Source organism: Arachis hypogaea, chromosome 15 (assembly GCF_003086295.3).
Source record: "Arachis hypogaea cultivar Tifrunner chromosome 15, arahy.Tifrunner.gnm2.J5K5, whole genome shotgun sequence".
In the NCBI taxonomy this organism is placed as follows: domain Eukaryota; kingdom Viridiplantae; phylum Streptophyta; class Magnoliopsida; order Fabales; family Fabaceae; genus Arachis; species Arachis hypogaea.
Genome location: NC_092050.1, coordinates 155117364 through 155189452, shown reverse-complemented (window position 1 = coordinate 155189452; position 72089 = coordinate 155117364). Strand labels below are relative to the sequence as shown.

The 72089-nt window shown below is 31.9% G+C and overlaps 8 protein-coding genes across 8 annotated transcripts in view; 3 read left to right on the top strand and 5 right to left on the bottom strand.

The window, feature by feature from the left end:
• Positions 1 to 1791, bottom strand: part of LOC112751582 (pentatricopeptide repeat-containing protein At4g19191, mitochondrial-like) — a 2327-nt gene extending 536 nt beyond the window's left edge. Inside the window, exon 1 of the mRNA XM_072218335.1 lies at positions 1 to 1791. This exon is cut by the window's left edge and continues 141 nt beyond it. Within this exon, the coding sequence (XP_072074436.1) occupies positions 1 to 1791 (1791 nt within the window).
• A 9835-nt stretch (positions 1792 to 11626) lies between these two features.
• On the bottom strand, positions 11627 to 12766 carry LOC112749347 (F-box/kelch-repeat protein At3g23880-like). The gene has a single exon (XM_025797602.1). It carries the CDS (start codon positions 12764 to 12766, stop codon positions 11627 to 11629), a length of 1140 nt encoding a protein of 379 aa, XP_025653387.1.
• Positions 12767 to 23199: 10433 nt separating this feature from the next.
• LOC140179443 (uncharacterized) lies at positions 23200 to 27993 on the top strand. Its single transcript, XM_072218334.1, has 4 exons — positions 23200 to 23527; positions 23612 to 24940; positions 25127 to 25404; positions 25660 to 27993. The coding sequence occupies exons 1-4, from the start codon at positions 23200 to 23202 to the stop codon at positions 27991 to 27993; spliced, it is 4269 nt and encodes a 1422-aa protein (XP_072074435.1).
• A 3115-nt stretch (positions 27994 to 31108) lies between these two features.
• On the top strand, positions 31109 to 41196 carry LOC112747266 (ribonuclease MC-like). The gene is made up of 3 exons (XM_072218333.1): positions 31109 to 31128; positions 31259 to 31319; positions 40774 to 41196. The coding sequence occupies exons 1-3, from the start codon at positions 31109 to 31111 to the stop codon at positions 41194 to 41196; spliced, it is 504 nt and encodes a 167-aa protein (XP_072074434.1).
• A 4163-nt stretch (positions 41197 to 45359) lies between these two features.
• On the bottom strand, positions 45360 to 46883 carry LOC112751581 (pentatricopeptide repeat-containing protein At4g35130, chloroplastic-like). Its single transcript, XM_072218332.1, has one exon. The coding sequence runs from the start codon at positions 46881 to 46883 to the stop codon at positions 45360 to 45362; it is 1524 nt and encodes a 507-aa protein (XP_072074433.1).
• Positions 46884 to 48667: 1784 nt separating this feature from the next.
• LOC112749346 (F-box/kelch-repeat protein At3g06240-like) lies at positions 48668 to 49936 on the bottom strand. Its single transcript, XM_025797601.1, has 2 exons — positions 48878 to 49936; positions 48668 to 48682 (listed from the first exon to the last, which is right to left on the bottom strand). The coding sequence occupies exons 1-2, from the start codon at positions 49934 to 49936 to the stop codon at positions 48668 to 48670; spliced, it is 1074 nt and encodes a 357-aa protein (XP_025653386.1).
• A 2340-nt stretch (positions 49937 to 52276) lies between these two features.
• On the bottom strand, positions 52277 to 56883 carry LOC112749344 (F-box/kelch-repeat protein At3g06240-like). The gene is made up of 2 exons (XM_025797600.1): positions 56110 to 56883; positions 52277 to 52525 (listed from the first exon to the last, which is right to left on the bottom strand). The coding sequence occupies exons 1-2, from the start codon at positions 56881 to 56883 to the stop codon at positions 52277 to 52279; spliced, it is 1023 nt and encodes a 340-aa protein (XP_025653385.1).
• Positions 56884 to 67546: 10663 nt separating this feature from the next.
• Positions 67547 to 72089, top strand: part of LOC140179442 (uncharacterized) — a 4794-nt gene continuing 251 nt past the window's right edge. The window contains exons 1-7 of the mRNA XM_072218331.1: positions 67547 to 67874; positions 67959 to 69287; positions 69474 to 69751; positions 70007 to 70211; positions 70529 to 71127; positions 71362 to 71805; positions 71999 to 72089. The exon at positions 71999 to 72089 is cut by the window's right edge and continues 251 nt beyond it. Of these exons, the coding sequence (XP_072074432.1) occupies positions 67547 to 67874; positions 67959 to 69287; positions 69474 to 69751; positions 70007 to 70211; positions 70529 to 71127; positions 71362 to 71805; positions 71999 to 72089 (3274 nt within the window). The remainder of the gene's footprint in view (positions 67875 to 67958; positions 69288 to 69473; positions 69752 to 70006; positions 70212 to 70528; positions 71128 to 71361; positions 71806 to 71998) is intronic.

Sequence of the window (72089 nt, the reverse complement as noted above, 5' to 3'; positions counted from 1 at the left end):
ACATTCTTTAACCAGTCCTTTACCATCTATCAATTTTCTCATTGCATGCGCCTCCTTCCACTTGCCGAATGAGGTGTACAAATTAGCCATCAATACATAATTTCCAGAGCTTCCAGGACTAAGCTCTAGTAACTTGACAGCAGCAATCTCCCCAAGCTCAACATTACCATGGATCCTACAAGCACTGAGCAAGGGAGCCCAAGCTTGCACTTGTGCTTCCAAGGGCATCCCCTGAATCGTATCTAATGCTAAGTCAAGCCGGCCAACTCGACCAAGAAGATCTACCAAGCAAGTGCAATGTTCTATCTTAGGAGTTATTCCAAAATCTTTTTGCATACTTATGAAGTACTTCAATCCATCTTCTACTAACCCTGCATGGCTACAAGCCAGCAAAACACTGGTGTAAACAATAGCATCTGGAATTATCCCTTCTGTAGTTGTCATTTTGCGAAATAGGTCAATCGCTTCTTTCCCCATCCCATGAATAGCATAGCTATTTATCATGGAAGACCAAACAGTTAAATCTTTATCTGCCACTTTTTTAAATACTTCTTGGGCTTTCTTGATGCTTCCACACTTGGAGTACAAGTGTATGAGAGATGTTTGGACTTGTAGATCGAATTCCAATCCATTTAGAGAAATATAATCTTCCATCTCTTGTGCTATGCTAATTGATCCTATATCAGCACAAGCTGATATAACAGTAGCAACCGTTGGTCCATCTGGTCTAAAATCTGTCCGTACAAGCCTTCTAAACAAATGCAATGCCTCCAATGGGTGATCCGAATGGGCATATCCTGCAATCATTGATGTCCATGAGAAAATACTCTTTTTGATAATCAAATCAAATATCCTTCTAGCAGATGCAAGGTCACTGCATTTTGCATACATAGTTATTAGCAAATTTTCAATGGACTCCTCTTTATCGCATCCACATTTAAGTACAAAAGCTTGAACTGATGAAGCTAATAAGAGATCTCCTACTTGTATACAACCAGATATAAGAACTAGAAATACAATAAAATCTATGCCAGTACTTTGATGCTGCATTTGATTGAATAAATTATATGCTTCCGCAACATGGCCAACTTTCACATAACCTCCCATAATAGTTGTCCAAGAAATTATTGATTTTTCATCCATCAAATCAAAAACCTTCCTCGCTTCCTCCATTTGGCTAAAGTGAACATACATTCCCATTAACGCATTGGCCAAAGTAACTTGAGAATACACAAGTCCAAGTTTGATCAAGCAACAATGTATCGACATCCCTTGCCACCAAAAGCTAAAGGAATCTGAATCTGAATCCGAACAACCTGACAAAATTGAAACAAATGTGGGCGAACTTGGCTCAAAGCCAAGAACCCACATATCTTTCAAGAGGCTGAATGCCGCATCCATTAAAAACCCACGAGAATAAGCCGAAATCATGGAGTTCCAGGACACGACGCTTCTGTGCGCCATTCCATCAAACACGTGGCGTGCACACTCAACATAAGTGCACTTAGCATACATGCCAACAAGTGCAGTTTGAACAAATAAGTCATCTTGGAAGCCAAGTCTCAGAATATGGCCATGAATCATAGTCCCATGAATCATGGAACCCAGGTTGGCACAGGCCTTTAGGAGCAAAGGGTAAGTGAAGGTGTTCCCATGCCCACCAGTGTGTGAAACCATTGAAGTGTATATGTTTAAGGTTTCAATATAGAAGCCGTTATTGGTAGAATCTCGAATCATCAAGTTCCATAGGTAAAGGGGCTTTTTGAAGCTGCTAAGTGATGCAGAACGCATTGCCCTTTGAATAATGGACAATTATCCCATTTGTTTTCATTAAACTTTCGGATATCCAAAATTTATTATTTTCTAACACCAAGAGTCATATTTTTTAAAATATGAAACATAATTGACCATTTTAAAATGTTGGGAATAAGAAGTATGACCACAATTCAATCAATTATGTATCAAATAATTTGTTATTGTTATTATACTAAAATGTTAAAATGTTAATATAATAACGTCCTTGATTAAATTTAGAAATTTATTATTGTGATAGTGATCATAATATTGAGAGATAAATCTTTTATAATTTAATCTAAATTTTTCTTGGCCATAAGATTATTAAAAAGGACATTAATAATCCGAAAAGATCAATATATATATAATGGTCTTCATTGGATGAAGATTAATAGATCTCATTTATTAAATTATATATATAGATGGTGCATATAGAGATATGACCACTGAACTGACTCACTCTAAGAATTCCTAATGGTTATAATTACCGCATATTTGTCAATAGGATATTCTCAAGATGAACATAGTAATAGAGTTTCCTTTGACCTGCGACTGTCTTAGTAATTAACAATGTATTTATTATACTTTGATTCCGGACACCTAATACCCTAGGGTGCTAGTTGAATGGATATTGGGTATGATTTAAATACTTGTAGAATTAATGATTAGTCAATAAGGAATCCGTCAACTCTCGGTAAAGAGTTTGAGCTCTATGATTATAATGACTGAGATGAATAAAACCTTGGCTAAGGGGATTGAATGAATGAAGAAATGAGTTTTTAAGTGATTCACATTTCATTATAATAATGGTAACAAGTTAGAGTTTGACAATTAAACCATACTCTAAAGGTTAACCAAGAGCTGGAAAGATGTAAGGAATTATACTTTGTTCTTCTAAGGTTCTTAGTAAAAATATATTACTTCAAACTATCGAGTCGTTGAGGAGTGTTGCTAGACGCCAACATTGATTAGTAAATTTAGTATAACTAATTTACTACCCGCTTAGTATTAAACCTACGGGGTCACACACTAACGAGTGTTTTAATCTTTGCTGTAGAATTATTTAATTATTAATTTGATTTGATCAAATAAATAATTATATTAATTCAAATGGAATATTATTATATTCTTTGCTAGCACCAAGAATATAATAATAGTATGATAATTGAGAATATTAAATGAGATTTGAGAATAATTAGTTATTTTATTTCTAAATTTGGACAAGATCCTAACTGATTCTGTTTTCAAATTGAGTTATGATATAATTCATAAATTTAAAGGATTCAAATTTGGAATTTCAAGATATGATTTAAATTTGAATTGAGATTCAAATTTAAAATCAGAAACAAATCTCATACTATATATATGTATGCCAAGAGTAGAGGAAAACATGAGAAACAGACGAGAATAATAAGAGTTTTATTCCTTTACCTCTACACACATAAATGTATGTGAGCCTAATTCTTGGAGAAGAATTTTATAGTGTGCAAAGAGTTGCATGAGGTTTCTTAATTTTAGATCAGATGTCCATTGGTCAAGGAGTTGACAGCAAATGTTGGTCTCGGTGTGAATACGCATAGCGCCTTTGTACCATCGAAGGAGAAAAAGATTTTTACTAGCGTACCCAGGTATTTAGATCTGATCTATACATATATTACATTATTGGAATAAAATTTAAGTACAAAAATAGATCTTTAGGATTACTTTTTTTTCTTCCGCTACATGTTATGAACAAATGGTAATCCTTCACAAAATGTTGGAATGTAATACAAATTGACTTATCAAATCAATTTCAACTATCAACATGAATATTAAAATTAACTTTCATCTTAAAAAGTTTACATACTCTTTCTATACCCCATTTAAATACATCTTACATTTAAATTTGTATATTTACTAATTAATTAATTTCTTTGATGAAAGAAAAGAGACTTTTTTTATAAATCCATGTACCAAACATGCTTGTTTTGATATTAATATTGTGAATTACTTTGCGCGTAATAACATCAAAGGAAGCCAATTCACTGTTGTGGTTTTCGATAAATATTAGATCACATTTGTGGCCCATTCTCATTGGACTAAATTCTGATGAAAAGGGTTCAAGTGTGAAAAGTTTCACCCAAGATTCTTTCACACCAATTTCACCCAAAATAGATATTTCAATGCAATTATTCTTAGCAAAAGAGGAAATCAGAGTAACAGATTTGTTGAGCACTACCGAACTTCTGATAGGTCTATCATCATTTTTTTGCAGCCAAACAATTGATGTGGTTTGAAACGTTTCAGTGCTAAGATTAAATGACACAAGTACTTGTTCTTCTTCGAGTCCATTAGTGGCATGCTCTCTACCCCACCAGTGACATACTCCATTCAAGTACGCTACAGAAGCATTATATATATGTTCCTTCTTAGTCATTTCAAGATCAAGTTTCTTCCAACAATTACTTTTTAGACTATAAATTTGCCAAATTATTAGAACAGGCTCTTCTACAAAAGTTTGACCATGAACATAATATACACATTGAATCACTTTATAATCATCATTCACATTATCATAACCAAATCCATGAATACTTACTCGCCGATCAAAGCCGGGCTCATCATCAGTAATACCCGGAAGAATAATTTTATGCTGGTCGGTTTTGGGGTTCCAAAGTCCTATTTTTACATCAAGACCATCTTCTTCATAATGACATATGATACCATTAACACAGTCTAAAACTCTATAAAAACCATTTTCTTCCAATAGACTTGGCAAAACTAACGTAACTATGTTTTCGTACCTTTCTCCAAAAAGCAAATGCACATCATTTTCATAGACGTCTCCATCACTTCTTTCGTCATAAAAATATCTCCATAGAAGGAGAGACGATGAGTGAGTAGTTGTAGATTTTAAATTCTCGTAGTACATGCTCTTAAAATTAGAATTCTCAAATAAATTTAGCCAAGACTTATGCACGCAATTAAATCGCTTCAAAGACTTAACAGGTAATTTTGCTAGAATTTCCAATACAACATCCTTAGGAATATAATCGCTATGGGTTGCTATTTCCGCTGAAGATGAAGATAGAACAATAGAGGATAGAATTTTATGTTTGTAGTGTGCCTCGTAAGATGTAATAAAAAATAAATTAGATTCCAACATACAAGTTTAGAAAAATTTTAATGGTATTACATATTTGTGGCTCTATTTGTTTCTTTCCTAATCAAGATCTTCAATATATAGCACTAAACATCAAACCAATCAAATTGATTGATTGGGAATATATATATCACAAACCTAAATAGAATAAAAGGAAAGCCGATCTAAATTGTGAACACTTGAATTGCATTTGCAATTACAAACATAAATGTATAATTATTACTCATTAAACTTAGTTTATTCTTAAATAATACTATATTCTACTAGTTTAAAAAAAATAAACAACCTAAGTTAAAAATAATTACTTGTCATTAATATTTTTTTGTACAAAATAGAAAAGTAAATGAATTTTAAAATAGATCTAAAGTTATTGTTATTTGTGCTATGTTGTTGGGCAAATAAAATAAAAAAGAATTTTGGAGGTTAAATCAAAATGATCTAATTCGAAAAATAGTAATATTAAGAAGATAATAAAAAATTAGACCTAAAAATAATTTCATATCATTAATATTTTTCCTGTACAAAATAGTAAAGTAAATAAATCTTAAAAGAGATCTCAATTTATCATTATTTGTGCTACGTTGTTTGGCAACTAAAATGAAAAAGAATTTTGGAGGTTAACTCAAAATGATATGATTCGAAAAAATAGTAATGTTAGAAAGATCATAAAAAATCAGTTTAAACTTGTTTTATTTAACATTCATTAATAGTTTTACAATTTTAAATAATAAAAAAATATAAAAGTAAATATTTATCATTTTGCTCTACTATCAGAAGATTTCAGAGAGGAATCAAAACGAGAGAATATTGTTGGGGCCACCGTGGGGAGCTCTCGACAATCGGGGAGAATTCGGGGAGGAATCAAGTGAGAGAGAACATAAAATGAGAAGACACCACATCCAACTCAAAACCTTAAGGTGTCAAGTTAATGGATCTCTCATCTTATAAACTCCTCACTCTTCCATGCTTTCTTTGATGTGGGACTAACTTCAACACTCCTCACACTTGCAACACTAACAATCTCCCCCTCAAGTGTGAGCCTCCACATCAAGTACCAACTCCCCCTCTTTCTAGCTCCTCCACCACCACGAGTATTCGTCCATCACACCGCCGCAAAACACCGCGGGACACGCCGCCCGGACCACCTTTGCCGGGAAGACTTTCGATGCTTCACCTTGAATACTCACACTTGCAACACTAACAATCTCCCCCTCAAGTGTGAGCCTCCACATCAAGTACCAACTCCCCCTCTTTCTAGCTCCTCCACCACCACGAGTATTCGTCCATCACACCGCCGCAAAACACCGCGGGACACGCCGCCCGGACCACCTTTGCCGGGAAGACTTTCGATGCTTCACCTTGAATACTCCTTAAACCAGACCGATTAAACCATCGGCTCTGATACCACTTGTTGGGGCCACCGTGGGGAGCTCTCGACAACCGGGGAGAATTCGGGGAGGAATCAAGTGAGAGAACATAAAATGAGAAGACACCACATCCAACTCAAAACCTTAAGGTGTCAAGTTAATGGGTCTCTCATCTTATAAACTCCTCACTCTTCCATGCTTTCTTTGATGTGGGACTAACTTCAACACTCCTCACACTTGCAACACTAACAAATACAAGATGAGAAAATGTCATAGCCAACTCAAAACTTTAAGCTTCAAGTTAATATGTCTCTCATCTTATATACTCTTCACTTATTCATATTTTTTTTTTATGTAGGACTAATTCCTTATACTTCTCACACTTGCAACCCTAACAATAATTTAATGATAAAATAATTAAAAAAATTAGATGTTGAAAGATATATCATTATCCAATTTTTAAAGATGCAGAGAAATATTGAATCAAAGATGTTGAAAGTGGACAGACAAGGAAAGTGAAGAAAAGAGAAGACTATGCTATTTGAACTATAATTTTAACGGTATAGTCTTTCTTTCTCATTTAAAAATCTTGGGTTATTCGAATCTCATTCCTAACTTTGAAAAAAAAAAAAGAGGCGAAGAAAAATTTTTAAAGAATAAACTTAATTATACAATAAGGACATACATTTAAAGAATAACTTAAGTGATCCTAAATATTAATTTTGGTTAAATTTAAAAAATTCAAATTAATAGTATAGTTAATTAGTGGCTAAATAAAAAAATTGATATGTCATAGAAGATAAATTACGTATTAATTGATTAGAAATTATCTCTTTTTTTTTTAAATACTAGTGTATAGATCTGTGTGTTATACGAGCATGAAAAGAAATTCATAATACATAAATATATTTTATAGTATAACTTTTTGTCATATATAACTAATTAAATTGATGATATATGAATAAAATTAAATAGTTAACTACCATAATATAATTTATGAGCATGCATTACCCAAATTTTTTTACTATTCAATATTTAGAATTGTATTTGTCAAGTAATTTAAAATAATATTTAATTATTTTATATTTAATATATTGTAATTAAAAATAACATATTAATATGAATTTTTATTATAATAAAATTTACAACATAATAATTAGTCTTAATGAATTAAAAAGATTTATATTTTTATGTATTTATATGTTTTATATTTAGTTTAAAAAAATAAAGTGTTGCATTTTTTATTTTAAAGTGTTCTATATTAAAAAATATTTATTTATATTTTAATATTTTCTATATTTATTAAAATTCCTCAACATTCTTCTTTTATAGCTTCTTTTTTATTTTCATTTATATTATGAAATCCAATGAATCATAAGAGTAGCATATTTAATGCATATAGAGTTAGTTGAGCTTATTTTAAAAACATCTTTTATATAAAATTATATGTTCGAATTAAAATCTAAAATAAAAGAAATTAGCATTAAATTCCTTCTTGAACATGTAATAACAAGCTAAGCACTCATCTAAAATTTTTACTGAAAAATAAGGGATACCCTTATTATACTTTTATTTCTAAAAATAGCACATACAAAAAAAAAAAAAAGAAGAAAGCTAAAAATAATATAAAGATTTTTAAGTTACAATTACAACAAACAAATTAAATAAAAGCAGGTGCTAGCTAGCTGTTCAATAACTAAGTCATCTTGGAAGCCAAGTCTCAGAATATGGCCATGAATAATAGTCCCATGAATATTGACTAATGGAACCAAGGTTGGCACAGGCCTTTAGGAGCAAAGGGTGAGTGAAGGTGTTCCCATGGCCACTTGTGTGTGAAATCATGGAAGTGTATATGTTTAAGGTTTCAGTAAAGAAGTCGTTATTGGTAGAATCTCGAATCATGATTCATGAGTTTCATTATCCGATTTGTTTTCATTAATACTTCAGATATCCAAAATTGATTCTTGTGATATAATTTATTATTTTCTAACACTAAGAGTCTTATTTTTTAAAATATGAAACATAATTGACTATTTTAAAATATTAAAATGTAAATAATAATAATAATTTATTTTAATATAAATAAATAATTTTAAAAATATATTTAAAATAATATTTATAATCTTCTTTTAAAATTTAGTTTATAAAATCTTATTTTAAACTTTTAGCAATTACTTTCTAAATTATGATCTTTTTATTATTCTATTTTTAACTTCAATATTTGATTCTCACTTATTTTCATATTTATAAAAATAACTCTGTGTTTTTATAAAATGTCCATTTTATCTCTATACTTTATTTATTACCCAAAATACCTCAAAATTTATACAATTATAAATTATACCTCAATTTTTATATACAAATACAATATTACCCTTCAAAAATAAATTGTAATTACTAATCTTTCTTTTATACCAAAACCAAAACTCTTAACTTTTTTCTTTCAAAATATTACTTATGCTTTAATCTGTTCTCAAATTTTTCGGTTATCGAGTTTTCAGGTTTTTAGTTTAATCTTTCAACCACCAATCTCATCAATTTTCTCAAAATACTATACCATAACAGTCCCAAAACCATTAAAATAACTACAGATTGAGCTGTTCTTTATAACCAAATCAATAAATCACAAACAACAACAATAATTCAACATAAACTTATTCAAACTCAAACAATAATCAATCAAACTAACATTCACTTATCAAATTTACATTTAATTATTATAAAATTACTAAACCCTACCTCCGCAAAGAAATCATAACAATAGAAACTCCGGAAAAGTTTTTCGACCAAGCTATTAAAGAAGAAAATGTCAGAAATCGTCTATATATCCTAAAATTTCATTTGGCCGAACTTAAGAAGAAAAAGGACTACACCATCATCAATTTTTACCAGACAAAAATAATGCTGACATATAGAAAAAAATACGAATATTTTTATTAAATTAAATTTTTTATTGAAGTTATAAATCTCAAAAAATTAGAGCTTTTTCAAAAAATCAAAGTCGAAAGCTCAGAAATTTTTACATTTCTCTCTCTTTCTCCCACGGTCTCTCTTTCTTTATTTTCTTTCTACTCTACTTAGTGAGTGTATATATATATATATAAAAGCAAGCGTCGGTCTTTTTTCACTTTTGTACGAATAAAATAATGTGTCTTTCTCCCGAAGTTGTCGAAATTATTCGTAATATCAAAATCCAATACCTTACCGCTTGGCGACGCCCCATTTTTTTTATTCGACATTCATAAACACTATATAGGTGGCTATTATACAAGGTGAACCGTGGAACCTTTCTGGAGTTATAAGGATTGATTTTATTAATAAAATATTATTAAAAATATAATTATTAAAGTTATATATATATATATTAGATCACATATATTTATTTATTAGACTAAATATATGAGCTATTAATATATTTAATATTTGAAACGATTATTTTATTTTTTTTAAATTATAAAATTAACTTTTTAATTTTTTTAAATAATAATTAATTTATTAATTAATTAGTTACTAATTATTGGAAGTTTATAATTTTTAGTGTTATATTTTACAACAAAACATAATTAATTAATTTATTAATATATTAAACATAACATATGTTAAAGTTAATTTTGTTCAATTTTTTATTTAGAATCTATACTGTTTTACATAAAAGATTATTTTATACAATTTGACAATATCACTTATTTCATTCTTAAAGCATTGTAATTCTCTTTTGTTTTTTAAAATACGGTAATATTAGAATAAAAAAAATAGTCAGAATTTTCAATATTTATTAATTATCACACTAATTAATAAATATTAAACAAAATAAATTATGACTATTTTTATCTAATTTTTTTAATTATCAAACATTTTGTTTAAAATATCACAACTTCTTCATCATTTATTATCTTTCTTTCAAATTGGATTTTTTTTTCGCTATTTAGTTTCACATGCATAAGAAAATCAAAATTTCATTTCATATTTGATAAAAAAAATCAATAAGTACATTAGCAACAATGAAACAGAAGTGAATAATAATTTTAAGAGAATATAAGAACTATATATTATAATAAAAAAGAATAAAATTAAACAGAAAAAATATCTTTACTATTGATGGAACCATATTCCAAAGATCATAGTTGTTTTTATTTTCTTTTATGCACATTATAATTAAGCCTTTTCTTTAAATTGATCTAACAATGGTTAACATCTTTTCTGCTTATCAATCTTGTATCTAAAAAACTGACAACACAATCTTCAAAGTGGAATTTCACAATACACAATTTGTGTCTCACAAATGCGTCTTATCTTTGGTCACTAAATTATTCTCCAACAAACAATAAATTTCGAGCAAAGCCAGTAAGCTAATTAATTAGATTTTATCCGTTTTTATTTATCTTATTATTTAATAAATTAATTATTAATTACTTTTTGTAGTTTATTCTCATAAATAACAAATTTGGAACCTCAATTTATGATTGATTAGCCAAATCTAAATAACAAAACACGCAATAGGCAATTTTGGGAAGATGAATGAAACAAATATAAAACTTGTAGCTTGCTAAGTTTAATCAATTTCAATATTTTAGATTGGTCATTGTTCTTAAAAATAAATTGGATATCTGGAACGTATTCAAAAATGCTGAATTAGGTCCTGATACAACTACAACTTATAATCATGTTAGCAATATCAATACAATAAAGACTAAAATTGGTCAGGTTGAGTTCTAACTTGTGTGTATAAAACTTTAGAGTGATGTATTATTATTTGAGGTTCACTTGTGTCTCAATATTAATAGAGTCAGATATATCGCATGTCCTAATAAAAAACAAACAGGGTACTACTTTATGCAAAAAAATATTCTATTAAAATACTCTTGTGATATTTGCTTGTATCCAGTTATTATTATTATCTTAGTGTGAAAAATAGGAATCAATTATTGATTCTAAAAAAATAAATATATATTAATAATAGCAAATAGTGAACCTTTAATTTGAATAAAATATTACATGTACATGCACAACGAAAGTGTTTGTTTAGGCCCGTTAAATTTTAATAAAAAGATATTTTTTAATAATTTTTTTTTAATTTTTACATAATAAATAAATAAAAAAATATTTTTATTTTATTGTATTTAAACATAATTGATAAATAAAAAGATTTTTTTATTAGATATCCAAATATAAAATTATTTTTATTTTTCTAAAAATCTTTAAAAAAATAATTCGAAAAAAATTTTTCTTAAAAGTTCATCCAAGCAAACCTAAAAAATGCTTATTAATATATTTGTATTATTATAACATATAAGAATAACATATGAATTTGTATATTTACAAATTAATTAATTCCTGTAGTGAAAGAGAGGAGGTTTTTCTTATAAATCCATGTACCAAATCGATCTATTTTAATACTAATATTGTGAATTATTTTGCCACTAATAACATCAAAGGAAGCCAATTCATGGTTTTCATTTCCCATAAAAAATATTATATCACATTTGTTGCCCATTATCATTGGATGCCAAATATATGGAAAGGGTCCAATTGTGAAAAGCTTCACCCAAGATTCTTTTACACCAACTTCACCTAAAATGGATATTTCAATATGACTATTCTCATCAAAAGAGGAGATCAGAGCAACAGAGTCGTTGAGCACTACCAAAGTTCTGGTAAGGCAATCAATATCATCACTTTGTTGCCAACCAATCAATGTGGTTTGAAACGTTTCAGTGCTGAGATTAAATGACACAAGTACCTCTTTTCCATTCTTATCTCCACCCCGCCAGTGGCATACTCCATTTAAGTACGTTACATAACCTTCACCAAAACCTCCTTTTTCAGTCATTTCAAGATTAAGTTTCTTCCAACAATTACTTTTTAGACTATAAATTTGCCAATTTGCTAGAGCAGGCTCATATTGGTAAAATTCATTATGATAATAACATATATGTTGAATCACTTTATAGTCATCATTTACATTATCATAACCAAATCCATGAATTTCTACCTGTGCATCAAAGTCGGGATCATTAGTAATAATACTTGGAGGAATAATTTTATGCTCGTCGGTTTTAGGATTCCAAAGTCCTATTTTTACATTAAGACCAGCTTCTTTATAGTGACATATGATACCATTAACACAGTCTATAATTCTATCAAAACCAATTTCTTCAAACAGACTTGGCAAAACTAACGTAACCATGTTTTCATACCTTTCTCCAGAAAGCAAATGCACTTCAATTTCATAGATGTGTGGATCACTTCTTTCGTCATGAAAATATCTCCATAGAAGGAGAGACGAGGAATAAGCAGTTTTAGATTTTAAATTCTCATAGTATATGCTCTTGAAATCAGAATTCTCAAGTAAATTTAGCCAAGACTTATGCACACAACTAAATCGCTTCAAAGATTTAACAGATAATTTTGCTAGAATTTCCCATACAAGATCCTTAGGAATCTGATTGCTATGGGTTGCCATTTGCATTGGAGATGAAGATGGAACAATAGAGGATAGAGTCTTACGCTTGTGGTGTGCCTCGCAAAATGTAATAAAAAAAATAAATTGGATTTCAACATTCAAGTTTAGAAAAATTTCAATGGTATTACATTTTTGTCGCTCTATTTGTTTCTCTCTTAATTAAGATCTCCAATATATAGGATTAAATATCAAACCAATCAAATTGATTGATTGAAAATATATATCACAAACCTAAATAGAATTAAAAAAAAAAGTCGATCTAAATGTGAGTACTTGAATTGCATTTGCAATTACAAACATATAAATGTATAATTATTACTCATTATGCTTAGTTTATTCCTAAATAATATTAAATTCTACTAGTGTAAAAAAAATAAAAAACCTAAGTTGAAAAAACTACTTGTCATTAATGTTTTGTATGTATAAAATAGTAAAGTAAATGAATCTTAAAAGAGATATCAATTTATCATTATTTATGCTACATTATTGGGCAAATAAAATACAAAAAGAATTTTTGAGGTTAAATTAAAATGATATGATTTAAAAAACAATAATATTAGGGAGATAATAAAAAATCAAAGCTAAAAATAACTACTTGTCATTAATATTTTGCCCGTACAAATTAGTAAAGTAAATGAATCTTAAAAGAGATTTCAATTTATTATTATTTGTGCAACGTTGACTTAAAAGAGATCTTAATTTATCATTATTTGTACTGCGTTGTTTGGCAAATAAAATAAAAAAGAATTTTGGAGGTTGAATCAAAATGATATGATTCGAAAAGACAGTAATGTTAAGAAAATAATAAAAAATCAGCTCAAATTTGCTTTATTTAGTATTGAATCAAAATGAAAAAATGGTACACCTAACTCAAAATTTTAAAACATCAAATTAACAGGTATTTTATTTTATATACTCTTTACTATTCGAGGCGGGACTAATTTTTTATACTCTTCATACTTGTAACCTTAACAATCGTTTAACAATAAAATAATTAAAAAAAATTAAATGTAGAAACCTTACGTAATTAGATATATCATTATCTAATTTTTAAAGATATAAAAAGTAGAGGAACTTTTAAAGATATAAAAAGTAGAGGAACAAGAGATGGAAAAAAAAAAAAAGGAGAGGTGAAGAAGTTTTAAAAAATAAACTTAATTATACAATAAGGGCATACGTTTAAAGAATAACTTAATTACAAAGTGATCCTAAATATTAACTTTTGTTAAATTTAAAAAATCCAAATTAATAGTGCAGTTAGCGATTAAATAAAAAAATTAACTAATTAAAAATTAACATATTATAAAAAATAAATTACGTTTTAAATGGTTAGAAACCATATTTTTTTAAATATTAGTGTATGGATCTGTGCTTTATACGAGCATGAAAAGAAATTCATAATAAATAAATATATTGCATAATATAACTTTTTGTCATATGTATAACTGATTAAATTGATGATATATGAATTAAATTAAATAGCTAACTACCGTAATATAATTTATGAGCATACATTACCCAAATTTATTTACTATTCAATATTCAGAATTGTGTTTGTCAAATGTAAAATAAAATTTAATTATTTTATATTTAATATATTGTAATTAAAAATAACATTTTAATATGAATTTTTACCATTATAAAATTTACAACATAATAATTAGTCTTCATGAATAAAAAATATTTATATTTTTATGTATTTATATATTTTATATTTATTTTTTAAAAAATAAAATATTGCACTTTTATTTTAAAGTATTCTATATTAAAAAATATTTATTTATATTCTAATATCTTTTATATTTATTAAAATCCTTTAACACTTTTTTTTATAGCTTTGTAGAGAATATAGACACTAGTGAAGTTACATAGGGCATGCTATCACTATAAATATAGAACCTTTAGTGTAAACAAAGGATCGCTTTGCAACAATTTTAGATCAATATTACTCATCTCAGAAATTAATCTCTACTTTCTCTTTCTTTCAATTGCTTTCAACTCTTTCACTTTTTCATAATTTTCACATGGTATCCAGAGCATTGGTTTAATCCATGGCTTTACCTATAAATTCAGCAAATAAAAAAAATTTTCTTGCTCCTATCTTGGATAAGCTTAGCTTGAAGAAACAAATTTTGTTACATGGCAGCAACAAGCACTCTTCACAATCAAAGGACAGAATCTGGAAGATCACATAATTGAAGGGAAGGTGCCTGCTAAATTTGAATCTGAAGAAACAACGACTGCTGGCAAGATTTCTTCAATATATTCAGAATGGATGCAACAAGACTATAATCTGTGTTCTTGGTTCTTAGCATCTGTCGATTCTTCCTTCAAGAATCGAATTGTTCATTGTAAATCAGCATTGGAGATTTGGCAGAAACTTCAAGACTATTCTGCAGAATCAACTAAAACAAAGATCAAGCAATTGAAGAATCAATTGAAGATCACTAAGAAAAAGAACCTTACTATATCTGAGTATTTGTCAAAAATTAAGAAAATTGCAGACTCGTTAATAGCAATTGGTTTTCAGCTTAGCCATGAAGATTACATTGAGACTATTTGTAAAGGCTTGCCAGAAGAGTTTTCTAGCTGCATCAGCCTCATCCAAACTAAACCTGAATTGTTTAGCTTGGGAGAGGTTGCAAATCTCCTCGTATCTCATGAAGACACCATTGAAAAATTCAAACAGAATTCTTTAACAATGGTTCAAGCAAATCTTGCTCAAACAAATTTTTCAAATCCAAGAAACTCTAATCGTCCCTATGGAGGTAGAAGGAGTGCTAGAGGTGGCAGATTCTCTCGTGGAGGCAGAAGCTCTTGGCAACTCAATAATAGGCAGATTTGTCAGGTTTGTAGTAGAATTGGACACACCGCCCTTCAATGCTTCTTTCGATTTGATCATAATTTCCAGGGAGTTTCTACTACAAATTCGTCAAACTCCTCCCCATCAATCAATCAACCACCTCCTCCACTAGCTTCATTTCATCAGCCACAATCATTTCTTGCATCTTCTTCTCAAAATTCAGATATGTCCTGGTATCCTGATTCTGGTGCCTCTCACCACCTCATTAATGACGCATCCGGTTTGATTTCACCCTCAGATTACACAGGACTCGATCAATTATACATAGCCAATGGTTCAGGTTTGCCTATCTCTAAATCTGGTTATTCATATATTCAGAATTCATCCAACAATCATGTTTTCATTTTAAAGAATCTTTTGCATATTCCTCAAATAGCTAAAAACTTATAATTAGTGTTTCAAGATTCTGTCTGGACAATAATGTCTTCTTTGAATTTCATCCATTTCATTGTGTGGTTAAATCACAGGATACCAAGTAAGTGCTCCTTCAGGGACAACTTAAACATGGGCTATATGTGTATGATCAATTTTGTATTCCAAAACCATGTTATGATAATTCAAACTTTCATACTTTTTTAGCCACTTGTAGGACAAATTTGGAGTTGTGGCATAAACGCCTAGGCCATCTATCTCCAATGATTGTTGAATCTGTTCTTAAAAAGTGTAATCTTCTATTTTCTAATACAGTTGATTCAGCATCTTTTGTTTGTGAAGCATGTTGTAAAGGGAAAATGCATACTTTATCTTTTTCCTATTCTGAAACCACTTATACTGCACCCTTACAATTGGTTTTCTTGGATGTTTGGGGCCCTGCTCCTTCTATATCTCGTTCTGGTTTTCGTTATTACTTGAGTATTGTAGATGTCTTTACTAGATACACATGTATTTACTTATTAACTACCAAGTCTCAATTGTTTACCATCTTACAACAATACAAATCCATGATGGAAACTCAGATAGGTCAAATTCTTAAATCTATTCAAACGGATAATGCTAAAGAATTCTTATCAAATGAATTCAAAACCTTTCTCAATATCAATGGCATCATTCATAGATTGTCATGCCCTCATACTCACCAACAACAAGGTGTTGTAGAGAGGAAGCATAGACATATTTGTGAAATGGGACTTACGCTTCTTGTTGCTGCACATTTGTCAATGGAATATTGGGAGGATGCCTTCTTGACTGCTACTTTTCTTATCAATCGATTGCCCACTAGGATACTTAATATGAAATTACCCTTTGGGGTTCTTCATTTCAAGCCCCCTGATTATTCTATTTTAAAGGTTTTTGGGTGTGCTTGTTATCCAAACTTAAGACCCTTTAATAAACATAAATTAGACTATAGGTCTGAACAACACATTTTTCTTGGTTATGCTCCTTTCTCAAAAGGGTTTAAATGTTTAAAACAAGATGGTACAGTTGTTATTGCACGTAATGTTATTTTTGATGAAAATATTTTTCCTTTTCCTTCATTTTTTCATAAGAATGTTATCTCTAATTCATCGCTAATCTCTTTTTATGAGCATGAGATGTTACCTCAGATTCCTGTTTCAAATTCTCCTACATCGCAGTTATCTTGTACCCAAAGTTCAGCTCCACCTACTTCAACTCTACTTCCTAACTCTAATACAAATTCCCCTCCTTTAACTAACAATGCTTCATCAACTATTAATCAATCACCTTCTGAAACAGTTACTACAGATTCTGCACCAGTATCAATTTCTGGTTTTGAAATTGAGCCTCCAAGGTTACCTATCATAGAATCTTCATCTTCTCACAATACTCATGCTATGGTAACTCGTTCCAAGTCTGGTATCTCTAAGCCTAAGGCTCTTATTGCACATTCTAATCATCTTGACTTGGTTAATAATATTCCCAGGACAGTTTCTCAAGCTATGCACTCCTCTCATTGGCTTCAAGCTATGAAAGAGGAATATATTGCTCTCATGAAAAACAAAACTTGGCATTTAGTCCACCCACCACCCAATTCCACCATTATTGGGTCTAAATGGGTGTTTGCCATTAAGCGTGGACCTGATAACTCTATTAAAAAATATAAGGCTCGCCTTGTGGCCAAAGGATGCCATCAAATTGAGGGCATCGATTATTCTCAAATCTTTAGCCCGGTCATTAGGCCAACAACGATTAGAGTCATTTTATCTTTGGCTTTATCTAAAGGTTGGTCTCTTAGGCAATTTGATTTTAACAACGCATTTCTCAATGGAGATCTAACTGAGAATGTGTACATGGCACCACCTCCTGGCCTCTTCAATTCTGATTCTGACTTAGTATGTAAACTTGATAAGGCCATTTATGGTCTCAAGCAGGCTCCCAGGGCCTGGTTTTCTAAACTGTGCAGTACTCTATCCATGTTTGGTTTTCGAAATACTTCATCCGATCCTTCCTTATTTGTTCATTTTACAACTTCTTCTACTCTTTTTCTTCTTACTTATGTTGATGACATAGTCATCACAGGTAATGATAAATCTGAAATAGAGTCTATTATCTCTCAATTGAATCAAATATTCTCTTTAAAGGACTTAGGGACACTGCATTATTTTTTAGGCATGCAATTTAATTTTTTGCCTTTAAGAGACTTACATATCTCACAAACTACCTATATTTGTGATCTTCTTAAAAAGGCATCTATGGATAAGTCACATTCAATGCCCACACCTATGCTTTCTTCTGAAAAACTAATACTGCAGGGTTCAAATTCCTTTGATGATCCTAGTCTCTATCGATCAATAGTAGGAGGCCTTCAATATGCAACTCTCACTCATCCTGAAATTGCATATTCAGTCAACAAAGTTAGCCAATTCATGCATTCACCCATGATTCATCATTGGAAGGCAGTCAAACGCATTTTGCGTTATCTCTCAGGTAAGATTAATTATGGTATTCAATTTTCTAAATCCTCTGATCTTCGTCTTCTTGCCTTTTCAGATGCCAAGTGGGCCACAGACCTTGATGATCGATGTTCAATAAGTGGCTACTGTATTTACCTTGGGTGCAATCCAATCTTTTGGAGCAGCCGAAAGCAAAAAGCTGTAAGTCGTTCATCTACTGAGGCAGAGTACCGTTGCTTGGCAGACACAGCAACTGAGTTAGTTTGGATTCAAAAGCTTCTACGAGAAATTCGTGTTTCTTCTCCCGTTGCTCCCACTTTGTTTTGTGACAATTTAGGTGTTGTTCTTCTTGTTGCAAACTCAGTTATGCATAGCAGAAGCAAGCACTTCGAGGTTGATCTCCATTTCATTCATGATCATGTTCAAAGAGGATTGCTAAACATTGTTCACATACCGTCTCATGCTCAAGTCGTTGATATTTTGACGAAACCATTATCAGCTCCCTCATTTACTGTGTTCATGGACAAACTAAGGGTGCAACCAAATCCCACCCTTAGTTTGAGGGGGGCGGTGTAGAGAATATAGACACTATTAAAGTTACATAGGGCATGCTATCACTATAAATATAGAACCTTTAGTGTAAACAAAGGATCGCTCTGCAACAATTTTAGATCAATATTACTCATCTCAGAAATTAATCTCTGCTCTCTCTTTCTTTCAATTGCTTTCAACTCTTTCACTTTTTCATAATTTTCACAAGCTTTCTTTTATTTTCGAGTAAAGTATCGTTTTTGTCCCTAACGTTTCAGGTAAGTCCTAAAATTGTCCCCAACGTTTTAATCGTCCTATTTAAGTCCCTAACGTTTTAAAATTGACTCAATGTTGTCCTGCTGTTAGGAATCCATTAACAGAATTGACGGCGGGACAAAATTGAGACGATTTTGAAACGTTTGGGACTTAAATAGGACGAAAACGTTAGGGACAAAAACGATATATAAAAATAAATTTTAATTTAATTTTATCTTTTCTAATATTAATTTTTTACTGTACATAGTATTCAATTATTTTTTAATTATATCTAAATAAATTACACTTAATCACATTACTTTCAATTTAAATAAATTTATTTTTTTATAATTTTAAAGAATTTTGATACATTAGAGACAAAAGGTATAATTTATATTTTATTGTATATATATTATTTTTTTTTCTACAAGTTTATATACTAGTCATTCTACAAACATTTCATGATAACTAAAAATCTTTAAGAGTAAAATTATAAAAAAATTAATTTATTTAAAATGAAAGTAATATGATTAAGTGTAATTTACTTAGATGGGATTAAAAAATAATTGAATACTATGTATAGTAAAAAATTGATATTATTGAAGGAAAAAATTAAAATTTATTTCTATGTATCATTTTTGTCCCCAATATTTTCGTTCTATTTAAGTCCATAACGTTTCAAAATCGTCTCAATTTGTCCTGCCGTCAATTCTATTAACGGATCCCTAACAGTAGGACAACATTGAGTCAATTTTGAAATGTTAGGGACAACTTTGGGACTTACCCCAAACATTGGGGACAAAAATGATACTTTACTCTTTATTTTCATTTATATTATAAAATCCAAAGAATCATAAGAGTAGGGGTAATTTACATAAATAAATTGTTTGCCCCTCAAATTTACGCAATTGCATTGTTTCAAAAATATAGACGCAAATACATTGTTTCATATATTTATAGAAATCGCTACTGCCAGTAGCGGTTTATCGAAACACATAATCCGCTATAGCGAGTAGCGGATTACATGTGAATGGAAAAACACAGAAATCGATAGAGGCTGTCGCGGTTTCTGTTTGTTGATGTTTGGCCATAAACCGCTACTGGCAATAGCGATTTATGTGTATTGGGACACGTGCGTAAACCGCTGGAGGTAGCAGCGGTTTACGTTGAGTATGAAAACAAATAGTAAAACTAATATTTATCTAAAAAAATAATTACAAAACAAATAATTAATGGTATATACTATTTAAATAATATCATAAATAAAAAAAATTTAATTTATCATTTCACAGTATAATTTAAAAAATATAAATATGCATGTAATAAATTTTTTATTTGTATTTATTATTAAAAGTGAGACCAAATTACAAATAAAAAAATACAGTACTCAAAGTATTAAATTATATAAATCAAGATTATTTTTTTTTGTTTCTCATCTCTTATAAAATTTATACACCAAGATCAAATAATATATATTTTCTGTAATTGTAGAAGCCTTTTGTTAAAATTATATTTTATTTAAATATTTAAAAAAATTAAAATAAAATTAATTTTAAATTTTAAATTTTAAATTTTAAAATACAAATTTTTATATATTTATTAAATCTATGTTGATAGAGAGGTATAATTATTCTGATAGATATTAGTAATTTTATTTTTTTAATTTATAAAAATAATTCATAAGAATATAAAATTTTACCAATTAATATGTATTTAAAAAATCATCTTTAAATCTTAGCCATATAACTCAAAAGGTCATTGCATTTATATCTTCTAAGATTTTAAAAAATAAAAACTATTTATATTTTATAGTTGATTGATTGGATAAATAATAGTGATAGCATCATAATTTTGATGACACCAATGTTCGTTGCTTGGAAATCCTGGGTTCTCAGCGGATCGGGTGATGGTCAGCGGGTGAATGGGCGAGACCCTGGGTTCACTCGGAGTTGATGCAGAGATGCAAAACGTGAGCTGGGGATGCCGGAGGAGGTATGACGAGAGGGGGCGGCCACCTGCAAGGACACTCCGACGATCAAGTCAGTGTCCGTACGAGGTGATAGCCAAAATAGGTAAGATGTTACGTATCTTGGGAGGATAGCTGACCTCTCCTTTTATATACTGTACTTGGGCGGGCCCATAAATGACCTACTCCATTGGCCAAGAAGCTTCCGTGAGCTGTCCTAGTCCATATGGGAAGAGCAGGTCGTTCCGGACTTCGGGTCGGGGTTTCGGGTGCTGTCCCGAGGATGCCGACCCGACCGGTTTGCAGGGCGTGGTGACTTGAGCCGCGTAGTGGCAAGTTGCGCGTACTTCGGGTCGGGCGCGGGAGACCGACCCGTCGGGTTATCCTATCATGATGGTTCGGGCTCGGATCGGAGGTGGTGTTCCCGACCGGCCGAGTAATCGGGCTGAACCATGTGAGTTCGTAACATATGCTATTTTAAACTCTTGAATTTTAATTTAGTGGGCTTATTTTTTGTTTTGGAATATTAAATATAATTTGATGTTGGTTTATTTTTTGCTAAAAAATATAAATTTTGATCATTGATTTTTTATATATCATATATATTTTGTTCTATTAAATTATAAATTATGTAAATTTTAGTGTATAATTTTTAAATTTTAGGGTTTGAGTTAGATATGAATAAATTATTCTAAATTTTAAGTATTAGTTATATATAATTTATTTAAAGAGAATAATTTGTTCTAAATAGTTGTCTTTTATCTATATCAAATAAATTATGGTCTAATTTTTATTGATAAATTTAAGCTTAATTTTTTCTAGCTATGAAGTATAAATTTTATCAATTATGCATTGTTGTTTCAGAAATTGAATACAAAACTTATGGGTGGTAATACTGTGAAACTTTTACTTAAACATAAAAATTAAATTAAACTGAAGTGAATAACGATTGAACTAAAAAATTAAAAGAAATGTTGATTGGGGTGTCGTGAAATTTACTTTAATTGCTATCGTACATTGCAGACCTAGAAAGCTTTGGTGGCTTCTTCTAGGATCTTATTATAATCGATCAGCAATTTGTTAAAATACCAAGTTAAGATATAATTAAGATAGAATATTAAAAGTATTTATTTATTTATAACTAAAAGAATATTATGAATTTAGTTTCCAATATTAAGAATGAATAAAAAATTTTCAACGTCATTTCTATTAATTAATTAATGTTAAAATCAAAATCTAACACTTTAATTTATTAAATGCTACAATTAAAATATATATAAAGAAATAATTAAAATGTACTAATTTAAGATCTACAATCAAAATCAAAATACATATTGATATGGTCATCATTACCTCATATTAATGGTCGTTATTATTGTGCGTTATAACTCGGTCCCATAACCATTAACAACATATGACATATTTCGTCATTTTCCGTTACTATTCGGAATTATGAGCTATAACTCAGCAACATTAATGTTTCCATCATAACCGACGTTCCAACGACAAAATAAGGTCGGTTACGATATCACTTATTCGAACGTTAGCGCCGAAAATATAACTGATAAAGAACTCGTCACATATAAAAGGGAAGTAGAACATCTCTAAAGACCTAAGTTTTTCTAAGTAAGCTATAATACACACTGACTTAAGCTTCGGAGTGCCTTTGCAGGTACATTCCACCCTTTTTGTATTGCTCGTGCTCTCATACCAACAACGAATACAAGAAACTCGGATTCTAGGAGACAGACGTTCGGCTTTGCAGCACATAGCTCGGCTGATCTCGAGGAGTTGAAGCCGATCTATTTCCCAGGCAAGATCAATTGGCGCCCACCGTGGGGCCGAGAAAATCATATTTTTTCTTTTGGTCCCATTACCTCCATCTGCATCCATGGCTGACGTACCGCCTCCTCCACTGTCCGAGCTCATGTGAATCGTAACTGAGCTACAACAAGCCAATCAACGAATGGCCGACGAGAACCAGCTAATGGCTGCCCAAATCGCTGAACTAAATCATGCTCGGATTGAGCACAACGGTGCTCATCGCCAGCAAGCAGAAGACGAGGAACATCAGTCCCAACCCTCTCATGTTTCGGAGACCGCTCGAGGCGAAGAGCAACAGCCCGAAGATGAAAAAGAAGAGGCTGACGACCTTGTAGGTCCCTTCACAGAAGAAGTGATGAATTTCAAACTACCGAAGAGGTTCACTCTGCCGCTGACCCTTATGCCTTATGATGGACTCGGAGACCCGAGGAAGTTCCTAAAGAAGTTCCGATCAATAATGATCGTCAACGGTGCATTAGATACAGTTTTATGTCGTTGTTTTCTGAATTATTTAGACGGTCCTGCACTTGATTGGTTGTGTGCTTTGCCTGCAGGTTCCATTTCACGGTTTCACCAGTTGGCGAAGTTATTCGAAGAACATTTCGCCGGATCCGCAATATACTTGCATGATTCCGATTACTTGAACACTATCAAGCAAGGACCAAACGAAAGCTTAAAGGACTACATGACCCGCTTCAGCAAGGTCGCAATCAGCATACCAGACCTTCACCCCGAGGTCCATCTGCACGCAATTAAAAGCGGTCTCCGGCCCGAAAAGTTCCAGGAGACAATCACAGTAGCCAAGCCGAAGACTCTAGCAGAATTTCGGGAGAAGGCAAAAGGACAAATTGATATCGAGGAACTCAGACAAGCTCGGAAGTCTGACAAGTCACACTTCCGCAACGACGATAAGAGCTCAACCACTAAGAAAAGTTTTAAACTAACACCTCGATTTGATTCTTATACGCAGTTTAACACTAAGAGAGAGGACATAATCAAGGAGATCTTGAATTCAAAACTGATCAAGCCACCGAGAAAAGCCGGTACCTACCAAGATGCAAAGAACGTGGACAAATCGAAGTACTGTGCTTTCCACCAGAAACACGGCCACAATACCGATGACTGCGTGGTCGCCAAAGATCTTTTAGAACGACTAGCAAGGCAGGGACACCTCGACAAATATATTGGTGGTCACATCCAAAAGCGCGGCCCGAGCTCCACAACAAACGACCTCTCTGAACAAAACCGAGGAAAAGAGAAGGCATCCTCAAACCAATATGAAAGACCACGAGGTATAATCAATTGCATTTCAGGAGGATACGCTAGTGGAGGATACTCAAATTCGGCAAGGAAAAGATCGTTCAGAGCAATATGCTCGGTAAACGGACCACAGCAAGATGTAGCAATCACTAATCCACAACCAGAAGTCACTTTCACACAAGCGGACTTCAACTCCAGTATACAAAACTTGGACGACCCTGTGGTAATCACCCTACAGCTAGGGGATCTGTTAGTGAAAAAAGTGCTCTTGGATCCCGGGAGCAGTGCCGATGTTCTGTTCTACTCCACATTTCAAAAGATGAAGCTCAGCGACAACATGCTACAGTCCACAGGAGGAGACTTGGTCGGCTTCTCAGGAGAACGAGTTCCAATACTCGGATCAGTGTGGTTACATACCACACTGGGTGAGCACCCTCTTTCAAAAACTAATGATATTCAATATTTAGTAGTTGATTGTTTCAGTCCATATAACCTCATCCTTGGCCGACCTTTTTTGAACAAGTTCGGCGCCATTGTTTCTACCGTTCATCTCTGTGTAAAGTTTCCACTGCAGAACGATCAGGTTGTAACAATCCATGGAGATCATAAAGAGGCACGACAATGTTACAACATCAGCATGAAATTCCAAAACCGCTCAACACAATAAGTCAACAATGTCAACCTCAAACAAAAGGAACACACATTGGCCGACCTTGACCTAAGAGCTGATTTCCTCGAGCGCCCAACACCATCCGATGACCTACAAAAAGTGTATTTTTATAATGACCCTAACAAATTTACTTATGTAGGTACATCAATCAACACATCTGAGTTAGAGGCTATAATGACCTTCCTGCAACAACACGCCGACCTTTTTGCATGGACACCTTCAGACATGCCCGGAATCGACCCACAAATTATCAGCCATAAACTAGCGATAAACTCGGCAGTCCGACCAGTGCAGCAGAAGAAACAGAAACTCGGAGAAGAGAAAAAGAGAGCGTCACTAGAAGAAACCCAAAAGCTCATCAACACCGAATTTATCAAGGAAAACAGATTTACTACCTGGTTAGCCAATGTGGTAATGGTAAGAAAACAAAACGGTAAGTGGCGCATGTGCGTCGACTTCACTGATTTAAACAAAGCATGTCCAAAGGATTCTTACCCTCTACCATCCATAGATTCTTTAGTAGACAACGCATCAGGTTATGCTACTTTGAGTTTTATGGATGCGTATTCGGGGTATAATCAAATACTCATGCACCCCTCCGATCAAAATAAAACAGCTTTTATTACTGATTTCGGTAACTATTGTTATAAAGTTATGCCATTTGGATTAAAGAACGCAGGTGCAACTTACCAACGCCTTATGGATAAAGTATTCGCCAAACAGATCGGCAGAAACATCGAAGTCTATGTCGATGATATGGTTGCAAAAACACAAATCGGACATGATCACATCAGCGACCTTATAGAAATATTCGGCCAGATCCGACAGTACAACATGCGCCTCAACCCCGAGAAATGTGCATTCGCCGTTCAAGGGGGTAAATTTTTAGGGTTTTTACTAACATGCAGGGGAATAGAGGCAAATCCAGAAAAATGCCGAGTAGTGCTGGACATGGCCAGTCCTAAAACAGTCAAAGAAGTTCAGCGCCTCACAGGACGACTTGCAGCACTTTCCAGATTTGTTCCTTGCCTAGCATCAACTTCTATTCCTTTTTTCCAAACAATAAAAAAGAAAAACAGATTTGAGTGGAACGACGATTGTGAGAAAGCCTTTTCAAAATTAAAAACAACTCTCTCACAACCGCCGATTTTACAAAAGCCCTTACAAGGGGAAGATTTATTTCTATATCTATCAGTTACTGATTGGGCGATAAGTTCGGCCCTCGTTACAGAAAGAAATAAAGTTCAGCATCCGATATATTTTGTCAGTAAAACTCTCCAACATGCCGAGCTCAATTACCCAAGGATTGAGAAGCTCGCACTAGCACTAGTATTCTCGGCCCGGCGCCTCCGACCTTACTTCCAGAGCCACGTTATACATGTCAGAACCGATCACCCACTAAGACAAGTGTTACACAAACCAGAAATTGCAGGACGACTTATAAAATGGGCAGTCGAATTATCTGAGTTCGATATCAGATACCAATCAAGGGGACCGATCAAGTCTCAATTTCTGGCAGATTTCATCGCCGAGCTTACAATGCCATCAGAAGAAGATCATACAAAACAATGGACCTTATATGTAGATGGATCTTCAAATAATGGGGGCTGTGGAGCAGGAATCCGTCTGGAGGCCGACGACGGACTCATACTGGAACATTCAATACACCTAGCTTTCAAATCTAGCAACAACCAATCCGAATACGAAGCACTGATCGCCGGACTCCGACTTTGTCTAGATCTCCAAATCTCGGCAATCAAAGTATTTTGTGACTCACTATTAGTGGTACAGCAGGTAAATGACCTTTTCCAGGTAAAAGATGCTCTCCTCTCTAAATATCTACTATTAGTAAAGAAATTATCAAAAAAATTTGCCAAATTTGATATACAACATATTCCCCGCGAACAAAATCAAAGAGCCGACATCTTATCCAAACTTGGCAGTACACAGTCCGAGTTATCTACACTACAACAATTTACCATAACATCACCCACTGTTACTCTGACAAACGTGTTAAGTGTTACACAGGGAAAAGATTGGAGAGACGACTTTATACATTATCTACAAACAGGTGATATACCAGAAGGGGTTGAGAACAACAAAAAGTTCCGACGACAAGCATCGTCCTTCACCATATTCAATGGAACGCTGTATCGACGAGGTTATACTCGCCCTCTACTCAAATGCCTTAACAAGCCCGAAGCTGATATAGCATTAGCCGAGGCACATGAAGGAATCTGTGGAACACATACAGGAGCTCGGAGCTTAGCGTCCAAGATCCTCCGAGCTGGTTTCTTCTGGCCTACTTTGAAACAGGACAGCCAACAGAAAATTCGGTCCTGCAACAATTGCCAAAGGCACACACCACTAATACACATACCAGCCGAGCAATTGCATCATTCAGACATCAGTTGGCCCTTTAACCAATGGGGTTTAGATATACTCGGTCCGTTCCCCACGGCACCGGACCAGGTAAAATTTCTCATTGTCGGAATTGATTATTTCTCCAAATGGGTGGAAGCCCAACCTTTGGCAAAAATAACATCGCAGCAGATGATTTCATTCGTTTGGAAAAACATTATCTGCCGTTTCGGCATCCCTCAACATATCATAACTGACAATGGTCGTCAGTTCGCCGATCAGAAATTTCAATCTTTTTTGCAGGATCTAAAAATAAAGCAACATTTCGCTTCCGTCGAACATCCTCAAACAAACGGACTAGCTGAGGCCGCAAATAAGGTCATTCTACATGCACTAAAGAAGAAGCTAGACGACGCCAAAGGACTCTGGGCCGAGCTAATACCTGAAGTCCTTTGGGGGTACAACACTACCCCACAAACATCAACAAAAGAAACACCATTCAGGCTAGTATATGGCTCGGAAGCTATGGTACCACTGGAAATATCACAAAGTTCATTCAGAACACAACTCGGCACTCAGGACGAAGCTCGGAGGGCCGAGCTCGATACCATAGAAGAAATAAGAGACCTCGCCACACTACGTTAAAAAGCGGCACAACACGCACTAGCTCGCCAATACAACAGGACGGTCAAGCACAGATCATTTTCAAAAGGAGACTTGGTACTTCGGAAAACAGAAACTGCTCGGAAATCACCAACACATGGAAAGCTCGCAACTAACTGGGAAGGTCCGTACCGAGTATCAGAAGTACTCGGCCAAGGAGCATACAAGCTAAAATCACTAGATGGTAAACTCTTGCCTAATACATGGAATGTGTCTTCCCTAAAGAAATTTTATAGTTAAAATACAGGGACAGGCTTGTACTCTTTTTCCTACTACCAAGATTTTATCCCAAAAAGGGTTTTGTTTGGAGAGGTTTTAACGAGGCTAGCCTACCTACACCTTTGTATTTAAAGGTTCAAAAAGACTCCGAATATATAGGAGACGAATACCATTTTAATCTCTATCAAATAACTGTGCACATGATCTTATCAATCAACTCTATCCATACAGCTCAGACAAAACGCCAAATACTCGTCTAAGCTACAAACTATCATTATCACACAATATCATCAACCGCAAATAAACTCGGAACACTTTCCGAACAATCACAAACAGCTTTTTCTTAAATAAAAGCATCACATTCAAAATTCAAACAAAACAAATCAAAAAGTTCAACACAAGAACTAACTATTACATATGCAAAACAAATTCAAAAAAGTTTCTAAACACATTAAGCATTATCCGCTTCATCTTCTGTGTCACCATCATCCTCGATCAGCTGACCATCTCGCACTATCTTTCCGGGGTCCATACCACAGAGATCGGCATCCGGTACCAAAAACTTTACCTGCAACCTTGCCCTTTCAAAACCTTCAACAAAAGAATCCAATATCTCATCCGCCTTTTTCTTCTCCATATCCTTAAATTGAGCAGTAACCTCAATAAGCCGAGATTGCATGCTCGCCAGATCACTCTCCTTCTTCTTCAAATCTTCGACATCTTTAACATAACTTTCCTTTGTCTCTTTTAATAATTTCTCTGTCTCACTCAACCGATTCTGAAGCCCAGACGAAACAGCTTTCTCCTTGCTCAGCTCTTCCTTTAACAAAGCAATTTCACTCTTCTCCACTAAAGTCTTCTTATACATCAACTCTTGGCTCCGTCCAAGACTGGCAAGACGAAGTCCGACAACCTAAGATAGAATAAACAAACATCAATCTTACAAACAACTCAGATCATAAATACAGAAACAAATTCGGCAATTACCTGCATATATTGCCCAATAGCCATATCACCAACTTCCTTGGCAAGCGAAACATCAGCAGAAGACTGGCAATATTCGTCAACCACTGCCATATATGGATACTCTTTTCCCCAGACAGAAAAGCCTTCACTATACTCGGATACCTCATGAAGTTTTTTATGGTTACCCATAAAAGCTTGTATCTCTTCCAAAGGAACTACATGTTCCTTCTCATCAGAATCCTCAGAAACCTCTACAACATCTGACTTCCTCTTTTTTACAATTACCTTAGTCCGACCACGGGGAGGTTGAGTAACCTCGCCAGTTCCAGCTCCTTTATCAGCATTAGAAGAAGAAACTTCTTTGTCCAAATTTTTGGTCTTAAAACGCGACCTTAATGATGCAGCCGAGACACCAGGATACTTTCCACCTACAAAAAACAATTCATATTAGAGATTTTTAAGAGAATAACACAGACATCGGCATAAGCCCTAACACTCACCCAAGTACTCTACAACAACACCTTTATCCTCCTCCCACTTCAGCAACTCATACATCGATATCAAATTTTTACGATCAACATTTTCCACCAAAAACTCTATCACACATTCGTTCCTCGGAGATATCACCTCTGGGCTGAGTATATTTTGAGGTTCCGAGCACCAAAACAGTGAAAACTTCTCAGCGAGATTTTCATCAATAAAAAATGGGAAATCCTCCTCCGAACCTCTGACTTTAAAATACATCTCCTTAAAATCTTTAAAAGAGGACTTGTAGAGCTTGAAAATCCCAAAACCCGGAGTACTGTTAAAGTTCACCCAACCCCCCTTCCATACCCCTTTAGCTTGAAATAACGAAAAGAACAGATCAACAGATGGCACTTCCTCAAGGAATTTCATCAGAACCTCAAAAGACCGAAGGAAAGTCCACCCATTTGGATGAAGCTGTGACGGAGTGCAGTTTAACTGCTTCAGAATCTGACACTCAAACTCCGTAAACAGTAGCCTGACCCGCAATTCTTCAAGCACACAACTATGCATGTAGAAAAACCCAAACCCCCACTCCCGGTGATAAACTCTATCATCAACACTACATGGTAACAACTCTACCTTAACTCCAGAACCCACCCTCACTATTTTAGTCACATCAACCTCCCTCACCGCCGATTCATCAGAGAACAGTGACACCCGCGATTTAACATCCTCACCCACCCAATCATAAGACCAATCCACCTTATCCTTTTTTTCTTTCTCAAAACCCATCAGCTCATCAACAGAATGAAAACAAAAGAAAGAAGAAGAAAGACAGAGGAAGATGAAGAAACAGATCAGAAACGAAGAAGCAGAATCATACCTCTCTTACTCATTCTTCAAAAAAGCAAGCATATAACCAAACGGCAACACCAGCCAACAAAAATTCCAAAGATTAAAGCTATTAAAACAACAAAACCTTTCAAATGATAACTCCCACTCCCAAAGCCACATCAAACAGCGAACCCAACATTGGGAACCACCAAAATTAAATACAACCATTACTCTTTCTCTCTCATCAGAAACTAACGGACACGACTCCCCACGTGCAAAATAAAATATAAAACAAAACACCATCTTTTAATGAAGTAAGTTGATCTGGGGGCTCATCCACTAACCCACGCAAGCCGACTTATAACTCATCCAAAAGCTCAACCTGCTTCATTAAAATTCTCCTCAGGCTAAGCTTGGGGGCTGTGATATGGTCATCATTACCTCATATTAATGGTCGCCATTATTGTGCGTTATAACTCGGCCCCATAACCATTAACAACATATGAGATACCTCGTCATTTTCCGTTACTATTCGGAATTATGAGCTATAACTCGGCAACATTAATGTTTCCATCATAACCGACGTTCCAACGACAAAATAAGATCGGTTATGATATCACTTATTCGAAGGTTAGCGCCGAAAATATAACTGATAAAGAACTCGTCACATATAAAAAGGAAGTAGAACATCTCTAAAGACCTAAGTTTTTCTAAGTAAGCTATAATACACACTGACTTAAGCTTCGGAGTGCCTTTGCAGGTACATTCCACCCTCTTTGTATTGCTCGTGCTCTCATACCAACAACGAATACAAGAAACTCGTATTCTAGGAGACAGACGTTCGGCTTTGCAGCACATAGCTCGGCTGATCTCGAGGAGTTGAAGCCGATCTATTTTTCAGGCAAGATCACATATATATAAGGAAATAATTAGAATATACTAATTTAAGTACTACAACTATATATATATAAAAGGAAATAGAAATCAATGTTATAATGACATTAAATTATAATAATATATAAGAAAATAATGATAGCTGTCCATCAACTATAATTAATCATATAAAATATATATGAACAAAAGATATTTCTAACGTGTATAAAAATAATCATTAAATATATTCTAACGTGTATGAAAATAAACATCAAGACTAAAATAGGATATAAATAAAGGTGTAAAATATGAAAATTTAAAAATAATAATTAATTCAAGAATATAAATTTATATATTAAAGGAAATAATTACAGCGCATAAAATAAAAAATTTTAAATTTTATAATTAATGGTATGAGTTAGAAAATATTTTGATTTGTTCAATTTTGTTTTGGTTTATATAAAGGATTAACTCAAACTGTATTATAACAAGGAAATTTTAGGAGTCAGTACACAAAAAATGGAAGATTATGGTGGTTTTTTAGCCGCAGTTATAAAAAACTGTCACCAAATAAAATATTGCGGCGGATAAGAGGAGTGCTGCCAATTGTTTGACATTTTGCGACGATTTTAGTATAATCACCGCAAAATGAATTATTGTGGCACTAAATAAACTATTGACAGCAATTTTTTTCAACCGCTGTAAAATATGTCTAACTCTTTTTTTAAAAAAATAAACTAGTATGATTTACTTATGTTCTCGTTACTTTATTTAAGAAATATATTTGAATCACTGTTACTTAAATCGTTACACTGTTTTTGTATTTGTTTTACAGAAAAAAATTAATCACTTACAAAAATATATTTTTATTAATCATGTGAAGAAATTTACAAATTGAATTTTTTTGTTTGCTATAAGATCTTTTAAGTTTGTCTTCAAGTGTAACTGTAAAAGAAAAAATAAGTCAACATCTGAATTTATTAATATTAAAACAAAGTTCAATTGAGCATAAAGATCGAAATTGTTAAAGTAGATAAATATGTAATACTGTGACCCAAACCATTAAATTAAGGTAATCAACCTAAGAGTTAAAATAAAAGCGGCAAACAAAGTTCAATCAACCATTAAATTCTTAATTTTTTTTATTTTAATTAATTTCAAATAAATCAAAGTTGAAAAACCAGACAAAATAAAAGAGGCAAGAAACACTAAGTGCTTGTTTGGGCGCCATTATCTTGATAAAAAAAATTTTAATGAAAAAATATCTTTTTTTTATTTTTTAGTGTGTTTAGCAAATTTCTAATAGTAAAAGTAAAAGTACTAGAAAAATAAAAAAATATATCTTTTTTGAGAAGCTGCAATTTACATCTTTTTTTAAAAGATCTTTTTCTTAAAAAAAAAGATTTTTTTATATAATAAATAAACAAAAAAGTACTTTTATATACCCAAACATAATTGATAAATAAAAAATTTTTTTACATAAAATATCCAAACATAAAATTACTTTTATTTTTTTATAAGATCTTTTAAACAGAGATAACTCAAAAAAATTTTTTTTTTTAAAAACTCATCCAAATAAATCCTAATTATTATACGGAAAAGAATGAAAAATGTCAGATTTTGATTTCACATTAATGTATCCTAAAAATTTGAAACAATTCCATTTACTTGAATTTTTTTTATTTTATTGAGGTTTAAAAACATTAAAACCTATCATATATGATCAACAACTTTAAATAAGCAGGTCAGACTTACAGTACTTCTGATAGAGGTCTTCACTTGATAATTGTTGGAGGTGACAATTGGTCTTCGTCAATATATGTGGGCGATCATTCCGGACGAGTTCTTGACAAATGATTAACAATTTCCATGCAAATTGTGTCGTAGGTGAGCCAAAAAATACATATCGCGATATTAAATGGTACCAACAATTATATGTGGCACTTTTAAAAATTAAGAGCAGGTAAGAGATAAAAAAAAAATTTATTTTATTTTTTTATTATGAATTGTGTTATTTTATTTTTTTTAGTTTGATATAAATTATTAGATAAATAATATGAGTTTAATTTTGATGCACTGACAGTATAAAACGTTTTATATAATTGTGTAATTATATCCGTTTTTTTAGATGGCCATACACGCGGTTAATGTGAAAAATAGTTATTTACTTTACATTAACAGTGCATCAAAATTAAATTTTAAATAATATTTAAATTTTATTTGATACAAACAAAAATACAGTCACAGATGTACAACGATGAATGTTGAAAACAAAAAAATGTGTACGCACATTTTCTTATAAAAATTAAGACATTATTAATTTATTGCATATTATGATTTTTTTTCTTAATTAAACCAATTATTTTGTGATTTTTTTTGTTATGTACTATTGTTTATTATTCAAATGAATAAAAAGATACAAATTGAGTTTGATTTAAAATTTAATATGTTGAAGAAATTTTTTTGTTAAAAATACTTTAGATATAGATAAAATATTAAATATTTCTTATGCATTGTACGGTACATACACTACTATATAACTAATATATCTACTCAATACATAAAAAATATCTATTTTTTGTATTTATGTCTGAAATATTTTTTTAAAATAAATTATTTATGAATATATTTAACTTATATAAAACAAATCTCATATATTTTTTTGTTATATATTAATATATACCAAATAATCTATAAAACAAAAAAAAATTTATATAAAACAAACCTCATATTTTTTGTTATATATTAAATTATTAATATATACCAAATAATTTACAAAATAAAAAAAATTAAAAAGTAGTTAGATTTAATAAAGAAAAGGTGTAGTACACAGTAAACAAATAATTCAATGTATATAAAAAAACATGAACTAAACTATTTTAAAATGGATTTTATATATATTCACTAAATGTTGTCAAATTAATAATAATAATAATAATAATAATAGTAATTAATTAATTAATTAATTAATAAATATTGATTTGAGTAGTAGAAAATAATATATTGTTAAAAAATAGTAACAAATAATTCTTTAACTATTTAGATAAGTTTAATAGATAAAAAAAATATACTATATCCAAAAATTGTATAAATATTTTGGAAATTATTTTGACTGTACATTTAATATCCTAGTTTTGTCACAAAAAATTATCATGTTAGATTTATCTTCTAAAAAAACTTGCTACACATATAAGTCTTTTTGGCATACAAGTCTATACAAGTTAGTCCAAGTCTAACAAAAATAACCCTCAATTTAGAGAACGTGTAAACACGCGCCTCCTCAACTTTGAATAGCGTGAAATGAGAAACGGTTCTTCTTTAACATTTGTATTCCACATTCTTCCTCCTTCTCTATCTTCTTCTTCTTCTTCTTCTTCTTCTTCTTCTTCTTCTTCTTCTTCTTTGTATTCCTCTTCCTTTTTCTTCGTATTCCTTCTTCTTCTTTTTCGCGTGTTTCATCCTCATCGTGGTTCTTTTATTGTTGTTATTGTTGCTGCATTTTGTTTCTTCCTCCTCTTTCTATTGATTTTGCAACATTATGTATTTTTTCTTCTTTGTTTGATTTTTTCTCCTAAGAAGAATTATAAGAAAACGAAATAAGAAGATGAGGAAGAAGAAGCAGTAGAAGATGAGGAGCACGAAGAGAAAGAATTTTAAATTATGCAGAACTTATCAGAATAAAAATATATCCAAAATTCTTAAAATATACCCAAATATCTTCGTGTTACACCAAAATTTGCTACAAATACAGAAAAATATTTCCTCTAATGCTGTATTTTTTTCTTTTTTTCTTATTTCTTTCTTTCTTTTAATTAAATGAATGTACTCTTCCAAGTAATTTTGCAGCATTATGTGTTTTCTCTTCTTCTTTGTTTGATTTTTTTGTTTTTATTCTTGTTAAGAGAGTAAAAGAAGAACAAATTTGAGAAGGTAAAACAAAAAGAAAAAGATGAATAAGAAAAAAAGAATAAGATGGTGATGATGATGAAAAAAAAGAAGTAACAGAAGATGAGATGGAGGAAGAGGAAGAGTTTTGAATTATGTAGAACTTATTATAATAAAAATACACCTAAAATTCTTAAAATACACCTAAATATCTTCGTGTTACACCCAAATTTACTGCAAATACAGAAAAATGTTTCCTCTAATGCTTCATTTTTTTCTTCTTTTTTTTTTTCGTATTTCTTTCTATCTTTTAGTTAAATGAATGTAAGTTCATCCTCTTCCAAGTAATTTTGCAGCATTATGTGTTTCTTCTTCTTCTTTGTTTGATTTTTTTTGTTTTTATTCTTGTTAAGAGAGTAAAACAAGAAGAAACTTGAGAAGGTAAAACAAAAAAGAAAAGATGAATAAGAAAAAAAGAAGAAGAAGATGGTGATGATGATGAAAAAAGAAAAGAAGAAGCAATAGAAGATGAGGAGGAGGAAGAGGAAGAATTTTGAATTATGCAGAACTTATCAGAATAAAAAAATTCATCCAAAATTCTTAAAATACATCCAAACATCTTCGTGTTACACCCAAATATCTTCGTGTTACACACAAATTTGCTGTAAATATAGAAAAATACTTCCTCTAATGCTATATTTTTTTTTCTAAATTGAACCACACCTCAGCCACTTGATTAGATTCAAAACAATAATCAATTTCGTTCTGGTTCAATTGACAATATGAACCTGAATTATTTATTATCTTCAACAACGAGATAACTGATGATGGAGGAAAAAGAGAAAAAGAAAGGAAGAGAAGAAATTTCAATGAAAAAAGAAGGAGGAAGAGGAGGAGGAGAAAGTGGTAGTGCTGATGACGACGATAACGAAGAAGAAGATGTGCAGTAACAAGAACAAGAAGAATATGTAGTAACTGTGGGCCCCACTTAGTTGGGGACCCACCAACAAATCTCCCCCTCACCAACTCAAGTGGGGATAGGCTGCTCCACCAAGCTCTCTTTCTCTTTGCAGAAATCAAACTTCACTGCAGGTAAACTCTTAGTCATCATATATGAACCATTATCATCAGTATGGATCTTCTCAAGTGCATATGACTTCATCTCAAGCGCTTGACGTATCCAATGATACCTCACCTCTATGTGCTTCGATTTGGAATGAAACGTCGGATTCTTGCTGAGATGGATAGCACTCTGACTGTCACAAAATAACATAAACTTCTCTTGATTGATGCCTAACTCTTGTAGGAATTTCTTCATCTACAAGAGTTCCTTAGAAGCTTCAATAATAGCAATGTATTCAGCCTCTGTAGTAGACAAAGCAACACATTTCTGAAGTCGAGATTGCCACGACACAGCTCCCCCTGCAAAAGTCATCATATAACCAGAAGTAGACTTTCTTGAATCAAGATCCCCAGCCATATCTGCATCTGTGTAACCATCCAACATAGGTTGGCCACTCCCAAAGCATAAACAAACTCTGGAAGTACCATTAAGGTATCTGAGAATCCACTTCACTGCTTGCCAGTGTTCCTTGCCAGTATTAGAGAGAAACCGACTAACAACTCCAACGGCATGAGCAATATCCGACCTGATGCAAACCATAGCATACACCAAACTGCCAACTGCAGATGCATATGAAATCTTCTTCATTTCTGCTTTCTCTTTCTCACTTGTAGGACATTGCTGCAAACTCATATTGAAATGATTAGCAAGTGGAGTACTAACAGGTTTGGAATTACTCATGCTAAACCTCTCTAAAACCTTCTCAATATACTTCTGCTGTGACAACTACAGTTTCTCATTCTTCCTGTCACGAGTGATACTCATGCCAAGGATTTTCTTTGCAGGACCCAAATCCTTCATAGCAAAGGATTTGTTCAAGTCTTTCTTAAAACTTTCAATCTTCTTAGTGTCATGACCAACAATCAGCATGTCATCAACATAAAGCAAGAGAATTATAAAATCACCATCAGAGAATTTCTTAACATACATACAATGATCAGAAGAAGTCTTACTGTACCCATGACCTTCCATGAAGGAATCAAACTTTGTGTACCACTGTCTTGGCGCTTGCTTCAGCCCATATAAGCTCTTCTTCAACTTGCATACAAGGTGCTCCTTTTCTTTAACCTTGAAACCCTCTGGTTGCTCCATATAGATTTCTTTATCTATGTCACCGTGAAGGAATGCAGTCTTCACATCAAGCTGCTCAACCTCTAAATTCAAGCTAGCCGCCAATCCAAGCACAACTCGAATAGAGGACATCTTCACAACTGGAGAGAAAATCTCCTCAAAATCAATACCTTTCTTTTGCTCAAAACCTTTCACAACCAATCGAGCTTTGTACCTTGGTCGTGAGATATTTTCATCCGCTTTCAATTTGAACACCCATTTATTCTTGAATGCTCTCTTACCCTTCAGTAACTTCACCAATTCAAAAGTATGATTCTCATGCAAGGATTTCATTTCTTCTTGCATGACCTTCAACCAATCTTCCTTATGCTCATTAGACATAGCTTCTACTAGACCTCCTGTTGATGGGGGAGATTTGTTTGGGTTCCTAACTAAGTGGGGCCCATAGTTTAAAAAAAAGGCGTCGAGGGAGAAGAGAAAATTTGGGGGAAAAGGGCAAGCTATCTTGATCCGATTGATCTAGTAAATTTGCTTCATTTCTTATGAAATTTCAGTATGTTATTCCTGATGTAGAGATGAATATTAGGATATAACTTGCTAGTTGTATTGCCTTCTCTTTTGCCTGATTTGAGATACCCACTTTGTGGAGGGTTTATGTTGATTCCATCAGTTTTGATGATGTATTTTGTTGATTGTTGAAATGTCCTAGTGTCACTAGGAAGACTGTTTGTGTACCCATTATTCTGATAGTGAAAGATTTTACTGGACTAGGTCCCATGGATTTTTTGTCCCTCTTTTGGGGGTTTTCTTACGTTAAAATTCTGGTGTCTGATTATTTAATTTCTGCCATTATATTTGATGCTTGGAGTATCTTTGGTATTGCCTATTTAATCGCACAGGTTGTGGAAAAATTATTTTTGGTGCTTCCGCTGTTAGACAGGTTCTTGTTTTGAACCTTTGTTAACTTTTTCCAACAGTAACAACACAAAATGCATAAATATAAATGACTTGTAAAGACTTATACGTGGAAAATAATTCTCTTCTAAATATGTAACCTAAAAAACATAACCCAACAAATCTAACATTAATCGTACACTTTTCTAGTTTTAAGTTCTGCTCATTAAGTCGAAATTGTATTTTTTTAAAACGACTAAATACAAATCTTATCTTAAACTTAACATGAATAGTAAAGAGTATGAACTTATTCTTATAAATGCATATATTTCTTCAAAAAAAAAAAAGTATCTACACTAAAATCTCATTTCAAAATCAAATAAATATATCAATTCTTACAATACACAAAGATATAATATTTGAATAAATTTGACTTTATCTTAAATACAAACCATTTCAAACATAAGTTATTGTGACAAAAAATCGTCCCACTACAAAATAATGTAAAAATCAAATTTAACGAAGAACAATTATTATATAATTAAAAGGAATAAAGTATGGATAAATTAATGAAAAATGAAGGAGTTCTAATTTCTTCCTTAGAGAAATCAATAATTCACCAATTTGACGTGCAAAAGTTTTATATTTGAAATAGAGCTTATTTTTTTAGTGGTAAGTTTTTTGAATAAATGACCATTTGTACTCCATAAAAGATGAAAACGCTGACATATATACTCACACTAAATCAAAATTAAACTTGTACTCATGCAAGATGTCCTTTATGTGACAAAAGTACCCTGTCTTTGGAAGGTTAGAGTGCCACGTAGGGTACTTTTGTCACGCAGAGGACATCTTATATGGGTACAAGTTTAGTTTCGATCTAGTGTGGATACATATATCAGTGTTTTCATCTTTTATGGATACAAATGGTCATTTATTTTAAGTTTTTTTTTTGTTATTTTTAATTAAATTCATTAAATTTTGTGAATTTTTTGCTCAAACTTTTTATTGGCATTAACTTAATACCTTGTCTAAACTAACCAATTTTAGTAAGAGATTAGCTTCCACAGTTTTTGTGATCTATTAAAAAAAATAACTCTAAACTTAATTTAGACAAATGAAAAATAAAAATTTTATATGCAGTAGTGTAAAAAATAAAGATTTTATAAATTACATGCAAAATATCAAGGGCAATAAAAATATAAAAGAAAATAAAAAATAAAAACATAAAAGAAGAAAATATTATTATTATTATTATTTTATTTTTCTGGTACTATTTATTACGTTTTTATAGATAGAATTTAATTTTTTATTATATAAAAAAGGCCTTGATCTTTCTTTCTAGAATTTTTTTTATATATCAAAACTTGACTGAAAAAATAAAATAAAATCATATAAATACTCCAAGAAAAAAACTAAGATAAAGAAATTATGAAATATTTAGATTTCATTAAAATATTTAGGCATAAATAAATATTTGGTAAATATTTCATTTTAAATGATAGTTTCATTTCATATTAATATTTGGTAAGAATCCTCTCTGATAGAAGTTGGGAAGTTTCCTTCACAATCCAACCTACCAAACAGTCCCTTCCATTCCGATCCATTGATGAAATCAACTTGGCCAGACATTGGTAAGCTCCAATAATTAGGATGGTATGAGGTTATTATGAGCAAAGAATGAAAGCACTAACCTGTCTCTATTTGGAAACAATTATGCCCCAGTTACGTGCATAGTATTCAAGAATTGAATGGAACCTTAGCTTATTGCACTCTTCTTCCATATTTGCACCATCAAACACATAACTTGCCCTTGACAATTCATGCGTAGCTTTGGTGTATCTGCCTAATAACAATTAAAGCAATATACATAAATTGATGCTCTTCCAAATAATTATTAATTCAAAGTTATCAATGTCGGTTTGTTTAGATAGTTTGATTAATAATTAATTTATTAAATAACAGGTTGTGAATAGAAAATTTTGATTGCTTAAATCAATTTTAATTTAGATGAATTCTAACCCTCTATTTATAAGGGGAGAGAATCATCACTCTCTCCAATCCTCTAACCTCTATCAGTCTCTCCAACCCTTTATACTTGTACAATGAAATCAGTTTTCATTATTTTCTATATCATGCTAATTACATTTTTATTTCGTCCTACTTATAGTACTTATCAATACTTCAGATTATCCCTACAATGGCCACCATCCTATCAGCAGAAATATGGAGTACTGACAACCCAAAAAAATTTTACAATTCACGGGTTATGGCCACAAAATTTCTCTCGCCCTTGGCCACAAGATTGTTCTTTAAGCCATTCATTTGACAGAAATGTAGTAAGTTAATTATTTAAACTTTATTCATTTTCATTTATCTTGTTATTTAATAAATTAATTGTTAATCATTTTTGTGATTTATTCTTGTAGGTAAATATTTTGGGACGCCAATTAGCAATTGATTGGCCAAATCTAAATGGCCAAAAATGGAATAACAAATTTTGGGAAGCTCAATGGAAGAAGCATGGAACCTGCAGTCTTAATAACTTTAAGCAACTTCAATATTTTAGTTTAGCCATTGGTATTAAAAATAAATTGGACATCCTGCGCATGCTCGAAAATGCAGGAATAAGGCCTAATGCAACCGTAACTTATAATTATAATGATATTGTTGATGCAATTAAAGCTAAAATTGGTCCTTTTGAGCCTGAACTATACTGCGTAATGCCTCACAATAATGTTGTGTTATTGCTTGAGGTTCGGGTGTGTCGGGATGCCATGGGAGCTACATATATCTCATGTGTTAATAATAACAACTCATGCCAAGGATATCTCATTAACATACCCGAGTGAAGTTTATTTGTATCAAATTATTATTATTATTATTATTATTATTATTATTATTATTATTGTTGTTGTTGTTGTTGTTGTGTGAAAAATAGAAATCAATTATTGATTTCTCAAAAATAAATATGCTTGTATCCAATTATTATTATTATTATTATTATTATTATTATGGAATGAAAAATAGAGATCAATTATTGATTCTCTAAATAAATATGCTTGTTGTTCTCAATTATTATTATTATTATTATTATTATTATTATTATTATTATTATTATTATTATTATTATTATTATTATTATTTGGTGTGAAAAATATGGATCAATTATTATTATAATGGAATTGAATTAAATTTGGATATATTTTAAGGTAACATCAATAAAGATTGTGAAATTACCTAATTTTTGACCGTTTACTTATCTTTCAAAAAATGAGTTTGGGTCTAACATCTAAATGGTCCATGAGCTAGTTCTTTTTTGAACAATGCTTTGTGAAAGACTAGAAGCTAACTTCAATGAACAACCAAAATATTAGATGATCTTTATTAAAAAAAACTATAAAAATAATTTGTAAAATATTTTTTTTATCCTTTTCTATGTCATCTCTTTCATGATTCCATCCACCTACCAACTACTTTAAAAATGATATATTGGTAAAATTATTAAAATGTGAATTATAATTAGGATAAAATTAGTATCACAAAATGGCTTCTAATATGACTAAATTATTTTTTATTTTGCATTATTTCATATTTTCTCTACAAGATTTCTAAATTTTTTTTTCCTTCAAATGATAAATATAAGAGTAAAAGAAAAACAAATACTCTAACAAGAAAAATAAGCTCTCCTTATTTATTTATTTATTTTTTCTAAGAAACATGAAAGCACCCTTTTGTTATATAAAAAACAAAGAATCAACACTGAAACAGGTAATTGATTTGGTTCTGAAAAACAATGGGAGCAATGAGCCCTCTCCCTCCTTACGCTCTCCTTTTCTCTTCCTAGCTCCAGGATCAACACCTGAATATTTTATTTTGATATGAGCTGGCAACTGCAAAGCAAATAAAAAGGATGATCAATTATTGGAAATCATTCAGTTCAACCAACTGATGGTTTACAAGAACATAATATACATCCATGAGAATGCCAACAGTAAAAATACATTTTGGAACATTCCAATGGCACTGCTTTCAGTGATATCATTCTTTGTAATTAGGCCTCTCGAGTCACTTTTATAGAAAATGTGAGAGAAAATTCAAATAAAGATGTAAAATTTGAATTATGTTAGTACCACAGAAGCAGGAGGAAGGGGTTGAAGGAATAGTGACCTCGAAATGTGAAAACATTATACCTAACAGGCAGTAATATCACATAGAACATGATGGATGCAGTGGAGATACATCATTTTTTTCATCCTTGGTGTAGATTCAATGTAAGTCTCTGGTTTTAGTCTCTTCTCCTTTAAATCATTGCAGTTGTAAGTGATGAAGATTTCTTGGAGGTTATAAGTCAGGACCATAAAAATGATGTTTGGGTATGTGGTTAGTTATCAATTAGGAGCATTAAATTTTAGGATCAAATATTGAGAATTTTACTTATAAATAAGTCAACTTCACTCAAGTCAAATTAGTTAAAGTTTATAAATGCTAAATATTGCTGAATTAGTTTTTAAAAATGGTATAAAGTTTTTACTTTTTCCTTCTCAATAAAATTTAATAGTTATATACAATTAAAAAGATTTTAAGTTTAACATATGTACTGAGGAACATATATAGTTTATTGGTTTAATTATAAATATATTTTCATATAGTTATCAATAAAATATTATCGCACTATTAACACAATTTATTTTTGCAATTATTATTAACTTTAAAAGCCATATATTGTTATCATAATAATGATAACATACAAACTTTACACTTCAATCATGGTCAAACTCTAAAATACTTATAAAATCAATGAAATCAATGACGAATTAGAAATCATTTTGAATGATTTTTCAAATATTCGAATGGACCTAATGCATCAAACTTAATTTTATATTACCAAATATCGTTTAATTTGCTCTAATTTTCTCCATATTATGAAAAGTTAAGCAACTTATGCTACTTTTAATAATAATTTATTGTCCGTTCAGTTTACCAACATGCTACTTTTTGTGCGAAAATTTTTTTTTTTAGTGTAATAAATAGGGTAAATTATAGTATTAACTATTAAGTATAGACTTGTTTTATTAATTATCATTCAATAGTTATAAATCTATATAAAATTATAAATTTGAAGGTGTTATAAAAGCACCCTTTTGTTAATATAACAAACAAAGAATCAACACCTGAAACAGAAAATTGAGTTGGTTCTTCTAGTGCAAGCAGCCTTAGAACCTTTCAAGGCAGCAGCCTGAGAGAAAAACAATGGGAGCAATGAGTACAAGCATAATGATTTATACAACATATCGAATTAGACACAATGAGCAATGAACACACTCAATAAAAAGACAAGCACTTACAGCCTTCTAAACAGTTTCATTGGTCATTCTTGGGGATGAGTTTCTTGAAGCCTGAGCTTCAGTTTGGAAATAGACATATTAAGTGGCTATATTAGAAGCAAAGGCCTCCCAAAATTTCGTATAGAATGTGCATTAATGACTACCTTTGCTGACAATGCCGGATTTTACAAATATGTGCAAGTTAGAGATATAACACGCATATAATCTCACATAAAAACAATAGTCACCATACAAAAGTTAAACTTTATACTTGGGATGAAGCGAGAGGAGGTCTTCTCAACACCTTTTGCAGGCTTGGAGAGCAATCAGTATGAAACTGGCTAATGAGGACCGGGACAATTTCAACTCCAAGTTGAGCAAAACAAAATAGATACTCAATCACAATGTTAATAATAAAAGAATTGTGTTTTGAACATAATAACCAAACTCCTCTCGCTAATCTTGTACAGCTGACTTTACAACAATCTCATTAATTTTTTCTCCAAACTCTGACCATTCAGCTTTGATTTTTTCCTGGTTTTCCTTTGCCAAGTCATGCTCATGTTGCAAACGTGGTACTTTCTCCTTCACATCCATTTGAGCTTTGAGTGCCTTTCCTTCCACATAAACACCTCTCTTTCTCTTTAGAGTCGTGTTCAGTTCTTTTCGAGAAGCCATGATGTTGGCATTAGTAGTTCTGATTTGCTTTTCTAGCTCCTTTTTCATTTCCTCCAAACGTGCCAACTTTTGCTGCAGCTCTTTTTCTGACGCCACCATATCATTGAACTGATTCTTGTTATTTTCAAGGTCAGATTTTAAGTTATCAGCTCTCGACAGTTCTGAAGCAGTGGACTCAATTTTCATATTTGCTTCAATGTAGCTACTACTACAATGTGCAAACACAGTTGAAGTTTCAGATATCAATGCTCTCATTGCTCCTGATAAACCATCATTAGCAGACAAACTGGAGAGATAATCTAAGCTGGTTTTCATGATGCAGCAATGTTGAGCATCCAAGAACACTGAAGCATCATTATTATTGATGGTGAAGTCTCGTACTATTATCAGTGCTTCCTTGGTCTCTTCATTTGGAGAAAATGAAATAACATCTGTGCTAGGAGACAGAGACAAATCCTGTAGTAGGGTAAGAATCACTTGAAATTGGCATAATCTTATAAATGCAAGATTACAAATTGACATGACCAGAAGCAAAAGTTTTTGTTGTATAGCCTCATGTCTTCAAAGGTGGTTCTTTTTTAAGGGTCATTATTCATTGTTACAGCTTGTCCTGCATAGCTACCTTCTTGAAGAGTAAAATTTAGATCTTCTAGCATCTTATAGATATTGGCCAACTGAACACGTGACTGATTTCCTGCTGCAAATGTATGAAATCTACCACCGATCTCAACCTGGCTCCACCCACATTCTTTAACCAGTCCTTTACCATCTATCAATTTTCTCATTGCATGCGCCTCCTTCCACTTCCCGAATGAGGTGTGCAAATTAGCCATCAATACATAATTTCCAGAGCTTCCAGGACTAAGCTCTAGTAACTTGACAGCAGCAATCTCCCCAAGCTCAACATTACCATGGATCCTACAAGCACTGAGCAAGGGAGCCCAAGCTTGCACTTGTGCTTCCAAGGGCATCCCCTGAATCGTATCTAATGCTAAGTCAAGCCGGCCAACTCAACCAAGAAGATCTACCAAGCAAGTGCAATGTTCTATCTTAGGAGTTATTCCAAAATCTTTTTGCATACTTATGAAGTACTTCAATCCATCTTCTACTAACCCTGCATGGCTACAAGCCAGCAAAACACTGGTGTAAACAATAGCATCTGGAATTATCCCTTCTGTAGTTGTCATTTTGCGAAATAGGTCAATCGCTTCTTTCCCCATCCCATGAATAGCATAGCTATTTATCATGGAAGACCAAACAGTTAAATCTTTATCTGCCACTTTTTCAAATACTTCTTGGGCTTTCTTGATGCTTCCACACTTGGAGTACAAGTGTATGAGAGATGTTTGGACTAGTAGATCGAATTCCAATCCATTTAGAGAAATATAATCTTCCATCTCTTGTGCTATGCTAATTGATCCTATATCAGCACAAGCTGATATAACAGTAGCAACGGTTGGTCCATCTGGTCTAAAATCTGTCCGTACAAGCCTTCTAAACAAATGCAATGCCTCCAATGGGTGATCCGAATGGGCATATCCTGCAATCATTGATGTCCATGAGGAAATACTCTTTTTGATAATCAAATCAAATATCCTTCTAGCAGATACAAGGTCACTGCATTTTGCATACATAGTTATTAGCAAATTTTCAATGGACTCCTCTTTATCGCATCCACATTTAAGTACAAAAGCTTGAACTGATGAAGCTAATAAGAGATCTCCTACTTGTATACAACCAGATATAAGAATTAGAAATACAATAAAATCTATGCCAGTACTTTGATGCTGCATTTGATTGAATAAATTATATGCTTCCGCAACATGGCCAACTTTCACATAACCTCCCATAATAGTTGTCCAAGAAATTATTGATTTTTCATCCATCAAATCAAAAACCTTCCTCGCTTCCTCCATTTGGCTAAAGTGAACATACATTCCCATTAACGCATTGGCCAAAGTAACTTGAGAATACACAAGTCCAAGTTTGATCAAGCAACAATGTATCGACATCCCTTGCCACCAAAAGCTAAAGGAATCTGAATCTGAATCCGAACAACCTGACAAAATTGAAACAAATGTGGGCGAACTTGGCTCAAAGCCAAGAACCCACATATCTTTCAAGAGGCTGAATGCCGCATCCATAAAAAACCCACGAGAATAAGCCGAAATCATGGAGTTCCAGGACACGACGCTTCTGTGCGCCATTCCATCAAACACGTGGCGTGCACACTCAACATAAGTGCACTTAGCATACATGCCAACAAGTGCAGTTTGAACAAATAAGTCATCTTGGAAGCCAAGTCTCAGAATATGGCCATGAATCATAGTCCCATGAATCATGGAACCCAGGTTGGCACAGGCCTTTAGGAGCAAAGGGTAAGTGAAGGTGTTCCCATCCCCACCAGTGTGTGAAACCATTGAAGTGTATATGTTTAAGGTTTCAATATAGAAGCCGTTATTGGTAGAATCTCGAATCATCAAGTTCCATAGGTAAAGGGGCTTTTTGAAGCTGCTAAGTGATGCAGAACGCATTGCCCTTTGAATAATGGACAATTATCCCATTTGTTTTCATTAAACTTTCGGATATCCAAAATTTATTATTTTCTAACACCAAGAGTCATATTTTTTAAAATATGAAACATAATTGACCATTTTAAAATGTTGGGAATAAGAAGTATGACCACAATTCAATCAATTATGTATCAAATAATTTGTTATTGTTATTATATTAAAATGTTAAAATGTTAATATAATAACGTCTTTGATTAAATTTATAAATTTATTATTGTGATAGTGATCATAATATTGAGAGATAAATCTTTTATAATTTAATCTAAATTTTTCTTGGTCATAGGATTATTAAAAAGGACATTAATAATCCGAAAAGATCAATATATATATAATGGTCTTCATTGGATGAAGATTAATAGATCTCATTTATTAAATTATATATATAGATGATGCATATAGAGATATGACCATTGAACTGACTCACTCTGAGAATTCCTAATGGTTATAATTACCGCATATTTGTCAATAGGATATTCTCAAGATGAACATAGTAATAGAGTTTCCTTTGACCTGCGACTGTCTTAGTAATTAACAATGTATTTATTATACTTTGATTCCGGACACCTAATACCCTAGGGTGCTAGTTGAATGGATATTGGGTATGATTTAAATACTTGTAGAATTAATGATTAGTCAATAAGGAATCCGTCAACTCTCGGTAAAGAGTTTGAGCTCTATGATTATAATGACTGAGATGAATAAAACCTTGGCCAAGGGGATTGAATGAATGAAGAAATGAGTTTTTAAGTGATTCACATTTCATTATAATAATGGTAACAAGTTAGAGTTTGACAATTAAACCATACTCTAAAGGTTAACCAAGAGCTGGAAAGATGGAAGGAATTATACTTTGTTCTTCTAAGATTCTTAGTAAAAATATATTACTTCAAACTATCGAGTCGTTGAGGAGTGTTGCTAGACGCCAACCTTGATTAGTAAATTTAGTATAACTAATTTACTACCCGCTTAGTATTGAACCTACGGAATCACACACTAACGAGTGTTTTAATCTTTGCTGTAGAATTATTTAATTATTAATTTGATTTGATCAAATAAATAATTATATTAATTCAAATGGAATATTATTATATTCTTTGCTAGCACCAAGAATATAATAATAGTATGATAATTGAGAATATTAAATGAGATTTGAAAATAATTAGTTATTTTATTTCTAAATTTGGACAAGATTCTAACTGATTCTGTTTTCAAATTGAGTTATGATATAATTCATAAATTTAAAGGATTCAAATTTGGAATTTCAAGATATGATTTAAATTTGAATTGAGATTCAAATTTAAAATCAGAAACAAATCTCATACTATATATATGTATGCCAAGAGTAGAGGAAAACATGAGAAACAGACGAGAATAATAAGAGTTTTATTCCTTTACCTCTACACACATAAATGTATGTGAGCCTAATTCTTGGAGAAGAATTTTATAGTGTGCAAAGAGTTGCATGAGGTTTCTTAATTTTAGATCAGATGTCCATTGATCAAGGAGTTGACAGCAAATGTTGGTCTCGATGTGAATACGCATAGCGCCTTTGTACCATCGAAGGAGAAAAAGATTTTTACTAGCGTACACAGGTATTTAGATCTGATCTATACATATATTATATTATTGGAATAAAATTTAAGTACAAAAATAGATCTTTAGGATTACTTTTTTTTCTTCCCCTGCATGTTATGAACACATGGTAATCCTTCACAAAATGTTGGAATGTAATACAAATTGACTTATCAAATCAATTTCAACTATCAACATGAATATTAAAATTAACTTTCATCTTAAAAAGTTTACATACTCTTTCTATACCCCATTTAAATACATCTTACATTTAAATTTGTATATTTACTAATTAATTAATTTCTTTGATGAAAGAAAAGAGACTTTTTTTTATAAATCCATGTACCAAACATGCTTGTTTTGATATTAATATTGTGAATTACTTTGCGCGTAATAACATCAAAGGAAGCCAATTCACTGTTGTGGTTTTCGATAAATATTAGATCACATTTGTGGCCCATTCTCATTGGACTAAATTCTGATGAAAAGGGTTCAAGTGTGAAAAGTTTCACCCAAGATTCTTTCACACCAATTTCACCCAAAATAGATATTTCAATGCAATTATTCTTAGCAAAAGAGGAAATCAGAGTAACAGATTTGTTGAGCACTACCAAACTTCTGATAGGTCTATCATCATTTTTTTGCAGCCAAACAATTGATGTGGTTTGAAACGTTTCAGTGCTGAGATTAAATGACACAAGTACTTGTTCTTCTTCGAGTCCATTAGTGGCATGCTCTCTACCCCACCAGTGACATACTCCATTCAAGTACGCTACAGAAGCATTATATATATGTTCCTTCTTAGTCATTTCAAGATCAAGTTTCTTCCAACAATTACTTTTTAGACTATAAATTTGCCAAATTGTTAGAACAGGCTCTTCTACAAAAGTTTGACCATGAACATAATATACACATTGAATCACTTTATAATCATCATTCACATTATCATAACCAAATCCATGAATACTTACTCGCCGATCAAAGCCGGGCTCATCATCAGTAATACCCGGAGGAATAATTTTATGCTGGTCGGTTTTGGGGTTCCAAAGTCCTATTTTTACATCAAGACCATCTTCTTCATAGTGACATATGATACCATTAACACAGTCTAAAACTCTATAAAAACCATTTTCTTCCAATAGACTTGGCAAAACTAACGTAACTATGTTTTCGTACCTTTCTCCAGAAAGCAAATGCACATCATTTTCATAGACGTCTCCATCACTTCTTTCGTTATAAAAATATCTCCATAGAAGGAGAGACGATGAGTGAGTAGTTGTAGATTTTAAATTCTCGTAGTACATGCTCTTAAAATTAGAATTCTCAAATAAATTTAGCCAAGACTTATGCACACAACTAAATCGCTTCAAAGACTTAACAGGTAATTTTGCTAGAATTTCTAATACAACATCCTTAGAAATATGATCGCTATGGGTTGCCATTTCCGCTGAAGATGAAGATAGAACAATAGAGGATAGAATTTTATGTTTGTAGTGTGCCTCGTAAGATGTAATAAAAAATAAATTAGATTCCAACATACAAGTTTAGAAAAATTTTAATGGTATTACATTTTTGTCGTTCTATTTGTTTCTTTCCTAATCAAGATCTTCAATATATAGCACTAAACATCAAACCAATCAAATTGATTGATTGGGAATATATATATCACAAACCTAAATAGAATAAAAGGAAAGCCGATCTAAATTGTGAACACTTGAATTGCATTTGCAATTACAAACATAAATGTATAATTATTACTCATTAAACTTAGTTTATTCTTAAATAATACTATATTCTACTAGTTTAAAAAAAATAAACAACCTAAGTTAAAAATAATTACTTGTCATTAATATTTTTTTATACAAAATAGAAAAGTAAATGAATTTTAAAATAGATCTAAAGTTATTGTTATTTGTGCTATGTTGTTGGGCAAATAAAATAAAAAAGAATTTTGGAGGTTAAATCAAAATGATGTAATTCAAAAAATAGTAATATTAAGAAGATAATAAAAAATTAGACCTAAAAATAATTTCATATCATTAATATTTTTCCTGTACAAAATAGTAAAGTAAATAAATCTTAAAAGAGATCTCAATTTATCATTATTTGTGCTACGTTGCTTGGCAACTAAAATGAAAAAGAATTTTGGAGGTTAACTCAAAATGATATGATTCGAAAAAATAGTAATGTTAGAAAGATCATAAAAAATCAGTTTAAACTTGTTTTATTTAACATTCATTAATAGTTTTACAATTTTGAATAATAAAAAAATATAAAAGTAAATATTTATCATTTTGCTCTACTACCAGAAGATTTCAGAGAGGAATCAAAACGAGAGAATACAAGATGAGAAAATGTCATATCCAACTCAAAACTTTAAGCTTCAAGTTAATATGTCTCTCATCTTATATACTCTTCACTTATTCATATTTTTTTTTTATGTAGGACTAATTCCTTATACTTCTCACACTTGCAACCCTAACAATAATTTAATGATAAAATAATTAAAAAAATTAGATGTTGAAAGATATATCATTATCCAATTTTTAAAGATGCAAAGAAATATTGAATCAAAGATGTTGAAAGTGGACGGACAAGGAAAGTGAAGAAAAGAGAAGACTATGCTATTTGAACTATAACTTTAACGGTATAGTCTTTCTTTCTCATTTAAAAATCTCGGGTTATTCGAATCTCATTCCTAACTTTGAAAAAAAAAAGGAGGCGAAGAAAAATTTTTAAAGAATAAACTTAATTATACAATAAGGACATACATTTAAAGAATAACTTAAGTGATCCTAAATATTAATTTTGGTTAAATTTAAAAAATTCAAATTAATAGTATAGTTAATTAGTGACTAAATAAAAAAATTGATATGTCATAGAAGATAAATTACGTATTAATTGATTAGAAATTATCTCTTTTTTTTTAAATACTAGTGTATAGATCTGTGTGTTATACGAGCATGAAAAGAAATTCATAATACATAAATATATTTTATAGTATAACTTTTTGTCATATATAACTAATTAAATTGATGATATATGAATAAAATTAAATAGTTAACTACCATAATATAATTTATGAGCATGCATTACCCAAATTTTTTTACTATTCAATATTTAGAATTGTATTTGTCAAGTAATTTAAAATAATATTTAATTATTTTATATTTAATATATTGTAATTAAAAATAACATATTAATATGAATTTTTAGTATAATAAAATTTACAACATAATAATTAGTCTTAATGAATTAAAAAGATTTATATTTTTATGTATTTATATGTTTTATATTTAGTTTAAAAAAATAAAGTGTTGCATTTTTATTTTAAAGTGTTCTATATTAAAAAATATTTATTTATATTTTAATATTTTCTATATTTATTAAAATTCCTCAACATTCTTCTTTTATAGCTTCTTTTTTATTTTCATTTATATTATGAAATCCAATGAATCATAAGAGTAGCATATTTAATGCATATAGAGTTAGTTGAGCTTATTTTAAAAACATCTTTTATATAAAATTATATGTTCGAATTAAAATCTAAAATAAAAGAAATTAGCATTAAATTCCTTCTTGAACATGTAATAACAAGCTAAGCACTCATCTAAAATTTTTACTGAAAAATAAGGGATACCCTTATTATACTTTTATTTCTAAAAATAGCACATACAAAAAAAATAAGAAGAAAGCTAAAAATAATATAAAGATTTTTAAGTTACAAATACAACAAACAAATTAAATAAAAGCAGGTGCTAGCTAGCTGTTCAATAACTAAGTCATCTTGGAAGCCAAGTCTCAGAATATGGCCATGAATCATAGTCCCATGAATATTGACTAATGGAACCAAGGTTGGCACAGGCCTTTAGGAGTAAAGGGTGAGTGAAGGTGTTCCCATGGCCACCAGTGTGTGAAATCATGGAAGAAGTGTATATGTTTAAGGTTTCAGTAAAGAAGTCGTTATTGGTAGAATCTCGAATCATGAGTTTTATCTTGAACGCACTGCCATTTGAATAATGAAACATTATCTGATTTGTTTTCATTAATACTTCAGATATCCAAAATTGATTCTTGTGATATAATTTATTATTTTCTAACACTAAGAGTCTTATTTTTTAAAATATGAAACATAATTGACTATTTTAAAATATTAGAATGTAAATAATAATAATAATTTATTTTAATATAAATGAATAATTTTAAAAATATATTTAAAATAATATTTATAATCTTCTTTTAAAATTTAGTTTATAAAATCTTATTTTAAACTTTTAGCAATTACTTTCTAAATTATGATCTTTTTATTATTCTATTTTTAACTTCAATATTTGATTCTCACTTATTTTCATATTTATAAAAATAACTCTTTATTTTTATAAAATGTCCATTTTATCTCTATACTTTATTTATTATCCAAAATACCTCAAAACTTATACAATTGTAAATTATACCTCGATTTTTATATACAAATACAATATTACCCTTCAAAAATAAATTGTAATTACTAATCTTTCTTTTATACCAAAACCAAAACTCTTAACTTTTTTCTTTCAAAATATTACTTATGCTTTAATCTGTTCTCAAATTTTTCGGTTATCGAGTTTTTACGGTTTTTAGTTTAATCTTTCAACCACCAATCTCATCAATTTTCTCAAAATACTATATCATAACAGTCCCAAAATCATTAAAATAACTACAGTTGAGCTGTTCTTTATAACCAAATCAATAAATCACAAACAACAACAATAATTCAACATAAACTTATTCAAACTCAAACAATAATCAATCAAACTAACATTCACTTATCAAATTCACATTTAATTATTATAAAATTACTAAATCCTACCTCCGCAAAGAAATCATAACAATAGAAACTCCGGAAAAATTTTTCGACCAAGTTATTAAAGAAGAAAATGTCAGAAATCGTCTATATATCCTAAAATTTCATTTGGCCGAACTTAAGAAGAAAAAGGGCTACACCATCATCAATTTTTACCAGACAAAAATAATGCTGACATATAAAAAAAAATACGAATATTTTTATTAAATTAAATTTTTTATTGAAGTTATAGATCTCAAAAAATTAGAGCTTTTTCAAAAAATTAAAGTCGAAAGCTCAGAAATTTTTATGATTTCTCTCTCTTTCTCCCACGGTCTCTCTTTCTTTATTTTCTTTCTACTCTACTTAGTGAGTATATATATATATATATATATATATATATATATATATATATATATATATATAAAAGCAAGCGTCGGTCTTTTTTTATTTTTTTACGAATAAAATAATGTGTCTTTCTAATAAGACTGAAATCGGTAAAAAAAATAATCAAATCGCACCATCTTTATAATAAGTAAATGCCTCCTTTTCTCCCGAAGTTGTCGGAATTATTCGTAATATCAAAACCCGATGTCTTACCGCTTGGCGACGCCCCATTTTTTTTATTCGACATTCATAAACACTATATAGGTGGCTATTATACAAGATGAACCGTGGAACCTTTCTCGAGTTATAAGGATTGATTTTATTAATAAAATATTATTATTAAAGTTATATATATATATTAAATCACATATATTTATTTATTAGACTAAATATATGAGCTACTAATATATTTAATATTTGAAACGATTATTTTATTTTTTTTAAATTATAAAATTAAATTTTTTATTTTTTTAAATAATAATTAATTTATTAATTAATTAGTTACTAATTATTCGAAGTTTATAATTTTTAGCGTTATATTTTACAACAAAACATAATTAATTAATTTATTAATATATTAAACATAACATATGTTAAAGTTAATTTTGTTCAATTTTTTATTTAGAATCTATACTGTTTTACATAAAAGATTATTTTATACAATTTGACAATATCACTTATTTCATTCTTAAAGCATTGTAATTCTCTTTTGTTTTTTAAAATACGGTAATATTAGAATAAAAAAAATAGTCAGAATTTTCAATATTTATTAATTATCACACTAATTAATAAATATTAAACAAAATAAATTATGAGTATTTTTATCTAATTTTTTTAATTATCAAACATTTTGTTTAAAATATCACAACTTCTTCATCATTTATTATCTTTCTTTCAAATTGGATTTTTTTTTTTCGCTATTTAGTTTCACATGCATAAGAAAATCAAAATTTCATTTCATATTTGATAAAAAAAATCAATAAGTACATTAGCAACAATGAAACAGAAGTGAATAATAATTTTAAGAGAATATAAGAACTATATATTATAATAAAAAAAAGAATAAAATTAAACAGAAAAAATATCTTTACTATTGATGGAACCATATTCCAAAGATCATAGTTGTTTTTATTTTCTTTTATGCACATTATAATTAAGCCTTTTCTTTAAATTGATCTAACAATGGTTAACATCTTTTCTGCTTATCAATGTTGTATCTAAAAAACTAACAACACAATCTTCAAAGTGGAATTTCACAATACACAATTTGTGTCTCACAAATGCATTTTATCTTTGGTCACTAAATTATTCTCCAACAAACAATAAATTTCGAGCAAGGCCAGTAAGCTAATTAATTAGATTTTATCCGTTTTTATTTATCTTATTATTTAATAAATTAATTATTAATTATTTTTTGTAGTTTATTCTCATAAATAACAAATTTGGAACCTCAATTTATGATTAATTGGCCAAATCTAAATAACAAAACACGCAATAGGCAATTTTGGGAAGATGAATGAAACAAATATAAAACTTGTAGCTTGCTAAGTTTAATCAATTTCAATATTTTAGATTGGTCATTGTTCTTAAAAATAAATTGGATATCTGGAACGTATTCAAAAATGTTGAATTAGGTCCTGATGCAACTACAACTTATAATCATGTTAGCAATATTAATACAATAAAGACTAAAATTGGTCAGGTTGAGTTCTAACTTGTGTGTATAAAATTTTAGAGTGATGTATTATTATTTGAGGTTCACTTGTGTCTCAATATTAATAGAGTCAGATATATCGCATGTCCTAAAAAACAAACAGGGTACTACTTTATGCAAAAAAATATTCTATTAAAATACTCTTGTAATATTTGCTTGTATCCAGTTATTATTATTATCTTAGTGTGAAAAATAGGGATCAATTATTGATTCTAAAAAAATAAATATATATTAATAATAGCAAATAGTGAACCTTTAATTTGAATAAAATATTACATGTACATGCACAACGAAAGTGTTTGTTTAGGTCCGTTAAATTTTAATAAAAAGATATTTTTTAATAACTTTTTTTATTTTTACATAATAAATAAATAAAAAAATATTTTTATTTTATTGTATTAAAACATAATTGATAAATAAAAAGATTTTTTTTATTAGATATCCAAATATAAAATTATTTTTATTTTTCTAAAAATCTTTAAAAAAATAATTCGAAAAAAAAATTTCTTAAAAGTTCATCCAAACAAATCTAAAAATGCTTATTAATATATTTGTATTATTATAACATATAAGAATAACATATGAATTTGTATATTTACAAATTAATTAATTCCTGTAGTGAAAGAGAGGAGGTTTTTTTTATAAATCCATGTACCAAATAGATCTATTTTAATACTAATATTGTGAATTACTTTGCCACTAATAACATCAAAGGAAGCCAATTCATGGTTTTCATTTCCCATAAAAAATATTATATCACATTTGTTGCCCATTATCATTGGATGCCAAATATATGGAAAGGGTCCAATTGTGAAAAGCTTCACCCAAGATTCTTTTACACCAACTTCACCTAAAATGGATATTTCAATATGACTATTCTCATCAAAAGAGGAGATCAGAGCAACAGAGTCGTTGAGCACTACCAAAGTTCTGGTAAGGCAATCAATATCATCACTTTGTTGCCAACCAATCAATGTGGTTTGAAACGTTTCAGTGCTGAGATTAAATGACACAAGTACCTCTTTTCCATTCTTATCTCCACCCCGCCAGTGGCATACTCCATTTAAGTACGTTACATAACCTTCACCAAAACCTCCTTTTTCAGTCATTTCAAGATTAAGTTTCTTCCAACAATTACTTTTTAGACTATAAATTTGCCAATTTGCTAGAGCAGGCTCATATTGGTAAAATTCATTATGACAATAACATATATGTTGAATCACTTTATAGTCATCATTCACATTATCATAACCAAACCCATGAATTTCTACCTCTGCATCAAAGTCGGGATCATTAGTAATAATACTTGGAGGAATAATTTTATGCTCGTCGGTTTTGGGATTCCAAAGTCCTATTTTTACATTAAGACCAGCTTTTTTATAGTGACATATGATACCATTAACACAGTCTATAATTCTATCAAAACCAATTTCTTCAAACAGACTTGGCAAAACTAACGTAACCATGTTTTCATACCTTTCTCCAGAAAGCAAATGCACTTCAATTTCATAGATGTGTGGATCACTTCTTTCGTCATGAAAATATCTCCATAGAAGGAGAGACGAGGAATAAGCAGTTTTAGATTTTAAATTCTCATAGTATATGCTCTTGAAATCAGAATTTTCAAGTAAATTTAGCCAAAACTTATGTACGCAACTAAATCGCTTCAAAGACTTAACAGATAATTTTGCTAGAATTTCCCATCAAGATCCTTAGGAATCTGATTGCTATGGGTTGTCATTTGCATTGGAGATGAAGATGGAACAATAGAGGATAGAGTCTTACGTTTGTGGTGTGCCTCGCAAAATGTAATAAAAAAAATAAATTAGATTTCAACATTCAAGTTTAGAAAAATTTCAATGGTATTACATTTTTGTCGCTCTATTTGTTTCTCTCTTAATTAAGATCTCCAATATATAGGATTAAATATCAAACCAATCAAATTGATTGATTGAAAATATATATCACAAACCTAAATAGAATAAAAAAAAAGTCGATCTAAATGTGAGTACTTGAATTGCATTTGCAATTACAAACATAAATGTATAATTATTACTCATTACGCTTAGTTTATTCCTAAATAATATTAAATTCTACTAGTGTAAAAAAAATAAAAAACCTAAGTTGAAAAAACTACTTGTCATTAATGTTTTGTCTGTATAAAATAGTAAAGTAAATGAATCTTAAAAGAGATATCAATTTATCATTATTTATGCTACATTATTGGGCAAATAAAATACAAAAAGAATTTTTGAGGTTAAATTAAAATGATATGATTTAAAAAATAATAATATTAGGGAGATAATAAAAAATCAAAGCTAAAAATAACTACTTGTCATTAATATTTTGCCCGTACAAATTAGTAAAGTAAATGAATTTTAAAAGAGATTTCAATTTATCATTATTTGTGCAACGTTGACTTAAAAGAGATCTTAATTTATCATTATTTGTGCTGCCTTGTTTGGCAAATAAAATAAAAAAGAATTTTGGAGGTTGAATCAAAATGATATAATTCGAAAAGACAGTAATGTTAAGAAAATAATAAAAAATCAGCTCAAACTTGTTTTATTTAGTATTGAATCAAAATGAGAAAATATTACATCCAACTCAAAATTTTAAGACATTAAGTTAACAGGTCTTTCATCTTATATACTCTTCACTATTCGAGACGGGACTAATTTCTTATACTCTTCGTACTTGCAACCTTAACAATAGTTTCACGATAAAATAATTAAAAAAAATAGATGTAGAAACCTTACGTAATTAGATATATCATTATCCAATTTTTAGAGATGTAGAAAGTAAACAGATAAGAGATACGAAGAAAAAAGGAGAGGTAAAGAAATTTTAAAGAATAAACTTAATTATACAATAAGACATACGTTTAAAGAATAACTTAATTACAAAGTGATCCTAAATATTAACTTTTGTTAAATTTAAAAAATCCAAATTAATAGTGCAGTTAGCGATTAAATAAAAAAATTAACTAATTAAAAATTAACATATTATAAAGAATAAATTACGTGTTAAATGGTTAGAAACCATATTTTTTTAAATATTAGTGTATGGATCTGTGCTTTATACGAGCATGAAAAGAAATTCATAATAAATAAATATATTACATAATATAACTTTTTGTCATATGTATAACTGATTAAATTGATGATATATGAATAAAATTAAATAGCTAACTACCGTAATATAATTTATGAGCATACATTACCCAAATTTATTTACTATTCAATATTCAGAATTGTGTTTGTCAAATGTAAAATAAAATTTAATTATTTTATATTTAATATATTGTAATTAAAAATAACATTTTAATATGAATTTTTACCATTATAAAATTTACAACATAATAATTAGTCTTCATGAATAAAAAATATTTATATTTTTATGTATTTATATATTTTATATTTATTTTTTAAAAAATAAAATATTGCACTTTTATTTTAAAGTATTCTATATTAAAAAATATTTATTTATATTCTAATATCTTTTATATTTATTAAAATCCTTTAACACTTTTTTTTATAGCTTTGTAGAGAATATAGACACTAGTGAAGTTACATAGGGCATGCTATCACTATAAATATAGAACCTTTAGTGTAAACAAAGGATCGCTTTGCAACAATTTTAGATCAATATTACTCATCTCAGAAATTAATCTCTACTTTCTCTTTCTTTCAATTGCTTTCAACTCTTTCACTTTTTCATAATTTTCACATGGTATCCAGAGCATTGGTTTAATCCATGGCTTTACCTATAAATTCAGCAAATAAAAAAAATTTTCTTGCTCCTATCTTGGATAAGCTTAGCTTGAAGAAACAAATTTTGTTACAGGGCAGCAACAAGCACTCTTCACAATCAAAGGACAGAATCTGGAAGATCACATAATTGAAGGGAAGGTGCCTGCTAAATTTGAATCTGAAGAAACAACGACTGCTGGCAAGATTTCTTCAATATATTCAGAATGGATGCAACAAGACTATAATCTGTGTTCTTGGTTCTTAGCATCTGTCGATTCTTCCTTCAAGAATCGAATTGTTCATTGTAAATCAGCATTGGAGATTTGGCAGAAACTTCAAGACTATTCTGCAGAATCAACTAAAACAAAGATCAAGCAATTGAAGAATCAATTGAAGATCACTAAGAAAAAGAACCTTACTATATCTGAGTATTTGTCAAAAATTAAGAAAATTGCAGACTCGTTAATAGCAATTGGTTTTCAGCTTAGCCATGAAGATTACATTGAGACTATTTGTAAAGGCTTGCCAGAAGAGTTTTCTAGCTGCATCAGCCTCATCCAAACTAAACCTGAATTGTTTAGCTTGGGAGAGGTTGCAAATCTCCTCGTATCTCATGAAGACACCATTGAAAAATTCAAACAGAATTCTTTAACAATGGTTCAAGCAAATCTTGCTCAAACAAATTTTTCAAATCCAAGAAACTCTAATCGTCCCTATGGAGGTAGAAGGAGTGCTAGAGGTGGCAGATTCTCTCGTGGAGGCAGAAGCTCTTGGCAACTCAATAATAGGCAGATTTGTCAGGTTTGTAGTAGAATTGGACACACCGCCCTTCAATGCTTCTTTCGATTTGATCATAATTTCCAGGGAGTTTCTACTACAAATTCGTCAAACTCCTCCCCATCAATCAATCAACCACCTCCTCCACCAGCTTCATTTCATCAACCACAATCATTTCTTGCATCTTCTTCTCAAAATTCAGATATGTCCTGGTATCCTGATTCTGGTGCCTCTCACCACCTCATTAATGACGCATCCGGTTTGATTTCACCCTCAGATTACACAGGACTCGATCAATTATACATAGCCAATGGTTCAGGTTTGCCTATCTCTAAATCTGGTTATTCATATATTCAGAATTCATCCAACAATCATGTTTTCATTTTAAAGAATCTTTTGCATATTCCTCAAATAGCTAAAAACTTATAATTAGTGTTTCAAGATTCTGTCTGGACAATAATGTCTTCTTTGAATTTCATCCATTTCATTGTGTGGTTAAATCACAGGATACCAAGTAAGTGCTCCTTCAGGGACAACTTAAACATGGGCTATATGTGTATGATCAATTTTGTATTCCAAAACCATGTTATGATAATTCAAACTTTCATACTTTTTTAGCCACTTGTAGGACAAATTTGGAGTTGTGGCATAAACGCCTAGGCCATCCATCTCCAATGATTGTTGAATCTGTTCTTAAAAAGTGTAATCTTCTATTTTCTAATACAGTTGATTCAGCATCTTTTGTTTGTGAAGCATGTTGTAAAGGGAAAATGCATACTTTATCTTTTTCCTATTCTGAAACCACTTATACTGCACCTTTACAATTGGTTTTCTTGGATGTTTGGGGCCCTGCTCCTTCTATATCTCGTTCTGGTTTTCGTTATTACTTGAGTATTGTAGATGTCTTTACTAGATACACATGTATTTACTTATTAACTACCAAGTCTCAATTGTTTACCATCTTACAACAATACAAATCCATGATGGAAACTCAGATAGGTCAAATTCTTAAATCTATTCAAACGGATAATGCTAAAGAATTCTTATCAAATGAATTCAAAACCTTTCTCAATATCAATGGCATCATTCATAGATTGTCATGCCCTCATACTCACCAACAACAAGGTGTTGTAGAGAGGAAGCATAGACATATTTGTGAAATGGGACTTACGCTTCTTGCTGCTGCACATTTGTCAATGGAATATTGGGAGGATGCCTTCTTGACTGCTACTTTTCTTATCAATCGATTGCCCACTAGGATACTTAATATGAAATTACCCTTTGGGGTTCTTCATTTCAAGCCCCCTGATTATTCTATTTTAAAGGTTTTTGGGTGTGCTTGTTATCCAAACTTAAGACCCTTTAATAAACATAAATTAGACTATAGGTCTGAACAACACATTTTTCTTGGTTATGCTCCTTTCTCAAAAGGGTTTAAATGTTTAAAACAAGATGGTACAGTTGTTATTGCACGTAATGTTATTTTTGATGAAAATATTTTTCCTTTTCCTTCATTTTTTCATAAGAATGTTATCTCTAATTCATCGCTAATCTCTTTTTATGAGCATGAGATGTTACCTCAGATTCCTGTTTCAAATTCTCCTACATCGCAGTTATCTTGTACCCAAAGTTCAGCTCCACCTACTTCAACTCTACTTCCTAACTCTAATACAAATTCCCCTCCTTTAACTAACAATGCTTCATCAACTATTAATCAATCACCTTCTGAAACAGTTACTACAGATTCTGCACCAGTATCAATTTCTGGTTTTGAAATTGAGCCTCCAAGGTTACCTATCATAGAATCTTCATCTTCTCACAATACTCATGCTATGGTAACTCGTTCCAAGTCTGGTATCTCTAAGCCTAAGGCTCTTATTTCACATTCTAATCATCTTGACTTGGTTAATAATATTCCCAGGACAGTTTCTCAAGCTATGCACTCCTCTCATTGGCTTCAAGCTATGAAAGAGGAATATATTGCTCTCATGAAAAACAAAACTTGGCATTTAGTCCACCCACCACCCAATTCCACCATTATTGGGTCTAAATGGGTGTTTGCCATTAAGCGTGGACCTGATAACTCTATTAAAAAATATAAGGCTCGCCTTGTGGCCAAAGGATGCCATCAAATTGAGGGCATCGATTATTCTCAAATCTTTAGCCCGGTCATTAGGCCAACAACGATTAGAGTCATTTTATCTTTGGCTTTATCTAAAGGTTGGTCTCTTAGGCAATTTGATTTTAACAACGCATTTCTCAATGGAGATCTAACTGAGAATGTGTACATGGCACCACCTCCTGGCCTCTTCAATTCTGATTCTGACTTAGTATGTAAACTTGATAAGGCCATTTATGGTCTCAAGCAGGCTCCCAGGGCCTGGTTTTCTAAACTGTGCAGTACTCTATCCATGTTTGGTTTTCGAAATACTTCATCTGATCCTTCCTTATTTGTTCATTTTACAACTTCTTCTACTCTTTTTCTTCTTACTTATGTTGATGACATAGTCATCACAGGTAATGATAAATCTGAAATAGAGTCTATTATCTCTCAATTGAATCAAATATTCTCTTTAAAGGACTTAGGGACACTGCATTATTTTTTAGGCATGCAATTTAATTTTTTGCCTTTAAGAGACTTACATATCTCACAAACTACCTATATTTGTGATCTTCTTAAAAAGGCATCTATGGATAAGTCACATTCAATGCCCACACCTATGCTTTCTTCTGAAAAACTAATACTGCAGGGTTCAAATTCCTTTGATGATCCTAGTCTCTATCGATCAATAGTAGGAGGCCTTCAATATGCAACTCTCACTCATCCTGAAATTGCATATTCAGTCAACAAAGTTAGCCAATTCATGCATTCACCCATGATTCATCATTGGAAGGCAGTCAAACGCATTTTGCGTTATCTCTCAGGTAAGATTAATTATGGTATTCAATTTTCTAAATCCTCTGATCTTCGTCTTCTTGCCTTTTCAGATGCCAAGTGGGCCACGGACCTTGATGATCGATGTTCAATAAGTGGCTACTGTATTTACCTTGGGTGCAATCCAATCTTTTGGAGCAGCCGAAAGCAAAAAGCTGTAAGTCGTTCATCTACTGAGGCAGAGTACCGTTGCTTGGCAGACACAGCAACTGAGTTAGTTTGGATTCAAAAGCTTCTACGAGAAATTCGTGTTTCTTCTCCCGTTGCTCCCACTTTGTTTTGTGACAATTTAGGTGTTGTTCTTCTTGTTGCAAACTCAGTTATGCATAGCAGAAGCAAGCACTTCGAGGTTGATCTCCATTTCATTCATGATCATGTTCAAAGAGGATTGCTAAACATTGTTCACATACCGTCTCATGCTCAAGTCGCTGATATTTTGACGAAACCATTATCAGCTCCCTCATTTACTGTGTTCATGGACAAACTAAGGGTGCAACCAAATCCCACCCTTAGTTTGAGGGGGGGGTGTAGAGAATATAGACACTAGTAAAGTTACATAGGGCATGCTATCACTATAAATATAGAACCTTTAGTGTAAACAAAGGATCGCTCTGCAACAATTTTAGATCAATATTACTCATCTCAGAAATTAATCTCTGCTCTCTCTTTCTTTCAATTGCTTTCAACTCTTTCACTTTTTCATAATTTTCACAAGCTTTCTTTTATTTTCGAGTAAAGTATCGTTTTTGTCCCTAACGTTTCGGGTAAGTCCTAAAATTGTCCCCAACGTTTTAATCGTCCTATTTAAGTCCCTAACGTTTCAAAATTGACTCAATGTTGTCCTGCTGTTAGGAATCCATTAACAGAATTGACGGCGGGACAAAATTGAGACGATTTTGAAATGTTTGGGACTTAAATAGGACGAAAACGTTAGGGACAAAAACGATATATAAAAATAAATTTTAATTTAATTTTATCTTTTCTAATATTAATTTTTTACTGTACATAGTATTCAATTATTTTTTAATTATATCTAAATAAATTACACTTAATCACATTACTTTCAATTTAAATAAATTTATTTTTTTATAATTTTAAAGAATTTTGATACATTAGAGACAAAAGGTATAATTTATATTTTATTGTATATATATTATTTTTTTTTCTACAAGTTTATATACTAGTCATTCTACAAACATTTCATGATAACTAAAAATCTTTAAGAGTAAAATTATAAAAAAATTAATTTATTTAAAATGAAAGTAATATGATTAAGTGTAATTTACTTAGATGGGATTAAAAAATAATTGAATACTATGTATAGTAAAAAATTGATATTATTGAAGGATAAAATTAAAATTTATTTCTATGTATCATTTTTGTCCCCAATATTTTCGTTCTATTTAAGTCCATAACGTTTCAAAATCGTCTCAATTTGTCCTGCCGTCAATTCTATTAACGGATCCCTAACAGTAGGACAACATTGAGTCAATTTTGAAATGTTAGGGACAACTTTGGGACTTACCCCAAACATTGGGGACAAAAATGATACTTTACTCTTTATTTTCATTTATATTATAAAATCCAAAGAATCATAAGAGTAGGGGCAATTTACATAAATAAATTGTTTGCCCCTCAAATTTACGCAATTGCATTGTTTCAAAAATATAGACGCAAATACATTGTTTCATATATTTATAGAAATCGCTACTGCCAGTAGCGGTTTATCGAAACACATAATCCGCTATAGCGAGTAGTGGATTACATGTGAATGGAAAAACACAGAAATCGATAGAGGCTGTCGCGGTTTCTGTTTGTTGATGTTTGGCCATAAACCGCTACTGGCAGTAGCGATTTATGTGTATTGGGACACGTGCGTAAACCGCTGGAGGTAGCAGCGGTTTACGTTGAGTATGAAAACAAATAGTAAAACTAATATTTATCTAAAAAAATAATTACAAAACAAATAATTAATGGTATATACTATTTAAATAATATCATAAATAAAAAAAATTTAATTTATCATTTCACAGTATAATTTAAAAAATATAAATATGCATGTAATAAATTTTTTATTTGTATTTATTATTAAAAGTGAGACCAAATTACAAATAAAAAAATACAGTACTCAAAGTATTAAATTATATAAATCAAGATTATTTTTTTTGTTTCTCATCTCTTATAAAATTTATACACCAAGATCAAATAATATATATTTTCTGTAATTGTAGAAGCCTTTTGTTAAAATTATATTTTATTTAAATATTTAAAAAAATTAAAATAAAATTAATTTTAAATTTTAAATTTTAAAATACAAATTTTTATATATTTATTAAATCTATGTTGATAGAGAGGTATAATTATTCTGATAGATATTAGTAATTTTATTTTTTTAATTTATAAAAATAATTCATAAGAATATAAAATTTTACCAATTAATATGTATTTAAAAAATCATCTTTAAATCTTAGCCATATAACTCAAAAGGTCATTGCATTTATATCTTCTAAGATTTTAAAAAATAAAAACTATTTATATTTTATAGTTGATTGATTGGATAAATAATAGTGATAGCATCATAATTTTGATGGCACCAATGTTCGTTACTTGGAAATCCTGGGTTCTCAGCGGATCGGGTGATGGTCAGCGGGTGAATGGGCGAGACCCTGGGTTCACTCGGAGTTGATGCAGAGATGCAAAACGTGAGCTGGGGATGCCGGAGGAGGTATGACGAGAGGGGGCGGCCACCTGCAAGGACACTCCGACGATCAAGTCAGTGTCCGTACGAGGTGATAGCCAAAATAGGTAAGATGTTACGTATCTTGGGAGGATAGCTGACCTCTCCTTTTATATACTGTACTTGGGCGGGCCCATAAATGACCTACTCCATTGGCCAAGAAGCTTCCGTGAGCTGTCCTAGTCCATATGGGAAGAGCAGGTCGTTCCGGACTTCGGGTCGGGGCTTCGGGTGCTGTCCCGAGGATGCCGACCCGACCGGTTTGCAGGGCGTGGTGACTTGAGCCGCGTAGTGGCAAGTTGCACGTACTTCGGGTCGGGCGCGGGAGACCGACCCGTCGGGTTATCCTATCATGATGGTTCGGGCTCGGATCGGAGGTGGTGTTCCCGACCGGCCGAGTAATCGGGCTGAACCATGTGAGTTCGTAACATATGCTATTTTAAACTCTTGAATTTTAATTTAGTGGGCTTATTTTTTGTTTTGGAATATTAAATATAATTTGATGTTGGTTTATTTTTTGCTAAAAAATATAAATTTTGATCATTGATTTTTTATATATCATATATATTTTGTTCTATTAAATTATAAATTATGTAAATTTTAGTGTATAATTTTTAAATTTTAGGGTTTGAGTTAGATATGAATAAATTATTCTAAATTTTAAGTATTAGTTATATATAATTTATTTAAAGAGAATAATTTGTTCTAAATAGTTGTCTTTTATCTATATCAAATAAATTATGGTCTAATTTTTATTGATAAATTTAAGCTTAATTTTTTCTAGCTATGAAGTATAAATTTTATCAATTATGCATTGTTGTTTCAGAAATTGAATACAAAACTTATGGGTGGTAATACTGTGAAACTTTTACTTAAACATAAAAATTAAATTAAACTGAAGTGAATAACGATTGAACTAAAAAATTAAAAGAAATGTTGATTGGGGTGTCGTGAAATTTACTTTAATTGCTATCGTACATTGCAGACCTAGAAAGCTTTGGTGGCTTCTTCTAGGATCTTATTATAATCGATCAGCAATTTGTTAAAATACCAAGTTAAGATATAATTAAGATAGAATATTAAAAGTATTTATTTATTTATAACTAAAAGAATATTATGAATTTAGTTTCCAATATTAAGAATGAATAAAAAATTTTCAACGTCATTTCTATTAATTAATTAATGTTAAAATCAAAATCTAACACTTTAATTTATTAAATGCTACAATTAAAATATATATAAAGAAATAATTAAAATGTACTAATTTAAGATCTACAATCAAAATCAAAATACATATTGATATGGTCATCATTACCTCATATTAATGGTCGCTATTATTGTGCGTTATAACTCGGTCCCATAACCATTAACAACATATGACATATTTCGTCATTTTCCGTTACTATTCGGAATTATGAGCTATAACTCAGCAACATTAATGTTTCCATCATAACCGACGTTCCAACGACAAAATAAGGTCGGTTACGATATCACTTATTCGAACGTTAACGCCGAAAATATAACTGATAAAGAACTCGTCACATATAAAAGGGAAGTACAACATCTCTAAAGACCTAAGTTTTTCTAAGTAAGCTATAATACACACTGACTTAAGCTTCGGAGTGCCTTTGCAGGTACATTCCACCCTTTTTGTATTGCTCATGCTCTCATACCAACAACGAATACAAGAAACTCGGATTCTAGGAGACAGACGTTCGGCTTTGCAGCACATAGCTCGGCTGATCTCGAGGAGTTGAAGCCGATCTATTTCCCAGGCAAGATCAATTGGCGCCCACCGTGGGGCCGAGAAAATCATATTTTTTCTTTTGGTCCCATTACCTCCATCTGCATCCATGGCTGACGTACCGCCTCCTCCACTGTCCGAGCTCATGTGAATCGTAGCTGAGCTACAACAAGCCAATCAACGAATGGCCGACGAGAACCAGCTAATGGCTGCCCAAATCGCTGAACTAAATCATGCTCGGATTGAGCACAACGGTGCTCATCGCCAGCAAGCAGAAGACGAGGAACATCAGTCCCAACCCTCTCATGTTTCGGAGACCGCTCGAGGCGAAGAGCAACAGCCCGAAGATGAAAAAGAAGAGGCTGACGACCTTGTAGGTCCCTTCACAGAAGAAGTGATGAATTTCAAACTACCGAAGAGGTTCACTCTGCCGCTGACCCTTATGCCTTATGATGGACTCGGAGACCCGAGGAAGTTTCTAAAGAAGTTCCGATCAATAATGATCGTCAACGGTGCATTAGATACAGTTTTATGTCGTTGTTTTCTGAATTATTTAGACGGTCCTGCACTTGATTGGTTGTGTGCTTTGCCTGCAGGTTCCATTTCACGGTTTCACCAGTTGGCGAAGTTATTCGAAGAACATTTCGCCGGATCCACAATATACTTGCACGATTCCGATTACTTGAACACTATCAAGCAAGGACCAAACGAAAGCTTAAAGGACTACATGACCCGCTTCAGCAAGGTCGCAATCAGCATACCAGACCTTCACCCCGAGGTCCATCTGCACGCAATTAAAAGCGGTCTCCGGCCCGAAAAGTTCCAGGAGACAATCGCAGTAGCCAAGCCGAAGACTCTAGCAGAATTTCGGGAGAAGGCAAAAGGACAAATTGATATCGAGGAACTCAGACAAGCTCGGAAGTCTGACAAGTCACACTTCCGCAACGACGATAAGAGCTCAACCACTAAGAAAAGTTTTAAACTAACACCTCGATTTGATTCTTATACGCAGTTTAACACTAAGAGAGAGGACATAATCAAGGAGATCTTGAATTCAAAACTGATCAAGCCACCGAGAAAAGCCGGTACCTACCAAGATGCAAAGAACGTGGACAAATCGAAGTACTGTGCTTTCCACCAGAAACACGGCCACAATACCGATGACTGCGTGGTCGCCAAAGTTCTTTTAGAACGACTAGCAAGGCAGGGACACCTCGACAAATATATTGGTGGTCACATCCAAAAGCGCGGCCCGAGCTCCACAACAAACGACCTCTCTGAACAAAACCGAGGAAAAGAGAAGGCATCCTCAAACCAATATGAAAGACCACGAGGTATAATCAATTGCATTTCAGGAGGATACGCTAGTGGAGGATACTCAAATTCGGCAAGGAAAAGATCGTTCAGAGCAATATGCTCGGTAAACGGACCACAGCAAGATGTAGCAATCACTAATCCACAACCAGAAGTCACTTTCACACAAGCGGACTTCAACTCCAGTATACAAAACTTGGACGACCCTGTGGTAATCACCCTACAGCTAGGGGATCTGTTAGTGAAAAAAGTGCTCTTGGATCCCGAGAGCAGTGCCGATGTTCTGTTCTACTCCACATTTCAAAAGATGAAGCTCAGCGACAACATGCTACAGTCCACAGGAGGAGACTTGGTCGGCTTCTCAGGAGAACGAGTTCCAATACTCGGATCAGTGTGGTTACATACCACACTGGGTGAGCACCCTCTTTCAAAAACTAATGATATTCAATATTTAGTAGTTGATTGTTTCAGTCCATATAACCTCATCCTTGGCCGACCTTTTTTGAACAAGTTCGGCGCCATTGTTTCTACCGTTCATCTCTGTGTAAAGTTTCCACTGCAGAACGATCAGGTTGTAACAATCCATGGAGATCATAAAGAGGCACGACAATGTTACAACATCAGCATGAAATTCCAAAACCGCTCAACACAATAAGTCAACAATGTCAACCTCAAACAAAAGGAACACACACTGGCCGACCTTGACCTAAGAGCTGATTTCCTCGAGCGCCCAACACCATCCGATGACCTACAAAAAGTGTATTTTTATAATGACCCTAACAAATTTACTTATGTAGGTACATCAATCAACACATCTGAGTTAGAGGCTATAATGACCTTCCTGCAACAACACGCCGACCTTTTTGCATGGACACCTTCAGACATGCCCGGAATCGACCCACAAATTATCAGCCATAAACTAGCGATAAACTCGGCAGTCCGACCAGTGCAGCAGAAGAAACGGAAACTTGGAGAAGAGAAAAAGAGAGCGTCACTAGAAGAAACCCAAAAGCTCATCAACACCGAATTTATCAAGGAAAACAGATTTACTACCTGGTTAGCCAATGTGGTAATGGTAAGAAAACAAAACGGTAAGTGGCGCATGTGCGTCGACTTCACTGATTTAAACAAAGCATGTCCAAAGGATTCTTACCCTCTACCATCCATAGATTCTTTAGTAGACAACGCATCAGGTTATGCTACTTTGAGTTTTATGGATGCGTATTCGGGGTATAATCAAATACTCATGCACCCCTCCGATCAAAATAAAACAGCTTTTATTACTGATTTCGGTAACTATTGTTATAAAGTTATGCCATTTGGATTAAAGAACACAGGTGCAACTTACCAAGGCCTTATGGATAAAGTATTCGCCAAACAGATCGGCAGAAACATCGAAGTCTATGTCGATGATATGGTTGCAAAAACACAAATCGGACATGATCACATCAGCGACCTTATAGAAATATTCGGCCAGATCCGACAGTACAACATGCGCCTCAACCCCGAGAAATGTGCATTCGCCGTTCAAGGGGGTAAATTTTTAGGGTTTTTACTAACATGCAGGGGAATAGAGGCAAATCCAGAAAAATGCCGAGTAGTGCTGGACATGGCCAGTCCTAAAACAGTCAAAGAAGTTCAGCGCCTCACAGGACGACTTGCAGCACTTTCCAGATTTGTTCCTTGCCTAGCATCAACTTCTATTCCTTTTTTCCAAACAATAAAAAGAAAAACAGATTTGAGTGGAACGACGATTGTGAGAAAGCCTTTTCAAAATTAAAAACAACTCTCTCACAACCGCCGATTTTACAAAAGCCCTTACAAGGGGAAGATTTATTTCTATATCTATCAGTTACTGATTGGGCGATAAGTTCGGCCCTCGTTACAGAAAGAAATAAAGTTCAGCATCCGATATATTTTGTCAGTAAAACTCTCCAACATGCCGAGCTCAATTACCCAAGGATTGAGAAGCTCGCACTAGCACTAGTATTCTCGGCCCGGCGCCTCCGACCTTACTTCCAGAGCCACGTTATACATGTCAGAACCGATCACCCACTAAGACAAGTGTTACACAAACCAGAAATTGCAGGACGACTTATAAAATGGGCAGTCGAATTATCTGAGTTCGATATCAGATACCAATCAAGGGGACCGATCAAGTCTCAATTTCTGGCAGATTTCATCGCCGAGCTTACAATGCCATCAGAAGAAGATCATACAAAACAATGGACCTTATATGTAGATGGATCTTCAAATAATGGGGGCTGTGGAGCAGGAATCCGTCTGGAGGCCGACGACGGACTCATACTGGAACATTCAATACACCTAGCTTTCAAATCTAGCAACAACCAATCCGAATACGAAGCACTGATCGCCGGACTCCGACTTTGTCTAGATCTCCAAATCTCGGCAATCAAAGTATTTTGTGACTCACTATTAGTGGTACAGCAGGTAAATGACCTTTTCTAGGTAAAAGATGCTCTCCTCTCTAAATATCTACTATTAGTAAAGAAATTATCAAAAAAATTTGCCAAATTTGATATACAACATATTCCCCGCGAACAAAATCAAAGAGCCGACATCTTATCCAAACTTGGCAGTACACAGTCCGAGTTATCTACACTACAACAATTTACCATAACATCACCCACTGTTACTCTGACAAACGTGTTAAGTGTTACACAGGGAAAAGATTGGAGAGACGACTTTATACATTATCTACAAACAGGTGCTATACCAGAAGGGGTTGAGAACAACAAAAAGTTCCGACGACAAGCATCGTCCTTCACCATATTCAATGGAACGCTGTATCGACGAGGTTATACTCGCCCTCTACTCAAATGCCTTAACAAGCCCGAAGCTGATATAGCATTAGCCGAGGCACATGAAGGAATCTGTGGAACACATACAGGAGCTCGGAGCTTAGCGTCCAAGATCCTCCGAGCTGGTTTCTTCTGGCCTACTTTGAAACAGGACAGCCAACAGAAAATTCGGTCCTGCAACAATTGCCAAAGGCACACACCACTAATACACATACCAGCCGAGCAATTGCATCATTCAGACATCAGTTGGCCCTTTAACCAATGGGGTTTAGATATACTCGGTCCGTTCCCCACGGCACCGGACCAGGTAAAATTTCTCATTGTCGGAATTGATTATTTCTCCAAATGGGTGGAAGCCCAACCTTTGGCAAAAATAACATCGCAGCAGATGATTTCATTCGTTTGGAAAAACATTATCTGCCATTTCGGCATCCCTCAACATATCATAACTGACAATGGTCGTCAGTTCGCCGATCAGAAATTTCAATCTTTTTTTGCAGGATCTAAAAATAAAGCAACATTTCGCTTCCGTCGAACATCCTCAAACAAACGGACTAGCTGAGGCCGCAAATAAGGTCATTCTACATGCAC

Bases quoted from the DNA above. Each gene is read 5' to 3' on its own strand.
- LOC112749347 (XM_025797602.1), bottom strand. From the start codon at position 12,766: ATGGCAACCCATAGCAATCAGATTCCTAAGGATCTTGTATGGGAAATT.
- LOC140179443 (XM_072218334.1), top strand. From the start codon at position 23,200: ATGGCCGACGAGAACCAGCTAATGGCTGCCCAAATCGCTGAACTAAAT. The intron at 23,528-23,611 runs GTGCATTAGATA...CTTTGCCTGCAG, and splicing joins ATCAATAATGATCGTCAACG to GTTCCATTTCACGGTTTCAC. The intron at 24,941-25,126 runs GTTACAACATCA...TTACTTATGTAG, and splicing joins TCATAAAGAGGCACGACAAT to GTACATCAATCAACACATCT.
- LOC112747266 (XM_072218333.1), top strand. From the start codon at position 31,109: ATGATATCACTTATTCGAAG. The intron at 31,129-31,258 runs GTTAGCGCCGAA...GTGCCTTTGCAG, and splicing joins ATGATATCACTTATTCGAAG to GTACATTCCACCCTCTTTGT. The intron at 31,320-40,773 runs GTATTCTAGGAG...TTATTCTTGTAG, and splicing joins ACAACGAATACAAGAAACTC to GTAAATATTTTGGGACGCCA.
- LOC112751581 (XM_072218332.1), bottom strand. From the start codon at position 46,883: ATGCGTTCTGCATCACTTAGCAGCTTCAAAAAGCCCCTTTACCTATGG.
- LOC112749346 (XM_025797601.1), bottom strand. From the start codon at position 49,936: ATGGCAACCCATAGCGATCATATTTCTAAGGATGTTGTATTAGAAATT.
- LOC112749344 (XM_025797600.1), bottom strand. From the start codon at position 56,883: ATGGTTACGTTAGTTTTGCCAAGTCTGTTTGAAGAAATTGGTTTTGAT. The intron at 52,526-56,109 runs GTAATTCACAAT...AAAACAAATCAG, and splicing joins TTGATGTTATTAGTGGCAAA to ATAATGTTTCATTATTCAAA.